The sequence below is a fragment of the Ruditapes philippinarum genome, unplaced genomic scaffold (assembly GCF_026571515.1).
Source record: "Ruditapes philippinarum isolate M1 unplaced genomic scaffold, ASM2657151v2 ctg977_1_1_1_1, whole genome shotgun sequence".
NCBI classification, from domain to species: domain Eukaryota; kingdom Metazoa; phylum Mollusca; class Bivalvia; order Venerida; family Veneridae; genus Ruditapes; species Ruditapes philippinarum.
Genome location: NW_026864126.1, coordinates 181727 through 253815, shown reverse-complemented (window position 1 = coordinate 253815; position 72089 = coordinate 181727). Strand labels below are relative to the sequence as shown.

The 72089-nt window shown below is 31.4% G+C and overlaps 1 protein-coding gene across 1 annotated transcript; it reads left to right on the top strand.

The window, feature by feature from the left end:
• The first annotated feature begins 13759 nt into the window (after window positions 1–13759).
• On the top strand, window positions 13760–46185 carry LOC132724491 (fibropellin-1-like). Its single transcript, XM_060709363.1, has 28 exons — window positions 13760–13863; window positions 14994–15051; window positions 20643–20785; window positions 21625–21757; window positions 22337–22444; window positions 23146–23259; window positions 23854–23967; window positions 24309–24422; window positions 26516–26629; window positions 26752–26865; window positions 27521–27634; window positions 28022–28135; window positions 28392–28505; window positions 28971–29084; window positions 29632–29745; window positions 30556–30669; window positions 31207–31320; window positions 31630–31743; window positions 34009–34122; window positions 34740–34853; window positions 37281–37394; window positions 37963–38076; window positions 38453–38566; window positions 42586–42696; window positions 42887–43075; window positions 43758–43975; window positions 44549–44702; window positions 45782–46185. The coding sequence occupies exons 2-28, from the start codon at window positions 14997–14999 to the stop codon at window positions 45856–45858; spliced, it is 3240 nt and encodes a 1079-aa protein (XP_060565346.1). The 5' UTR covers window positions 13760–13863; window positions 14994–14996; the 3' UTR covers window positions 45859–46185.
• Window positions 46186–72089: the final 25904 nt, after the last annotated feature.

Below are 72089 nucleotides of genomic sequence, written 5' to 3'. Positions count from 1 at the left end.
AAATATAAAAATACATGGATCAATCTACACTCCTCTTGTTAAATGAAACATAGTTGTCATTTTCTTTTCTTTTCTGTTTATGTGAATGTCCTAAGTGACTCAGTTTTAATTTTAAGGTTTTATGGTTGTATACTCATACTTGTAATGCCTGTTTCTTCAATATGGAAACTACAATAGCTACATTAAATGTTAGAGGGTTAGGAAATAATAGGAAACGAAAACAAATCTTTGAATGGCTTGATTTACAACCTTATTCTATTTATATGTTACAAGAAACCCATTCAACAAATCAATCAGAATCATGGAAAAATGAATGGAAAGGTATGTCTTTCTTCAGTGGAAATAAATCAAACAAAGAAGGTGTTGCATTTCTTATAAAAAATAATTGTAATGTAAAAATTCTGAATAAAAAAGAACTAATAATAGGAAGATTAATAGTACTTGAAGTAACAATAAATGAAAAAGCTTTTACCATGTTGAACATTTATGGCCCAAATGATGATAACATGAGCATTTTTCAAATGCTCGAAGATTTTATTCTTGAAAACGATGAAAATAATTTTATAATCGGTGGCGACTTTAATACAGTGATAAATACAAATATCGATAAAAAGAATGGAAAACCTCAAACAAGTAGAAAATGTCGAGATAAAATAAAAAGTATGTTAGAAACATGTAGCTTATGTGATATTTGGCGCATAAAACACCCTGAAAAGAGACAATTTACATGGCATTCAAATGGAAAACCAGTTATATATTGCCGATTAGATTATTTTTTAGTATCTGACGTGCTATGTAACGTCATTTCAAAAAGTAATATTTCACACGGATATAAAACAGATCACTCTTTAGTAACTTTAACAATAAATGATAATGCAATGACAAAAGGGCCTGGCTATTTTAAATTGAACAATTCTTTATTACTAGATGAAAAGTACCAAAGTCAAATAAAAGCAACTATAATCTCAATAGCAGAAATAAATATAGCATGCAATCCAAATACTCTATGGGAGGTTATAAAGGGAGCAATAAGAAATGAAACAATTCGATATGCAAGTCAAAAGAAAAAGAAAGAAAAAGAAAATGAGTTAAATTTGATGAAAGAAATAAAACAATTAGAAGAAAAAATACTAACTACTAGCAATAATGAACAAAACAATGAAAATAAATTACATAAAGAAATGATATCTAAAAAGCAAGAACTTGAACAAATTTATGAATACCGTGTAAATGGCTCGATTTTGAGAGCACGTGCTATTCACATAGAACAAAATGAAAAAAATAGTAAATACTTTTCTAACTTAGAAAAGAAGCATGCGGAGAAAAAAATTGTACACAAGTTAAAAATAGAAAATAATGAAATTACAGACGCAAAACAAATATTAAAAGAAGAAAAATCATTTTTTGAAAATTTATACAAATACAGAGCCCCACAAAAATCAAATCTAAATTTTTTTAATACAGACATTAAATCATTAAATGAAGAAGAAAAGTGCATATGTGAAGGAATATTAAATGAATATGAATGTAAAATAGCTTTATCAGAAATGAAAAACAACAAAAGTCCAGGATCTGATGGCTTAACCGTCGAGTTTTATAAGACATTTTGGAATAGCATCAAAAAATATTTTCTTGATTCGATTAATTACTCTTTTCAAATATCAAAACTAACAACTCTTCAAAGACAAGGAATTATATCCCTTATACCAAAGCCAGAAAAAGATCTTACAGATATATCAAACTGGAGACCAATAAGTTTGCTTAACGTGGATTATAAATTAGCAACAAAAACTATTTCTAATCGCATCAAAAAAGTTTTGCCAACTATAATTAGTTTCAATCAAACAGGTTTCATGAAAAACCGTTACATTGGTGAAAACGTAAGGATGATTTTTGAAATAATTGAATATCTTCAAAAAGAAAACAAACCAGGTTTATTATTCTTTGCCGATTATGAAAAAGCATTTGATAGTTTAAATCATCAGTTTATCTTTAATACTCTTCAAAAGTTCAATTTTGGTAAAGATTTTATACAATGGGTCAAACTTTTTTACACTGATATTTCAAGTATTATTGTAAATAATGGTCATTTCTCAGAACCTTTTACCATAGAAAGGGGTGTTCGACAAGGATGTCCTTTATCATCATCATTATTCATCGTCTGTTTAGAAATTTTATCCAATTACATAGAAAAAGATAGTGAAATAAAAGGAATAAAAGTTGAGGACAAAGAAATAAAACAATCCTTCTTTGCAGATGATGCAACTTTCGTAAACGATGGTTCAGTTAAATCTTTCGAAAAACTTGTCTATGTGATATCAGAATTTAGTAAAATTTCCGGTTTAAACCTTAATTCAAAGAAATCAACAATATTACGAGTCGGGTCATTTAAAGATACTAACATAGAATATTGTAAAAATAGAAAATTTAAGTGGACATCTGATTCAGCAAAAACATTAGGCTTTTTATTTTCGTCAGATTACAAGAAAAATACAAACATAAATTTAGAACCTAAACTTCAAGATTTTTTCAATTGCTTAAAGCAGTGGCAACACAGAAAGCTTACGTTAATGGGAAAAGTAATAGTGATAAAAACTTTTGCATTGCCAAAATTAATATATCCTTTTTCAGTTTTAGCAAACCCATCCAATGATAAGATGAAAGAAATAACTAAAGCGATGTTTCACTTTCTATGGGCAGGAAAACCAGAAAAAATAAAACGCAAAACTTTAAAACTTAATATAAAAAATGGTGGACTAAAAATGATAGACATTACATATTATCTTAATGCAGTAAAAGCAAGCTGGGTAAAAAGGTATATAAACAAAGAAAATGAGAGTTCATGGAAACTTTTTGTAAAACACAAGATAAAGCAAAATGGAAATGATTTTATCTTCCAGTGTAATCTTTCAAAAAATGATATCAATAATTTATATCCACATAATTCGTTCATGAATAATGTTCTTTCGTCTTGGTTTCACATTCAGCATGAGCACAATAAAAACAAAGATAATGTTAAAGACATAGTATGGAATAATTCTAGCATTAAAATTGACAACAAACTGGTTTATTATAAAACATGGCATGATAAAGGCATACTTTATATAGAACATTTTTATGATTATAGGAGAAAAGCCTTTTATAAATATGATGATTTTAAAGAAATTTACGGAATAGAAAATGCTGATTATTTAAGATACTTTATGCTAATAAACAATATACCAAAACAATACCTTGAGAAACTAAAAAATAACACAACTTATATGGAAGAACAAGATACGCTTCTCAATAAAATTCAAAAATCCAAAACAATAAATAAACTTTTATATAATATCCAACTTGAAAATGATGAGAAGGAAAAAAATAAAAATGAAGAGCAATGGGAAAAAGAAATAGATATAGAATTGAATTGGATTAAGATATATACTATACCACTACAATGTACTATAGATGTGACATTAAGAAATTTTCAGTATAAGTTCATCCATAGACTTACTGCAACAAACACTATGCTTTTCAAATATAATCTATGCAATTCAAATTTGTGTGATTTTTGCTGCAGTAGTTTAGAAACACTTCATCATCTTTTTTGGGAATGTAATATTGTGCAAAATTTATGGTCAAACTTGCATTCCTTTCTCTTATCCATTAATCTTCATTTTTCATACAGTAAAGAAACAGTGTTTTTTGGAGAGCTTACAACCAATATAAATAGTAATGTAGTAAATTATATCATTATTCTAATGAAATATTACATTTTAAAAATGAAATATCAAGGAAGAAAGCCCACTTTTGATATTTTTAAAAACTTTTTGCGGTTAAGGATACAGATTGAAGAAGCAATTGCACTGTCAAGTGATAAAATTGAATCGTACAAACAAAAATGGAGTAAATTATCTAACACTTTAACAAACAATACTGATGACTAAAACAATAATATTATGTAAATTAAACGTATAAACCATAAAACGTAAAAAATTAAATGAAACTGATTCACTTGTCTTTTTTTCCCCTGTCTTGTGTGTGTGTGTGTGTGTGTGTGTGTGTGTGTGCGTGTGTGTGTGTGTGTGTGTTTTTTTTGTTTAGTGTAAGAATGATAGTTTTTTAAGTAGATTTATTCTTTTTCTTTCTGAATTTTTTGAAAGTTTTGTTTTTACTTTTTTTCTGTGTGGAGTTTCTATGTAAATGTGAATGATTGTGTTTATATGTTTGTGAAAAATAAAATAAATGAAAAAAAAAAAAAAAAAAAAAAAAAAAAAATTGTACATGCCACAGCTTTTCCGCTGTGGAGTACATACCCCAGACCTGTCACCAGTCAGTGAAATGATTTTTGGAACAATTGCAGGGTTTTTCTGTGTAATGATATATGCCAAATAACTGAGAGCTGGGATTTGTAATTTTACATAATCCATATATGACAATAAGTTTTTCTATCTATGTGACCCATGGGGCAGGACCAATATTGACCCTAGGAGCATGATTTATATAGACTTTGTAGATGCCAACAAGGGATGCTTCATGCAAAATATCTAAGCTTAAAATAAATATAATATATTGGGGTATATGGGAATGTCTTGTTATTACCTTCTTTGATTTAAAGCTTTTAAAATTCAGCAATTCAAAGGGAGTGTGCTTAACTTATTATATTGATATTTCTTCCTATGAACATATTTCAGTCTTTCAATTAGAGAGAGACTACTCACAATAGCAAAACAGTATTCATGTCAAAAGTTTTGATAACTTACCTTAAACAATTGACTTTTATATGTCTCATTTACAACTTAAGTGAATTTACATATCTCAAGTAACATCAGTTTCAATTAATGAGATTGTCTTATTTCAAAATAATAAAATCATATAAACCTATTAAAACTAAAAGGAAGTAAATACATAAAAGGAAAACCTATGACGGTGGGCCGATTTTGAACAGCTTTGGTTCTAAAGATGATATCATATACCACATATCAAAGCTCTGGGCCTTGTACTTTTAGTCAAGATGATTTTTTAAGCTTGCATTTTTGAAACACCTTTCCTGGCTCCCTTATGCAACATACCGAAACCACTTGAACAATTTTGACAGGGTACCACGCAAGGATCATTCCTGTAAAGTTTGATTACTGTGCAGTCATCGGTTTCAGAGGAGTTGTTGTTTACAGAAATTGTTGATGACGCACGACGACGGACGACGGACGGTGGGGGATCACAATATCTCAGTTGTGCTCAGGTGAGCTAAAAATGTATTTGCCCTAAACGAGAAAATAATGGGCGGAACTAAATAAAATGGAATATAAAAAGAGGGTCTGAGATCATGAAGCCTGCATATTACAGACAAGATGACTTATCGACAAATAAAAAAAACAGGCAACATATCCTAAGGGTGATAAGGCTGTATTCAAGTTGGAATTCTGCAACCACCCGAGTTGAAACAGGTCAAATAGAAGGAACTTAATGCACCACAAGCATGTTCACACAACAAAAATGTCGTGCTGGACGATCTTCAAGGATATAAACGATTATCATTTGTAATAACTTTTAAACCAACTTTGCACAAAACAACAGTGCATAGTCGAACATGGCAATGTATTTTGATTACACCTTTTTCATACACAAAAGAAGGAATTGTATAAAACTTGTTACGAACGTCTGTGGTTCTACTCAAGTGCCCGTTTTTCCCTGAAATAGCACACAAATGAGCACCTGGGGTCTTCAACCATCATTAAAACTGGAAAGTCGCCATATGACCTATACTGTGTTGATGCGACGTAAAACCCTACCAAACAAACAAAAAGGAAGAACAAAAACCAACAACATGAAAATACAAATATGTATCATAACGGTATTTCGACAATCTACTGACAAGTATAATGACAAATAAAGCAGATATATAGTAATAAACTAGCATGATCTTGCTTTTTATATAAGGTAATGATCACTTTATGCAAATATAGGCAAGCGAAAACGCAATGATAATAGAGATAGGCAATGCTATAAATGGCAAAATGAATTTAACACCACAGGATTTAAGGAATATCTCATTTAAAAAAACCCTTTTATCTGTTACATTTGTATACTTTGTTTTCACACCATTATTACCAAATTGGACAAACAATTCATTTGCATACAGCATAACTAAATGTCATATAATAATGGAATTATAAAACGCATTAAATCAAACGAAAACGCCAATGATTTTAAAGGTAAACATTTGATCATTGCATACAATATTATAAATGTAAATTGCAAGGTAATGCCAAACATTGACATTTAATGTTTGTCGAATATAGAGACTCAAATTCCCTTCACAGATGCACTAGCTACTAGCAAGAAGCAGTGCAACAAATCATTCCGCGGATTATTTAGTTTTCCAAATATTTGTTTTTTAATTTCATTGTTTTTACAAAGTCTTACAATATGCATTGAGTGTCGTGGAATTTTCTATCTCCTTCAATTATCATGGATGATTCAAGATGGATCTTCTTCTTTATTTTTGTCAGCTATTTAAATACAGGTAAGTAATCAAATCTTCTATTCGGCATGGTTCATGTTAAAATTTCGTATAAGTTGGATGCTGTTTTATTTTCTTTACATGAAAATTGCTCACGTTTTGACATGAAATACGTTCTTATTATCTATATATCAAAGCATATCCATTGATACTAGTAGTTCTTGAAGTAAAGTATTTGATAAAAAAAATGTTTCGTAAAATTTAATCTTTAAAAAAAATTAAAGAAAAAAATCAGTAAAATTATATATTTGATTATTCATTTTATAATGATTAAAGTATTTCGTAATCAAAATATCAAAATACGGATGTACAGACGGTCTATCTATTATCATTTCATCGTGTTTTATTGCTATTAGCCTGATTATTTATTGGCAGTTAATATAGTCTGCATTGCTATATGGTAATGAAAGGGATTGTAGAAAAAACATTATTACATTGGTATAAATATAGCAATACAAAGTAGCTCGCCTTCAGATGGTAAAATGTAAACAAAAATGAACATTTAATACTGGTCTATTTTGTTTAACGTGAACGTAAAATTTCATCTCTTTATTTATTAAAAAAGTTTACAAAATTGTCATCAAAACCTGATCTTTTCTTAATCTAGTGGTTACAAACGCATTATACATGTTAAAGTAGCCGGTATAAATAGAAAAGACAATTTTTTCAACATCATCACGTGTCACAACAGTGGTTCCCGGCATTCAGTGACTTTTCAACCACTGTCACATGATACTATAGACAACCCAGAATTGTGTAATAATATCCCGCCGATAACTAAGAAAAGCAGACTGTATGTTTTCGGAGGAAAAATGTCAAAATATTTTACGATTTCTTTCAGTTATATTATATGCATGTATTTTAAAAGAGATTTGTAAATATAAGCACAACCCTCGATTTTATGTTATCTTTTTGATGTGTGCTACTTTAAAGAATTTCATTATTTCTTTAAAGAATTTCATTTTAGACCCTTCACAAAAAGAATGTTTTTTGTGGTTACTTTCGAAAAAGGATATGCATAGTTCGTAAAATGTGTGGTTGTTTCTATGGCATTGATTAGATTTGATCTTTTTGATAAGACATTTAAAGAAACTTTACTGAGGTCTAAAAGTCTTGAAACATAAAATTTAAATTTCTTAAATAAATCTCATGGAATACTTAAAACAGAATGCATACTTAAAACAGAATGATATGAAAAGGATAATCATGAAATATACTCAGAAATAAATTGACTTTCGCGGTTATGACAATCATTGATAGTTATCAGTGTCACACTACGAGAGTCCTTCAAAACCCCCCAATTTTTAGAGAAAAAAAACAACAATATTTTTGTACAACAGCGAGACTATTTAAGCATTTATTGTATTTAAGGTGAACATATAAAAAAGTGTATATATTTTTCTCAAAATTTTAGATTAAATAACATACATGTATAATCTAGTCGATTTCTGAATACATATGAAATGGAAGTTTCTGGGGCATTTCCCCGTACACAATTAAAATTTCAGATTCAACACATACAATAATGTTAAATGAGTGTTTCCTTGAAAACTAGATGACGGCTTCTGGTACATTTTCGGGTATACATACATTTACACACACATTTTTATATTGCCATGAAAATTTCAGACATGCCATGTTAAACTTTTCTTTGGATCTTTTAATTAATATATGATCGATGCTGAATAAACATGTATTTTCATTTATTTCTTAAATCCTTACTATGCTACAAATTTTTAACGGCTTTGTACTGCTGAAGTCCTTCAAGGATAAAGTTCCATCGGACTCATACAAATGATTACTTAACTTTTCAATGACTGTTTAAAAATACATATTTTTACCAAAAATATATTTCTATATATTTAAATTACAGGATCTTTGAACAATGAAAGAACTTGATACAATCACTGTGACGGTTTATCTGTCATTCTTTTCATTATTTGGAACTATTGGCAACAGTTTGGTACTTTACATATACTCAAATAAGAATGAAAAGTCAACCGCTGGAATATTTATTATGAGTCTCGCGTGCCTGTTCCTGAGGTCGCCATTTATCTGGACTATTATTTACAATATGATGTGCCATGCAAGATATAAATGTTCTTTATCACTTGCAACATAACGTTTGCTGCGTTCATCATGGTTGCTATCGCGACGGATAGGTATTTTTGTATATGGTTTTGAATATAAGATGAGCGAAGGTAATAGTTTTCTGCCTGTTAGCAGCGGCATCATCTTTGGGAATCGTGACTTCACTTATACATGGCGTTTATGTATTTTTCGACGAAACTGGAATGAACAACACATCAAACTTCTCCACGCTGGGAAATGTGGCGTTAAATAAGTCAAGAAGTCTGCAAAATGATGAGATCTAATAAAACGAAACTGAAACCTGCAATTTACAAGACAGTGCTCAAAACGTTACATGCTATTCGAACTTATCGTTCGTAGCTGATGTATTATCTCAAAGTGCAAATACAGGTGGAACAATACAGTCTATGTCCTGCTGGGGTAATAATTTTACTAAAGTTCGTCAATTCTCATCTTATATATATCACCTGTGAAGAAATATTATATAGTCTGTAACATATTGGACATCTGGAATCATTGCACATGATTAATTACCATTATTTTGATAAGAATTTTAAGTTATGATTTATAGATTTATGAAGAATAATAGGACGAGACTAATTTCGGCAATATTTACATTAACAGATGAAATGTTGTAGCCCAAGACAAACTTATATAATGCGGGGCAAAAACAAACATGATATGAAAATTCGCATTTGTCGCAGGATCGTACATAATCATGTTATCACAATTTCGTTTCGATTTACATCATATGAATCTTATTATCAAAATTGGACACTCTGTTTGTTTTATCTACGTTTTACCGGCATGGCTGAAGTCACTCCGTCTTGTGGACTGCAATCAGATAGTGCACTACATGTAGTTTATGTATAACACTGCAAATCCTTTTTCGTGACGATTTAGGCAAAGTCCTGAAGTGCAACAGTATGGCAATGGTGTAGTTTTTTCAGCATTGTTACAAATTTTACGAGAATTGATAGTGAAATGAAAATTTCATATATAATTGTTACAAGCGATACAGCATAAGCCCTAAAATGATCAGAAATCGGAATTAATAACCTTACATAGATGAGATGTTAGAAGGTTGTATTATAAATGTATAGATCTAGGTTTTACAACATTGTTACAAGTGTAACAAGAGTTTGAAGTGAAAACTTCATATAAAATTGTTACAAATGTCATAGCATGTTACAACTGTAACAGCACAAGCCTAAAAATGGTCAGAAATCGAATTAAGCAGGTTTACATAGATGATATAGTTGTTACAGCATTGATACAAATGTTACGAGCGTTATGGTTAATAAAAATAATTGTTACATATCTTACTGAATGTTACTGAATGTTATAAATGTTACAGCACAATCCCTAAAAATAGTCATACATTTGAATTTATATGGTAACATAGATGTAATAGGGCCGTAACATAGTTGTTATAGCATTGTTATAAGTGTTACGAGAGTTGAGAGTGAAATGAAAACTTTATATAAAATTGTTACAATTGTTACAAGTTCAGCCCTATAAAGGTCAGAAATCGGAATCAGTAGCGTTGCATAGATGTTACAAGTTTGTGACATAGTTTTAATAGCAATCTTACAAATGTTATGCGAAATAAGAGTGGAATTAATATTTTGCACTTAATTGTTACAATTGTTTTAAAAAATATATAAGTATGGGACGTTAGGAATACAGCTATTACATGTGTTAAACTAATGTTACATACATGTTACTTGGCGTGATCCCTGAAACATATTACAAGCGTTTCCCTAAATTGTGCCCATGTTGTGCCCTATCTCAACAACTATGTAATAAGTATATTTTATTGTAGTTTTTTATATATTATTTTTTGCAGAACCTTGTTCATTTCAGTGAAAAAAGTAATTGTTGATATTCTTTCGTTTATTTGTTAAAATTTTTGAGCTGAACTTGTCTACAGATCACATGTTTCTCAATTTAAAGCTGTACCTTTATATTTAAACTTGAATTCTGATGAAAGGTACACGGTATCTTGCAAACCGGGTCTGGAACATTATTCAGTTTGCTGTTATGGGCGATATTTTTCAGTAAAAACTTCATATCGTGTTGTAGGGTTACTATAACATTGAAATGAAATGATATATTACACAAAAGTAAGTTAAATCATAATTTAATATTACGGCCCGTGTTAAAATTATGAGATGTTGAGATGCAAGAATATGAAGAGAATGTGAAAAATTATGGTTTGGTTGTAGTAATACCAGCTGTTAGCTGTATATAAATATACACATATTGCGCATGCTCAGTAACATGTCTAGCCAGTCTTGATGTTAAGGATTTTAGGAAAATAAATTATTATCTTATAGACTGAGTATACACGTGTTTGTGTTATAAATCACTACTTTGTGAAGAGTACTTATTTATTATAACTTCCAAACTACAGAACAAGGGGAGAGTACGTTTTAATGATGAAGGAAGTGTTAACATGCCTAGTAAGTATAACAAAATGACAAAACACATTTCGGTTTATTACTCCATCAGTAATCACGATTTGTCCAAAACAATATTAAATATTCCAATGCAGGAATTCATGAACCATAAGTCATACGAACAGTCAATTATACAGTGACGGAAATGAGATGTTCTGTATTTCACGTTGGCAATATTTTCGCAATTTGCATAAAGTTTTAAGGCCATTTCATTATCCAAGAGACATAATGTACGCCAGTACGAAGATGAACTGTCGTCATGGTAATATATCATTGTTTTTTTTTGTATTTTGTGTGTGTGTGTGTGTGTGTGTGTGTGTGTGTGTGTATTTTTTTTTTTTTTTTTGGTCTTATGTCGCTTAAACAGAATGAAAGACATATGGCAATTTTTCAGCTTTCACTAGTGGAAGAAGATTGCCGTACTATATATATATATATATATATATATATATATATATATATATATATATATATATATATATATATATATATATATATATATATATATATTCTTTATCTGAGTCTCACCCATTCATAAAAACATAAAACAATTAAATGACATAATATATAAAGTAAAAGTTATTTATGTACGGCCATTCTTATCAGAATTACAGGAGACTAAAAAATAATCTAATGGAAGGGAGGCAACCCTGCAAGAATGTCCAATATAACTTACAGAGTTACCTCTCTTCTCATTCCATATTCATGTGCATATTACAACTTAACATTGCTAAAATAAGAAACTATTGCTAATCTTGTTCTAAAACACTTAAAGAGTTTCTTGTAAAATTTCTTTACAGTAAAAACCCTTGAATTGTTCTCTTCCTTAAACCTGTAAAAATTAGACTGAATAACAATAGATTCTTAACATATAAAATCATAATGCAGATAAAATTATTTCGCATCATTGGAAAGATAAAACTTTTATGAGTAAAAATAAATCATTATTCAAATTTAAGTGACTGTACATATAATGTCTTTGCCTAAAAATAAGATAAAGGAAGATTGAGGGATCAGTTACTAATCATTAACTATGTTTACCCTTTCAAGAGACCTCGGGAGTTTTGTACAAATATCTTTGTCTAATGATTAAAAGTACTAAAATATTTTATAAACCTAAAAATCAGGCTTATACATACACTGATTAGTACAATTTCTCAATAATTTAATGTAAAATCCTCAGTTTTTTTGGATAAAATGTTTAACAATTAAAATTAACATTATAAGAGACAGTTCTCGGGAATACAACCAGTTAGTTCTGCTTTTAAGAATATTGAAACAGGATTTTGCAGCACATTTTACAATTTCAGTATTGGAAAAAAATGAACGACAGTTTATTGTCATCAGACAGCCTTAAGAATTGAGCATTTTACATTTTCTGCTTTGGCAAATAAATCTTTCCTAATATCCTCATACCTTGGACAATATAAAATAACATGTTTCTCATCTTCAATGCCAGTTTTACAGATTGGACAAATTCTTTGGTTGAAAGCTAACCTTTCTCGAGTCTAATAGAGGCTACCCCACATCGAAACTTTGCAAATGCTGATCTATGCTTATTTGGCAGGATAGCAGTTACATATGTTTCTGTTTCATAACTAAACTTAAAGGTTATGTAAGTCCTCAATTTATCCTCCTTGCCCAGAACTACTATTTATTGCATGTAGTGACTCAATACTGAAGCCCTGTCGTCATCGCATTTAGTTTAATATATTTATTTAAGCTCGAGCGAAACAACACTTGCCACAAACATTAAAGTGCCATTATGTTCATTTCTTTTTCACTGTAAGTTGATATTTATTATATATTTCAAGAGATTGGCTATTAAATGACAATTGAAAAATAATTGGTAATTAATTCTGACAAATATTTAGGATAGAATATAAAAACTTCCTAAATTATAACAGATGCTGCCCTTATGATTTTGTAAAATGAATATCTTGATATTTTTCCGAAAAATATTTGTATAGATATTTATGTGGGTCGCGGGGGTTACTGGTTTCTCTGGTTATGTTTGTTATAAAATTGTAAACACAAACAACATGACAAAGTGTGCTAGATGAAATCCCGGGGGGAACAATTTCGCTTGTTCAAAGAAATAATTCTTGAAAACAATTCCAACGCCCCTGAAACTTAAAAGTATTTCATCCGACGTGAAATTATTTCCTTTGATAATAATCATTAGAAAGCCTAGTTGACTCGTGTCGTGCTTACAGCCGAGTTTGTATAGGACCGAGTTGGCTTATTACCCTATCATCTCTCCATCTAGAATATGTACTTCGGAACTGGTCAAAGGAGGTCTTTTGGTTCGAATCAAACAGATATTATTTCTTTATCATTTCTTTTTGGTTACCAATGGAAATTTAAGTTTCTTGTCGGGTTGTGCTTGTCCTAACACTCTCCGGAAGAACAGTGCCGAGTTTATACGACAATTGACTGATAGGGTACAAAAATAGGAATCTTCGCCTGTAAACATACACGAATTATATAAACGATTATAATGAATTTAATTATGATACAAGTTATGAACTATAAAGCATTGATTAAATCGCATTACCCGTTTTTAAGCTGTCTTGTACGATTTAAGAACGACGCTTGTGCCAAATGTATTACTTAACAGAGGTTTTAACTTCTTTTTTATTATAAATAATACAGGTCATTAATTAATAATAAAGATATAATCCAAAGACCGTTTGTTGGCATTTCATATGTAGTACAAATTTTGCGGGCATTCAAGCTCGAGTTTCTTTCACTAATAATAACGAGGTCGTGTTTTCACCAATACGGAGGAATAGCACGTGTTACGTGAGTTAATTTATGTGTAGATATTTTTTTATTTTTAAAGTTTCTTTATTTTTCTTGTCTGTTTCAGAGTTTACAAATTGATAAACTTGTGAAAATTCGAGGGGAAATTTTTGGGAGTGTCTGGGTGTATAATTTTAAGCACCTATGTATGCGTTTCTAGCTTTACAAAATTGGCCTGTGTAACAACCTTTCTTATTCTTGCATATCAGACAGGATCATCTGCAATTCACACCGGTCCTAGAAAAATCTGTCGAACCACAACTGTTATGAATGAATATAAAAAGTACTAAATGAAATGCTAGATTTCGTAATATCTGTCCGAAATATGATTGACATGCAATATGCAAGAAACAGAATCAAACATCGTTCGTCACGGACGGGAATATCCAGCTCTAAACAGTTACCCTTGTGATAGATATTCCGGTCCTTGTCTGAAGATTCTTATAGTCCAATCATAATGGTAATGGGAAAGCAAAACAAACGCTTTTGGATGGCCTATTTTAGAACAAAAACATGTCTTGGTCTGTTTAAATAAAAACGAAACTACGGCTCTATTACAACGAGTCCGTGAGGCGGGTTTCATTATACAATTATAACAAAACGTTTTGCGAGTTTAAGAGTTTTAATCATTTTACATATTTTCGTTTACATTACAAAATGTATTTACATAATTTTGATAGGAAAATAAGAGTACAAGAAACCATATATTAGTGCTTGTTCTAGACTTAATACATCACAGTCAATGTAAAACAGTTAAAAATTCACGATTTATGATTTAGTTTGTGTTTCTAAAAAAGACATTAAAATGTTAATAAACAATGCATTTTCATTCGCATTCAATACTGTGCGATTTTATAGCATTTTGAATGAATTATTAGTATTGTGCAAACGGACTTGTTTCGAGTAGCCTAAAATTTGCAAATCTTTCTAAGCACTACGCGCATATGATATCCTATACGCCACCAGTAAAGTACCAAATCCAGCCGCTTGACCGGATCCAGAACTGTTAGATCATTTATTCAAAAAGAGGGCAAATCCAAAGAGGACTTAACTATTATATTTGTTCACTTTATATGTGTAACAAGTTATCTGATATACATGCATGTTTAACTTTCTCTTATCATTTGAAGGTGATGAGGGCGGTTGCGGTATTTCTTCTGTCCGTGTTTCTGAACAATGCTGTCCTAGGTAACAAACAGTTTCAATATTTCTTTTTTAAACTTTATTTTCAATGTCACGAAACCATTATATCATTCTTTGTATAATGTCATTTAGTTACGTCATTTTCATTGTTACGCCATTTTGATTTTGTCAAACATTTTTTTAATCACTTGATAAAAGTAAAATAAATCTGTTTGAGTTTTATATATTAAGCTTACAGCAAAATATTCCTAGACCTTAAAGTTATTACTGTTTGCCATACTCGCCCTTTCACTGATGCTGCACTATCTATTAAAAATACTGTATATCTTGACTTCATCTACAGCTGCAGATGACACAAACCTTAGACGAATTTATTGATAAAATCCAAGCAAAATATACAATATATACAAAACACAGAATTTGATATATTTATTTATTGATCATTATTTGTTTACTGATCATTAAGAGCTATTTTTATATATTTTGAAATTACTTTTGACCTTCATTGGTACATTATTGTTTTCCCCCACTTGATCAACGAAATAACGGTTAATGTGTAATTATTTTCAGATGAGGCTCTTAAAGTTTATAGTAATAAGAATAAAACTTTTCATTTTTGGTGCACGTTTATAGTTTCCAAAAAATAATAGTTTTTAACTTCTGTTGCTGATTGCCAAAAAGTAATGCTATATAGTGGTTTAGTAATTTGTATGGAAGTCAAGATACTACTTTGTTTACAATTTGCTACTTTTATGACACATTATTTTAGCCGTGTCACGACAAAACCAACATAATGCGTTTGCGACCAACATGGATCCAGACCAGCCTGCGCATCCGCGCAGTCTGATCAGGATCCATGCTGTTCGCTAACCAACTCTATTACAAGTAAAGGAACTGATAGCCAACAGATGCGCAGGCTGGTCTGGATCCATGCTGGTCGCAAATGCATTATGTTGGTTTTGTCGTGACACGGCTCATTTCACGAATGTATCACTACGTTCTTCATTAAACAAGCATCTTACAAGCTCTCAAACCATTATTGAAATGTTATAAAATAAAATTAATGCTCGCCCTCTCTAAAAGATTTCTGAGGCATAATGTGCCTTTAAAATATTTTTAATTGTACGTATATTTTATTAGGTTCATATATGATCATGTACATGCGCAACTCTAATCGTCTAACATCATTTGAAAATGGTCGCCATTGTAATATTGAAATCTTGCGTAGATTGCAATACAAACGATAAAGAAGACGAATTCAACTTTGTTTCAGTTTGCCCCTATAATGAAAACAGAAGAAAATATATTCTAAGATTTTATCATAAATTTCAAACTTATGAATGCATTTTTGCATAGCTTAATTAGTAACATGAGTTTGACGTTGTTATTATTTCTCAGATTACTCTCCATTGTTTTCATTTATATACATCTTAATGTACATGGTTGTACTATTATTGCATTGCAGATTCTTATTATATATATATGTATGATTTACATGTATATGTACGGATGCATAAATAATGATGGTGACCGGCATGTTTAAGTATTAAGTCATTTTTTTTTGTTCTGTTCTGATCAGCAAAATATATTGACCTTTAATGACTGAGTACAATGCACTTAAACTCTGTGGATACACCGTGTAAATCCAGTAACGCAGGAATGTGCAAATAACGCAGGAATAGTGCAAAAGTAACGCAGAATTGTGCAAGTAAGTGGCTAAAATGTTCACCGTTATAAGTAAATGGACCATTTTTTTTATTGTACACCAAATTGGAAGAAATCTATTAGCGCATACGGTTGCAGAGACATTATACTTTAAACCTTATCAAAAATATTTCTATGAAAATATTTATTTTTCAAGATCATTCGTGAAAAGGACGACCGGACTAGCGTATTGATGGCGATTTTTAGTTTCGTTGATATCTTCAAACACAATAACATACATATTACGTAATGATTTTTTATATTCGACATTTTCCAATCTATTCGTATCTTTATACACTTAATTTGGCAGATAAAACGTAATTAAGATAATTTTTACGAGGTAACGGTGAATTCGTGAATGAAGCACTGAAGCAATGGCGGTTAGCTCATTAAAAGTAGCTAAATCTTATTTTACCAGTTTCCTTCTATTGTTATACGGCACTTGTAGTTTTACAAATGTCTTTTGTATACAGACTATGAAAAAAATAGTCTTTTAGATGTGTTAAATGAACATATATATTTGACAAAACACAAAAGTCACCTACAAAACGGTAATTAGGTTGTCTTTGTCACGAATGATCTAAAGAAGTAAATGTATTCCTGAAAAAATATTAATGCTGGTTAAAGTATAATGTAGTAGCAGCCTTATGCACTAATTCATTTCTACGAATTTGATTTATAACAAAATATTTTGGTTCGTTTACTTACTGTGTTATTCGTTTTTGCAATACCGTTGCACAGATTCGGCGTTACTTTTACGTTATTTGCACATTCCTGCGTTATTGGATATATTCAAAAAAGAATAACAATTAATATCAGCAACAACATTAGAAAAATACTTGAGAAATTATATAAAAAAATATTTTGTATATATGTCTCTTGTACATACAGCTTTTCAAAAATAACCGTTTTTTTAATGCCCGAGAAAATCATACACATTTTAAAGTATGGCGCAACGTATTTATGGTTTATGTATAATTTAAAGTTACCAACACTATATTATTATGAAATTATGAAAATTGTCAATTAAGAAATAAATCATGGTACCTTGTATTTAAAGTTGAACGTTTATTTCAAATACTTAAAGCTCGGTGACATGTTGAAGACCAGAAAAGCTATTTTTATCAGAGAATTTGAAAAAGTCTAATTTTGTTAAAACAAAAAATAAAAAAGCAAGGTTATCCCCCCCCCCATTTGCTGAATGGACGAATGCATATCTACTTATAATCTGCGTCTAATAAATGATACAAATTTGAACAAAGTGTTCATAGTGCCATCGCACACTTTTATACATGTATATTTGAAAGGCACACGGACACATTTGACAAAGAAAAAAAGACTATATATAATTATATTAAAACAGTTTGTGCACTCACATTTCAACATTTTTGTTTTCGTGAACTACGTTTAAGAGAATTGAAATTTTATGTTAAACAATGGAGGGCAATAGTACACGTACATGATTATAAAATAACATAATGCGATTATGAATAATATCAAAGTTACCCCTTTAGAATTATTTTTGTCTATTATACCAGCCGAATATTTGATCGTTTATTTTCATAATCCGCTTACTTGGTATTGTATTTGTCAATAGGTCTGTTAAAATAGGTGTTTTTAAAATTTATTTTGACCGTTAGTAAATTTACAAAATCAGTCAAAAACACGTGCAACATACACTCATTTTAAACAAAGTTAGTGCAGTACATGTAAATTTTAAAAGTAATTTAGACCTTTAGCCAGAATATACCTCAAAGTATGCATTTTAACAGTTAGAAAGACGAAAATTGTTTGATTAGGAAAATGAAAAGCCATTCGTTAATCGTTATAAATTTCAGCACGAGCACTCGTGCACACACACAGAGGAGTAAACTACAGAGTGTTTCTGGAAACGATATTTACATGAATAAGAAATTATTCATGTATTAGTGCAAACAGTTACTGGTGTTTGCTAAAATTTAATGATACTATCAAGTGTGACCACTCTGGCGAGTTATGATATAAATATTAGATATCCGTACACTTCAGCTGATACATTATACTAATTCACTCGTCAAAAGCAACTTCAGTGGTGATTTGTCATTACAATTCCAAAATTTGGTTTTATGCGAGCTAAATTAATTGTTCGCGTGAAATGTCTAAAACGATACAAAATATCGAAAGAATGCTCAGCAATAACTTCATAACTATTTCATTAATGCATGAAAGCCCAATGACTTCATTAATTCTTGCCACAGCAAAACCTTCATTAATGCATGCAACCAGAATAACTTCTTCAATGCATGCAACCACAGATACTCCATTAATGCATGTAATAACAATAATTTCATTAATGCATGCAACCAGAATAACTTCTTCAATGTATGCAACCACAGAGACTCCATTAATGCATGTAATAACAATAATTTCATTAATGCATGCAACCAGAATAACTTCTTCAATGTATGCAACCACAGAGACTCCATTAATGCATGTAATAACAATAATTTCATTAATGCATGCAACCAGAATAACTTCTTCAATGCATGCAACCACAGGGACTCCATTAATGCATGTAATAACAATAATTTCATTAATGCATGCAACCAGAATAACTTCTTCAATGTATGCAACCACAGAGACTCCATTAATGCATGTAATAACAATAATTTCATTAATGCATGCAACCAGAATAACTTCTTCAATGTATGCAACCACAGAAAACTCCATTAATGCATGTAATAACAATAATTTCATTAATGCATGCAACCAGAATAACTTCTTCAATGCATGCAACCACAGGGACTCCATTAATGCATGTAATAACAATAATTTCATTAATGCATGCAACCAGAATAACTTCTTCAATGCATGCAACCACAGGGACTCCATTAATGCATGTAATAACAATAACTTCATTAATGCATGCAACCACAGAGACTCCATTAATGCATGTAATAACAATAATTTCATTAATGCATGCAGTCACAAAAAATCCTAAATACATTAATATATGTAACTACAAATACTTATAAAAGCATGCGATCACATTGAATTCATTAGTGCATGCAACCACAAAGATTACATTAATGCATGCAAGCATATTAACTTGATAAATGTATGCAACCACAATAAATTTATTTATACATGCAATCACAAAGGTTACATTAATGCATGCAACACCAATATTTTCATTAATGCATGCAATCATAATAAATTCATTAAAGAACTAATACATGCAACCACAAATACTTATAAAAGCATGCAATCACATTGAATTCATTAATGCATGCACTCACAAAAGCTTCTTTATTTAATGCAGCCATAAAGAGTTCATATATCCATGCAACAGCATAGTTCATTAGTTAATGCAACCACAAATATGTCATTAATGCCTGCAACCAAAATAACTTCATTAATGCCTGCAACCAAAATAACTTCATTAATGCATGCAACCAAAATAACTTCATTAATGCCTGCAACCAAAATAACTTCATTAATGCCTGCAACCAAAATAACTTCATTAATGCCTGCACCAAAATAACTTCATTAATGCCTGCACCATCAATAATGTCATTTATGCATGTAATCACACATATTTTATTAATACATGCAAACAAAGACTTCATAAATGCAAGCAATAACACTAACTTCATTAATTCATGCAATATCAATGACTTTATTTAGGCATGCAAACACAATAACTTGGTTAACGCATGTTATCACAAAGAGTTCATACACAATGAGTTCATCAACATGTGCAATAACAATAACAGCAGTATTGTTTCATATCACAATATCTTCATTAATGCATTTAACTTGATACATGCGACAGCTGACTGGAATAAAGATAATAAATTATCACTATCATTTAAAGCTTTAAGCATAAAGATAATTAACATTTTCGATGTTGACTATAAATGATGCAAACGTTTGATATGTTTTTATTGTAGCTTATCCATCCGGTTATATGGGTTGTTGGACTGACAGATCTACAAGAATTATGTCCGGTCGTGTTAGTGATTCCAACTCAAACTCAGGTGACGAATGTAAGCGGAGATGTAAGGCTAAAGGTTACAGATACGCCGGTACTGAAGTATGTCTATTTTTACAGTACAGTTTGTATTTTCTTTTTGAATTTCAAATATCATAATAATAATAATGATAATAAAGACTTTATTTAACGAGAGAACTAATTTGAATAACATATCAATCTTCCATGAGCCCTTAAATCATTTAGATATATTCCTGCACAGGCTAAAGCGGCATGTGAACGCAGACGACTAGGAACATAAAGGTGTTCCTTGTATTACATAAAACTAGATGTTCTATTCTGTTATATACTGATTAGTTGAATTGCAAGAATTCATTAAATTGAATAATTATACTAAATGCAACACTGTTTTACATATTGTATATGCAATTTCTTTTGAATAAGTTCAAAATACTTTAAAATGTTTACCTACTCATGCAGAAAGAATGTGCTTTAAATATCTTAAAGAATTTAGCACATTTAGCACATTAATGGTAAAGAAAACGTCAAAATATCGAATCGAAACAAAACGGCTATTATTTAACTATTAGTTTTTAAATTATTGAACAATAAGTCTTTAACTTTGCTGTTGCCGTGGGATCTGTAACTTACTTAGAGAGGTGTTCTTTTACAATCACGTTTACGAAGACATTGACATTTTTTTCTTCTCAACTGATCCCCTTGTTTATAGACTTAAAGTTTTCTTATTAAAGTATCAACATTTGGTATTATTTGTACACACATTTAAGTATTGATATTGGCTGACCTTTACCTTGACCTACTGACCCATATTTAACCTACACCAATCCTTAAAATTTAAATGTTTCCAAACGACATTAACTGCAGGAGGGGGTTAAACATCAGTCTTAGCTTGTATAAACAGTTTTAGTTTTCATTTACAGTGGTCAAAAGAATGCTTTTGTGGTAATTCTATGAGGAATTACCCAAAAGGCAATGGATGTAACATGAGATGCACAGGAAATAGAAATGAATACTGTGGCGGTGACTGGCATATATCAATGTATGATACCTGGTGTAAGTATAGAAAAATGTTTCTTTCATGTTTCAATTGGTGACGTACTTTATATATGTATCTATATATACCATGATCAAAATTTCAAACCCTAGTGTGTAAGATGGGTTATTTCCCTGTGAAATATCACAAATACAATGAAATATCTTTTCAGAGCAGAGCAAACAGCATAAAAATGCTGTATTTATAGTAGAAAAATGCCATCTGTTAAGTATTCATTATTATCATGAATGCACAAAAATAAGAAAAATAAATACAATTGAAAAATTGAAACATTTAATTCTTACAAACTATAAAACTTTATTTAAGTTATATGTGTTAATATCATATTTATTCACCTTACCGATTCAGTTCTAGATATATTGGACATGTGATATGGTCTAATATAAACGGTTATATGAAAATACAGTCGTTTATATGGGACCATATAACATTTCAGAAGCCTTTATAAGGAATTTACAATACTTCACAATTAATTTGTCAATTTTTATTTTATCTATAAACATGTATAAAGAAAATTTAATGGTGCCAACTATCCAATGAGAATTGTCGATACAAATACTCAGAGTTGTACGTTACAGGGTGTATAACTAGACCGTGCAAGAACGGAGCTTCGTGTAGAGATATCAATGCAAATAGCTATGTTTGCTCGTGTCCGGCTGGGTGGACGGGAACAAATTGTGATCAAGGTATGTCTAATATTTGAACAATAGTTAGCACTTATGGTAGAAAATGATGACAAATGATGAATAATGTTCATTACTATGATAAAGGCTATAATCCCCAATTGCCTATAAAATTGGGCGTGAGGATGACTATTAATATTTTTTCAAAGTATTTTTCTAAATTTTCATTCGTTTGGCTATTTAAAACCCCCATAGAAGACAAAAAAAACCATTATATAATAATATACATTTATATAACTAAACTTTCCAATGAGACAATTATGCATATCAAAATGAACGTGGAGGATCAAGTGACATACATGGCATTGATACAACATGTATAAACAACATTAGTATACATTGATTATTGATCAAAATGGAAATAATAAAATTGTTGATAGTTAATATTTGCATAACATATCTTTATGATTTTGTTTAAATGTTGGTATTAACGTTGATAACATGGCAAACAATGGTGATGAAGATGACAAAGTTATAAAAGATGATAAAGTTAAAATGAAATTTGATAATTACGATGTTATATGTATAAGGTTTGTTTAGATATCAATAAAAGGTAGGTTCAATCAGAAATGCTTCCTAAACTTAATACAAACAAAAATGTAAACCTAATCTGAAAATAATGCGGATTTCCGAATTTCATATCAGCAAAATCTAAGTTTAATAATTCTACATATAAGAAATGAAACTTTATTATTCTATTTCAGATGTAAATGAGTGTGCATCAAACCCGTGCAAAAACGGAGCAAGATGCCACAATGGAAGAAACAGTTACTCGTGCACTTGTGCCGCTGGTTGGACTGGATCCACCTGCACAACTGGTAATTGAACTGATTTTGAAACTTTAATTTAAATTTACTTCTTAACTGTTGGCACGGCAAGTTTTGGATATTCTTATTGAAATTCCTTTGGATTATAATTTACAATGAAATATTTGAAAGTCATAGTTTCGCAGATGCAATACGCATATTTAGCATTCCTATACTATACTATCGAATTCCCAAATTGCCTTTTGTTAAGAGAGACTGAAATGCTACATTCGTTGATTTGGTTGAGTCAGACCGGCATTGACTTAAGCCAGAAAAGCGTTATGTTGGGACGAGTCAACATTATGTTCAGCCAAATTACTCTAGCCAGTCTAGTATTTATCATATCGAGTGACCGTGACATCTGATGGAGTCAAATTTGCATAAGATGGAGATAAAATAAAAAATGCACAACGTCGGGTCCAGCTGGTATCCGATTGAGTAATTTGACATGAGTGCAGTGAAATTGCAGTGAAATGGACATAAAGTTTGGTAAAAATTGCACTATGTATGTTCAAATTGATATAAGTCTAGTCATGTTGACATTATGTCAATTAAATTAATCGTCCTCTATTAGGTGCATTTGCATTTGTATATCCTTATTTTCAGATGTCAATGAGTGTGCCAGTAACCCATGTAAAAATGGAGGCACTTGTTCTAACAGACAGAATGCATTTGCTTGCACGTGCGCTGCTGGATGGACTGGGACAACGTGCACAACGGGTAAGAGCTTTGACATTACTTTGAACGTGTCATTTAGTCATATGATGACGGGTGTTTTACCTTTTTGCTACATAGCCTAATGTGACATCAAATGGTGTTATTTCCATCTATCATCCTAGAAATAACTTGGTGAATATTTTTTTGCAATATTCCCCAGGGGCGAGTAATCTATGAAGATTTATGAAAAGGTTATGTTCTAATTCTCTCCCCTGGTCGTTCTGCTTTTACAAAATGTATAATAAAATGTATAGTACGCTCAAGCAATACTTTAGAGTTACAGTTACAATCAATACATAGCCTTTATAAATACATATAATAATGCTTTTAACCTCATTTTTAAGACGTTAACGAATGTGCGAGCAACCCATGCAAGAATGGAGCCACTTGTAATAATGGACGGAACAGCTACAGTTGCACGTGCGCTGGGGGCTGGACTGGGACCAATTGTGATCAGGGTATATAGTTAACATGTTCTTGATTTACGTGTGAATATTACATCTGAACGTTACAGTTTTATGAGTCTAGACGTTAATTGCGGTAACTTCCTAGAAGGCTGGCAATGGTATGAGTGAAATATTGATACTGTGTCCCGTTATATACCGGACAAGTGTTCGGTATATACCGGACAAGGCGCTTGAATGATGAAATGCTAAAACCACATCTTATCACCCACCCAGATACACTTTAAGACGCCAGATTCATCTCTTCACATTATCTTATATGCAAACATGAATATAAAATGTAACAATTGCCGAAACCGCGGTATTTTCTATAGACTTAGAATTTTCCGGAATTAGAATTTTCTCGCGCATGCGCAATTTGCGTTGGGCAAGAAATCCTTCGCCCTACATAGAAATATAGTAAAAGTTCATATACAATTCCGAGTTAGTTCAAGATAAACGGTAGAAAATTATATAAAACAGCTTTTAACAATTATAGAAAAGATGACTTTATAGCATTGTGGGGAAGAATACCATAAAAAGGCATGAAAAAGATACTTGTTTAATAATTTACGATCACGGAACTGTTTAAGAATTTACGATCACGGAACTGACACTGAGATCATTTTTTTAAAGAAGATTTGGAAATATATCTATTAGCAAATGAAACGTCAACTTATTTGCTGTTGAAATAGTTCATTTAAAAACAAAAGAAATTATATAGCATGAAATGGAGATAAATTATCATTCAGAAAAATATCAGAACAGGTGATAATGCATTTTAAGTGTTCAATATACCTGATTTTATCCTTTAACCAATTTGCCTGTGATGCAAACAGAAAAATTTAAGTCACATAAATAGATTTTAAATGACTGATTATTTTTTTTCAAAATCTTGAGATGTTAAGATGGGGTGTTTGAAAAAGAAATCACACACATTTTATCCGCTTCTTCGTAATACATTTTATTTTTAATTATGCACGTGACACAATTTTTCTCTTCTCAAAATCCATAAACATTGATGGTATATTTAAAAGTTACATAAATAACCATTTTAATAAGCGTAACTGATTAACTATATCATGATATTTAAACGTCCCGGTTCAATGAACAAACGTTCGGGTGCCAATCTGTTTGACACTTGCCGCCTGACCAATCCAGTTATTTAAAGGAAGTGTACAATACAAATTGTATAATATTATGTAATACAGGGGTAATAAAATTTTATCTTTAACACCCTGATGTTTCAATTTAAATTACTGATGGAAAAGTCGTCTAATGATACCTTAAACAAAGATATGTGTGTGCCCGTTTTGACCATTGAATTATTACTCCCGCACATTTTCGTAGATCTCTTAGAAAATAAATTCACGTTTTCTGTACTTACCGTCTTAAGTCATCCCAAAATTAATATTTTTGGGTGACATAACATGAAAAGCATCTATTAAAGCCTTAAAGTATGATAAACGGTAGACATCGTTACTGCTTTCTGCCCTACGCAGAATGCGCATGCGCGAAATGCAACATTCGTTGCTATGGAAAATCGTATTGTAAAAAGGTCTATACTAGAGGTACTGCTCCAACACTGTAGTGAGTTAAATCATATTCAAATTGGATCGTCCACGTGGCTTAAAAAAGTCCAGGAGGTTTTAATCAAGAAAGTTCTTGTGTATGTGGTGATGTCTTTTTTATAGCTTTGGTTCATCTCTTTGAGGTAAAAGAAACCGATACATGCCCAACCCATCACTAGTATTGTACATGTACTATTTTAAGTTATTTGATTAAAATTTCATTAGTAATGATGGGGACCGATTTTTTTTTTTTAATAACGGAACTTAATATTTTCAGTTCGACTGCTTGCTATTGTTTAATGTATTTATTACGAATACTATTACAGGAGATTTTAAGGTCATTTATAAATATAGAACAAAGTTCTATTGAAAGTATAAAAAACATTACATTATTTTTTATTATTATTATTTTTGCTTACCTTAATATGCTGAATTGTTGTATGTTATTAAGTTGAAACTTGCACCTTAACAGACAGAAGTTAAACAATTTATCGGTTCAATTTGAACACAGAACTGATGTTATTTTTATCGCTTCAGATATCAATGAATGTGCTAGCAACCCCTGTCAAAATGGCGGACGGTGTACCAACGGTCAGAACAGATTCACGTGCTCATGCACCGGTGGTTGGACAGGCGCCACATGTTCAGCGGGTAATATACAATTTAATGTTAAAAAAAATGGATTTTTGTTTCCACATAATTATGTCTCATAATTCTGTTAACTATACTTTACTATACTGCTTAATATAAAATATATTTTTGTTTCTCTGTAGATCTTAACGAATGCGCAAGTAACCCGTGCAAGAATGGCGGTGTATGCACGAATGGACGAAACCAATATTCATGTACATGTGCCGGTGGCTGGACGGGACTTACGTGCTCACAAGGTTTAGTTTACACATATTTTTTAAGCTCGATTTCAAAGAAAGTGTTAAGATTAATTTGACTACCATGCGAATCCTTTCTTGGACTTAACCAGTATGTTTTAATCAAATGGTGTCCCGAATTATTATTCACATTCCAGAGATATTTTCAAAAATTTTATGAATTGCATATCGTTTCGAATGAAATGCCCTGACTTTTTATTTGATATTGTATAATATTCAATGAAGCAATGCGCTCGAACTTTTAGGTATATGTCTGTATTCAGTGTTCTTTACATGATAAATATCTTTTATTTACAAAATGACTCAGCCCGCTAAGCTCTAAAGGTAGAGAGCATCAGATTGGTGATCTGCGGGGTCGCTAGTTCGATATTCCTGACGTTATTTCCCCGTGATTGATCAGTCCTCTCTCATAGCTGTTTCATGTGAGATTAGTAGACTGTTACCTACGGAGAAATCATTAAATAATAGTGTTAAGATGGATCAACTGCCGAGATATGACAAAGTTAAACTTGTTGAAATAAAAACAACAACAAATAAACAATAAACTTCATCAGCTATTTCAGTGTTTATAAAATATAACGGCATGTAATATGTTCCGCGTTTACTTTTCTTTTATAAACTATTGTTAACTTAGATATGGCCATTTTTATTCTAGACATCAATGAATGCGCGAGTAACCCTTGCAAAAATGGTGCCACATGTAATAACCTAGTAAACAGGTACACATGTACATGTACAGGAGGGTGGCAAGGCACAAACTGTGACCAAGGTATGTTGTACGCTGTTCGCGTAGTATTCATTATTAAATACAATAAATTTCACGAAAACAAATACCACAACTGAATATTGGTAAATGCCAGATTAGATTAGCAGTGGATTTTGAAATTTAGGATACGTTATGTTTAGATAATGATTCGTTTAGGTGACATTTTGTCTTTAAGTGAGTGCGTTCATGTCATATGAATAATACTCAAACCGACAGTCAATCATTTGCCACTATTATAAAAAACAGTCCAATCTTTTCAAATCAGCAGATTTTATACAGAAAATGTACATAAATACAATATATCAACTCGATTAAGTGGATTTACCATGCTTTTAACGGAAGTGATATGTAATCGATTTCCTTATTATTTTATCTTGATATTTTGTTCAGATGTGAATGAATGTGCCAGTAACCCGTGCAAGAATTCAGCCACGTGTACAAATGGACGGAATCAATACACGTGCACATGTGCAGCAGGCTGGATGTCAACAAACTGTGACGTAGGTAGGTGAATTCAGCGTTTGTAGCATTTTTAAAACGTGAGGACCTTTCTTTGTTGTTTATGCCTCACCACTTTTTTCATCATCAAAACGAGTAAATGAAAGAAATAAATATCATAATTACAGTTCGTAGAAATGGTTTTCGTTGTAATTAATTATTAATGCCTTTTCAAGCTTACATTTTGACATGACATGTCAAATATATATATTATATATTTTCTTAGCATAAAAATATGAAAAATCAATGCTTTCATTCAAAGATATCGACGAATGTGCTAGCAACCCGTGTCAGAATGGAGCCACGTGTCATAACGGACAGAACGGCTACACGTGCGAGTGTGCAGGTGGTTGGACTGGTACCCATTGCAGCCAGGGTAAAGTAATCTTATCACATTATTTCTATTTTTTTTTCTTAGAAAGACACAAAGAAGGAAATAAAATAATGAAAGTTAGAAAAGAAAACGGCAATACAGTCCGACTCATTTTGTTCATTTATTTAACGGAATAAAACTCCTAAGGGAGGGCAACACAATATTTGGCAGTCTATTTTATTTAATTATCCGGGGGTGTTTATTGATAGCGGCAAGGATATACACGTTTTTATCATTATTTTATATTATATCAAAACTGGAGACAAGTGAAGTAACGTCTAAGTAATTTTCATATGTTATAGCTAATTTATATGTAGGAACATATCATACACTGTAACATAATGAATTTGTAGTATGTTCATATTCCACCATAGTCATAACGTACGGAAACCTTACAATGGAAACATTTATACAGTGTTGTATCCATCATTTTTATCATTAGCACAATGTGCTTTTAACTTATTTCAGATATCGATGAATGTGCTAGCAATCCGTGCAAAAATGGCGCCGCATGTGCAAACGAACAGAACCGTTTTGTGTGCACGTGCACTGGTGGATGGACTGGTGCTGATTGTAATACTGGTAATTTCTTTACCTTTTTTTTATTTCACTTAAATATTCTTATAAATACACAATACATATTTTGAATCTTACATTGCGGTTTTGAAATTAACTTTATGATTAAACATTTGGTTCATTTTATTCTGTCATAAACAAGTTTGCAATCCAATATAGAGCCCAGGATCTTCTTGATTGTAACATAAGATTTCACTAAAAGTATGGAAAGTATAGAAAATGTTTTGGATTAAACATTCATTTTTTACCAACACCAAATGAATATAAATGCAATATATATAAAAAATGTACCAAGACAGTGCCTATGATAGTACTGGCTAATTTAATACATGTAGTTGACATATTAACTTTAATCTTTCGACTCATGTCACTCGTCCTAATCTTGTATCGAAAAAACCAAAACATTTTGAAAACAAGTGCCTGCCTTTAAATACAAAAAAAAAGCAACAACTTTATTGATAACCTTTTGACGAAAACACTTAAACATTCTTTATAAAATGAAGTTGGGACATACTTGTTTCTGTCTGAGTGTTAGTTTATTTTTTGTTTTTAGATGTTAATGAATGTGCTAGCAACCCGTGTCAGAATGGAGCCACGTGTAACAACTTGCAGAATCATTATACATGTACGTGCGCTGCTGGTTGGCAAGGAACTAACTGTGATCAGGGTAGGCCACTTTAACTTGTATACACTTATTAAAGTAATATAGTGTTAAATAGTAAACTATACATTAGAGTAGTCTCATTGCGTGTGATGAGCAAACAATTATTTTAAATTTGAATGATGGAATTAAAGAAAATTGCAAAGGGCTCTTACATTCCACTTAAATAACCAAAAAAAGAAGGTCAAAATATGCAAACATAACCATTACTTTATTAGTCACGAAGTTAAAAATATGGTAATAAATATTGCAAAATCAGTCATTAATCGCACATAACATGTAAATTATTATTTGAATCTTGAATCTTTTGACTTTTCAAAAAATCTGAGTATTTGTTTCTCAAATTTGATTTTCTTGAAAAATTTTGGCTCATCTTGAGGCATGCAACTCAAGAATCCGGCACAACTAGATAATAATTTACACACAAATGTAACGTTTTCTATAACTATTGAACTAATTTCTTCTACATGGATGTGAGAAATGGGGATGAATAATCATGATAGAATGTATGAAAATTAAAAAAGAATATAAATACATTGTATACTTGTCATTGACTAAAAATATTATACAAAAAGTGTCGGTTAATATGCGATTTAGTAATCAATGTAAATTCATTCCCTGTTCGAGCCGACAGTGATAATACGTTGCCACCAGTATACTTTTGGTTAGGTAACTTATTAATTCTAATCTTTTTATCTCCAAAACTAATAACTGAATATCCCAAGATGTGAGTTGAAAATCATTGTTAGTGTCTGGGTGGTTTTGTTTTATTTCTATGTTGTTTAAAAGAGAATCACATGTGTATTTTCTGTTCAGACATTGACGAATGCGCGAGCAATCCGTGCAAGAATGGTGCCACTTGCAACAACTTGTTAGATCGGTACACATGTGACTGTGCTGGTGGTTGGCAGGGTTATGATTGTGACGTTGGTAAAGTAACCTTTTTTAAATTTCACATGAATAATTAAGATAAGTAGAATTATCGTTGACACTAATTTACTTATTTTGTAACATAGTATGGTAATTAATTTTGATTATGTTTTCATAATTTTAAATATATCAACTGGTTGATTTGGATAATTTTTATGTTTAAATTTATACAACTTACCATCTATTTTACATATTGGAAAAATAGACATCGGGATTCTTACATTATTGTTTCTTGTTGGCATTTCTTTTATATAGGCAGCATAATTAATATTATTCTATTATTGTAAATATGTTGTTTTGATTTTTAATACTGTTAGAACTTTATAATTTATGATTGTTTACATTTACATTATGTCCTAGTTATTACATCGCTTGTTTTCGATGTCACTAGATCGTTTTACTTTTGTCTTATAATTTTCGGCTTTGGCGTGTCCTTTCATGTACAATAATGTTATATTATAAAAGCTCACCAAACGTTTTATTACGATTTTCTTCATGAAAGGAAACATAATATATGCACCTCTCTACTCTACACAGATATTGATGAATGTGCTAGCAACCCGTGTCAGAATGGCGCCACGTGCACTAATCTTCTGAACCACTACACATGCACGTGTGCCGGGGGTTGGCAAGGCTATGATTGTGATACTGGTAACTTATTTTACTTTTTTGATAAATGCTTTTGCCAGTGTTTTTTTTACAGGTCATTCAATTTTATGTCCTAATTACAGGATTGTAATAATGTGATATTTAAATTCATATGGAAGCATGAATGTATATTCTCAGAGTGTTCAAAGATTTTCACGGGTACTATCCTGTATTTCATTGCAAGTGAAAAAGAACTTGTGAATATCTTGTCTCATTTCATATAAAACCTAAAAAGGTTTTTAAAAAACTTGCATATTTAATTGTTACATGTATTTGGAAATTATACCTTTAATCATGTCACGAATATTTCAGATATCGATGAATGCGCGAGTAACCCGTGCTTTAACGGTGCAGCGTGTAATAATTTATTAGACAGATACACGTGTGATTGTACGGGTGGTTGGCAAGGATATGACTGTGATGTTGGTACGTATAAATTACTTTAGTAAAGGATTTTTTTTGTTCTTAAATAAATATATTTAGTTTATGCTTTGGTATGGAAATTAGTTAAAATGTGGAATTTTACAGTCTGTTAGATTTATAAAGTGTGTAATAATTATGTTATCAGGACGACAGCGCGTGTGTATTTGGAAATACAAGCATTTGTAACAGTTACCAACGTCCCCGCGCCCCAGGGAAAGTTTATATGAAGCATAAAATTGTGCTATTTCAAAAGATTGAGGTATGGATCTCCGGACTTTCAGTCCAAAATTATGATCAATGCTAGATTTGCAAATGCAACAATAAATTCATTTAAGAAATAAAATGAAACACGGAATTTAAAAATAAATCATGTTAAGCTTTGACCTCTAAGTGTGATCTTGACATTGGAGGAAGGGGTGCAGGTATTGTGCATGGCATATTGTCTTATTATTGTAACTATTTGTGCCAAGTATTATCAAAATCCCTTGAACTAAGAAGAAGTTATAGATCAGACACAGAATGTACCCAATAGCAGATTATGTTAATCTTTGACCTCTAATTATGACTTTGGAGGTAGGGACCCATGTGTTCATATTCCACAATAGTCTTAAACAGAACGAGTGAAGTACGGAATCCGTACAAAGCAAACATTTATACAGTGTTGTTTCCATCATTTTTTTATATGCCCGAAAAAATTTCGGGCATATTATGTTATACCCCCTGGCGTCCGTCCATCCGTCTGTCCGGGCGAACATCCAATGGTTTATGAGCTTCATTCCGTTCATAATTTTGATTAAAGAAAGAAGGAAATCCCATAAAACGACTGGTTTATGTGGTAATTTTACTGGTTTATGGGGAAAATGCCACATAAAGATCAAAGAAAAGGCACATTAACCCAAATGTTGGCACGTCCGTCCGTCTGTCCGTTAGCAATTGTGTTTCCGGAGCATATCTTAAAGGAATACTCAGGTAAATATATGACAAAATATTAAATTTACCATATTTACTTCACTTACGCTATTAAAATAAAGTTTTTAAAGTGATTAAAAGTCTCAGCATGTTTTTTTCTGTATAAATACTTTATAATGTTAGTTTAAAACGTAAATAAGACTACAGTATGTTGGACGAAATGAGGACGCAGACAGAACTAATAAGTAGTTTTAAAACAAGTCATTTGACAATTACAATCCCTAGAAGTTAAAGAAAAATAACAAATATTGTGAATATTGCAAGATTAAAGCAAGCCTAAGTCGCTCATTTGACAGGCTCTTTTATGTTTTTATAGTTCACGGTGATAACTATTGTGAAATCTAAATGCTCTTACCTGACCCGCGTGGGTCAGGTTAGGAGAAAAACATTTATTTCTTTATATGGAGAAAAATTTTGTTCCCTAGATTACTTAGTCTATTCATTTGGATGACATTTATAGAATATTGGACAGAAAATTAAAATCTAAAAGATGAAAATTTTGCCTGTGTCTCCCTTTAAGTTTCATTTGGCCCACAATATTCAAACTTCATAGGATGATTGTCAATATTAGGTAGAAAACCCCTATTGATTTTAGGGTCAAAAGGTCATAGGTCAATATCACTATTACCTTAAAACTGAAAACAGTTTCCGGAGCACAACTAAAGTTCTGTTTGGCCCACAGTGTTCAAACTTCATAGGATGATAGTCTATATTGAGTAGAAGATCCATATAATTTAAGGGTCACAATGTCACAGGTCAAGGTCATTCTTACTTTTAAACTGAAAACAGTTTCCGGGGCATAACTTACGTTCCATTTAGCCCACAATATTCAAACTTCATAGTATGATTGTCCATATTAAGTTGAAGACCCCTATTGATTTTGGGGTCACAAGGTCAAAGGTCAAAGTCACTATTCCCTAGAACAGAAAACAGTTTCAAAAACATTACTTAAGTTCTATTTGTCCCACAGTGTTCAAACTTCATAGGATGATTGTCAATATTGGGAAGAATACCCCAATTGATTTTGTGGTCACAAGATCAATTTGAAAGTTCATGGTTGCTATTACCTCAAAACTGAAAACAGTTTCCAGAGCATAACTTTAGTTCCATTTGGCCCACAATATTCAAACTTCATAGGAGGATTGATATTTGAAAGAGGTTATACTTTACTTAATTCCATTCTCTTACAAATGCTTCATCCTGACTAAATTAAAAAAAAAAAACACTTTCGGGCATATAATGCTTCGCCTAGCTGTGCTCTTGTTGTCACTAGCACAATGTGCTTTTAACTTATTTCAGATATCGATGAATGTGCTAGTAATCCGTGCAAAAATGGCGCCGCATGTGCGAACGAACAGAACCGTTTTGTGTGCACGTGCACTGGTGGCTGGACTGGTACTGACTGTAATACTGGTAATATTTTCTTAAATTTACTTTCTTTTTAATTTTTGTTTTCATTTAAATATTGCTATAAATACAAAATATATATATTTCAATATATTTTGAATCAAACAAAACGATTGTGAAATCAACTTCATAATTAGATATTTATTTCATTTATTTCTCTGTCGTTATTTTATGAAAAATCAAGTATGCGATCCATTTGAGAGCCAGGGGTCAATAAGATTTCACCAGTAAAACAGTAAAGAAAATTCTTAAAGTTAAACATTCATTTTTACCAACGCGAAATGAATTTAAAGGAATATATACAAATGTACAAAGACAGTGCTTAAGAGTGTTATGGTTATTTAACAAACAACAGAGCTGAACCCTTCGGATGCCAGTTAAATATAAAAATTTGAAACTTTCGTCTTCGTGTCATCGACTTGGTTTAATGTTTATCTTTTGGTGTGTGTCACTCGTTCTTTTCTTGCATCGAAACAATTAAGAGGATGAAAACAAGAGTCTGTCTCTGTATAATAACAACTTTATCGAACACTTTTTGAGGAAAAAACTTAAACATTCTATATAAAATAAAGTTGGGAGATACATGTTTTTTGTCTGAGTGTTAGTTTATTTTTTGTTTTTAGATGTCAATGAATGTGCTAGCAACCCGTGTCAGAATGGAGCCACGTGTAACAACTTGCAGAATCATTACACATGTACGTGCGCTGCTGGTTGGCAAGGAACTAACTGTGATCAGGGTAGGTCAATTTTACTTGTATACACTTTTTATAGTATTATAGTTTTGAATAGTTAAATATACATTGAAGAAGCTTTAATTTTCTGTGATGAGCAAACAATAATTTCAAGTTTGATTTTGTTTCGAAAGCACTAAATCCTATAGTTGTTCCTAGAAAAACATCGTGAGATGAATATAAATAGTAATTCACACATTGCAAAGGGCTTTAAATTCCACGTACATTACCAAAACAGGTCAAAACATGCAAAGATAACATTTACTGCGTTACTCACGCATTAGAGAAAAGCTGATAAATACGGCAAAATCAGTAATTAATCGCACATGACATGTGAATCCGATAACTTTGTCAAAGCTTTTGGTAAAGTTTTCTCGAAAAGGTGGCCGATTAGCAGAAATCGAACAATGGACGTATAAAGGTATTAAAATAGATGTGGTAGAATCGTTTACTTATTTGGGATTTATGGTCAGTACTGGCGGTTCATTCAAGCGTGGCATAGACACTTTATCTGGTAAAGCCGGGAAAGCTGTGCACTCACTATATACATTAACTAGAGGCATGGATATACCAATTAACATTCAATTCCACTTATTCGATTCATACGTGTCCCCAATCTTATGCTATTCGTCCGAAATATGGGGATTTTCAAAGGCTGATACAATTGAAAGAGTTCATAGGAAATTTATTAAAAGTGTGTTGAACGTTAAAATGTCCACAAGCAATCTAGCGATATATGGCGAAACAGGAAGAACGCCTCTTTTTATAAATTGGAGTATAAGGATTATTAAATATTGGTTTAAACTTGTTAACAATAACGTAAACTGTATATTACAAAATGTGTATAACAATATGTTTTTGTGGTGTGAAAAAGGAGAAAATAATTGGCTGTTTAAAGTTAAGACATTACTAAATAGAATAGGATTTGGCGAGGTGTGGTTATTTCCATCATCAGTTGAGCCAAGATTATTTATACCTACATTGAGATTAAGACTGATGGACATTTACATTTCAGAGTGGCGGGCTAAAGTGAACGGTAGCCCAAGTCTGGTATTTTTCAGGGAAATTAAAGAGAGGTTTGAACTGTCAAAATATCTTTTGATAATTGAAAATAAGAAACATAGACAATATTTATCAAAGCTTAGAATGTCATCTCATTGGCTAAATATAGAATACGGTCGACATAGAAATATAGAAAGACAAAATAGACTGTGTGAATTATGCGAACAATGTACAATAGAAGATGAATATCATTTTGTCTTGGAATGTAGTTTTTATAATACATTACGTATTAGGTATATCCCAAGATATTTCCGTGTTAGACCAAGTATGGTAAAATTTGTTGAACTGATGAAAACTGAGAGTAAACCATTGCTTTATAAAATTTCAGTGTATATAAAACATGCTTTCCATAAACGACAAGAATTTTTAAATGCCGCGTAGAGGAAGAACTACACATGTATTGCATTTACTAATATCCGGAAAGAGTAATTTATTATCAGTAACATTTTTTGTTAATCGATTTATGTGATATCTAAACTTTAGAAACACTCTCTTTGATTATGTAACTTGTATATAATTATGTGTTTTAACTATGTCATTGTTGTCACAAATGTATTTATATATTGGTTGATGTCGATGTGCTGTATATGCATAAGACTGAATAAATTTTCTGTTCTGTTCTGTTCTCAAAATCGATGTTCTTTAAATAGTTTGGCTCATTTGGAAGCATACAACTCCCGAATACTACACAACTAGACATTATTTACATACAGGTGTAACGTTTTATTTAACTATTGAACTATTTTCTTCTATATGGATGTGAGAAATGGGGATAAATAATCATGAAAGAATGTATGAAAAATTAAAAAAAAATATGAATATACTTTTCATTGTAAAAATGTTATACAGAAAGTGTCGGTTAATATGCGATTCAGTAATCAATGTTTATTCCAAACAATGATAAGCCGTTGACACCAGTATACATAATCTTTTGGCTAGATAACTTTTTGATTCTAATCTTTATTTCTCCAAAACTGATAACTGAATATAACGGAAGCGTCCTGGTGCCAATTTAACATGTTCTATAAAAAAAGATAACTCCTACGTAAGAGATAAAAAAGCCTAATTAGGAGTTTACAACTCCTACGTAGGACTTTATAAATCCTACGTAGAAGAACACTTATAAAGTACTTTAAAACTCCTAATTAGGTTTTTCTATATCCTACGTAGGAGTTATAAACTCCTAATTAGGCTTTTTTTTTTAACTCCTACGTAGGAGTTATAAAGTCCTACGTAGGAGTTATCTTTTTTTTATAGAACATTTTCAATTGGCACCAGGACGCTTCCGTAGAATATCCCAAGATGTGATTTGAAAATCATTTTTAGTGTCTGGGTGTTTTTGTTTAATTCACATGTATATTATCTATTCAGACATTGACGAATGCGCGAGCAATCCGTGCAAGAATGGAGCCACTTGTAATAACTTGTTAGATCTGTACACATGTGACTGTGCTGGTGGTTGGCAGGGTTATGATTGTGACGTTGGTAAAGTAACCTTTTTTTTTAATTTCACATAAATTATTAAGATAAGTAGAATTTTCCTTGACACTACTTTACTAATTTTGTAAAATAGGATGGTAATTAATTTTGATATGTTCTGTTTCCATACTTGTAAATATATCAGCTGGTTGTATTGGATATATCTTATGTTTAAATTTATATTACTTTATCATCTATTTTATAACACATATTAAAATGTGACATTGCAATTCTAACTTTTTTGTTTTGTGTTGGCATTTCTTATTATATATGCAGGATAATTAAGATTATTCTATTATTATAAAGATTTATCTGTTATGTTTTTGTAATAACTTTAAATTTCATGATTGTTTATATTACATGCTATGTCCTAGTAATTAAATCGTTTGTTTTCGATGTAACTAGACTGATGTACATTTTTCCCATGATTTGTGGCGTTGTCGTCCCCATTCGTGTAGCGATATATTATAAAAGCTCACCAAACTTTTCATTATGTTTTTCTTCATTTTATCAAATTGTTTAGTATACCTTAATGAAAGGACACATAATATATGTACCTCTTTTCTCTACACAGATATTGATGAATGTGCTAGCAACCCTTGTCAGAATGGAGCCACGTGCAACAATCTTCTGAACCACTACACATGCACTTGTGCCGGGGGTTGGCAAGGCTATGATTGTGATACTGGTAACTTATTTTACTTTTTGATAAATGATTTTGCCAGTTTTTTACAGGATTGTTTTTTTGTTTGTTTGTATTATTTTACGCATTTACCCAACAGTCTTTCAGTCATATAGGCGGGTAGTTTCCTAACAGGATTGTAATAATGTGATATTTAAATTCATATGGAAGCATGCATGTATATTCCTAGAGTGTTCATAGATTTCATTAGTACTATCCTGTATTTCATTGTAAGTGAAAAAAAACTAGTGTAGATTCAATATCTGGTCTTATTTTATATAAAACCTAAAAAAAAAGATTTATAACTTGAATATTAAGTTGTTACATGAATTGAAATATTTGTTTGGAAATTATATCTTTAATCATGTCACGAATATTTCAGATATCGATGAATGCGCAAGTAACCCGTGCTTTAACGGTGCAACATGTAATAATTTATTAGACAGATACACGTGTGATTGTACTGGTGGTTGGCAAGGATATGACTGTGATGTTGGTACGGCATTACTAACTTTAGTCAAGGATTTTTTTCTAGTTCTTAAATCCATAAATTTTGTTTATGTTTTGATATGAAAATTAATGAAAATGTGGAATTTTACAGTCTGATGAATTTATGAAGTGTGTAATAATTATGTTATCAGGAAGACAAAGCTTCTAAATGTGATGATTTTGAAAAAAATCCACACTTACATGAATGGATAACTTACCACGTTTTGGTAAAAATCAAAACGTATAAGATTTAAAAAACCAAATAATGAGTATAGTGTATACAGCAATATCTCTGATGCCTCCAGATTGAATTTTGAAAATGAGTATAAAGTTTTCCAAAATACGCGCACGATAGAATGACGAATGCACGAAATCGCTGCTAAATGGATAATAACACAAAAAAGACCTTAACATTGCAGCGTGATATTTTGGTCTCTCACATTTTGATCTCACACATCTTATTCTGTTAACGTTCAACATTCAACAATTATGTGCTAAAAGAAAGACACATTGTGTTTTACAGATGGTTTTAGAAACTAACATAACATTATGGAATCAACAAAATCTTCTAGAAAAACATGTCATCACTTTACTGCATTAAATTACGAAGTATCTGTTAATTCTGTTTCACAAGAAGTGCATTGTAACACCGCACTTTGGGGTCAAACGCACTTTGGGGTCCGACCCCAAAGTGCGTTAAACTTCGCACCGCACTTTGGGGTCCAACGCACTTTGGGGTCAAAATCGAGAAATTGACCCCAAAGTGCGTTAATATGCTACATATCAACGCACTTTGGGTTCAGGGGTATAAAGGTGTAATCTGAGTTCTGCTTAAATACTGAGTACTGACTTATTTTCGATCTGCGACATTGAAAAATTTGAGGTGGAGTTCAAGATGGCGGTCAATACTTTATGATGCTGAAGTGATAAAAGTTTCATTAATTTTACCACTTGAAATATCTGTTCATATTACAAAATTACGTTGGCATAATAAAGATATTTGCATTTTTTTTGTTTTTAGTTTTGCATACATATTTCATTTTAGTTTTGCGTACATATTTTTTTTCAGTTTTGTATACATATTGTTTTTTTAGTTTTGCATACATATTTTATTTTACTTTTCGCACACATTTTATTTTTGTTTTTTTCGTACATATTTTAGCCAATCAAAACAGCCTTCACATCTCATAACAGCCCATAGTTGAGTATAAAACTAGCACAGTGGTTTGGACACATTTCGGACCATTTTTGGGATCGGCCCTGTCGTTTTCGGCAGGGCAAAGATGGTTTCGGCCAACCCTTTTCGGCCCATTTTGTAAATTATATGTATCTTATATAATTATTGTTTTTTTTTATTATTATATACTATAATATCAGTGTCTTTTTTTTTTGAAAGGGCAATTGATTGGTGATCAGTTATTATTCCATGAATACGCATCACTCAACCCCACCCATAAACCAAGCCGACCACTGGTAAAATCTTCGCCCTGCGAGGGGGGATACTCAGATCATGACATTACTGCCTTATGCCCCGGGACAGCGCATACATTTAAACACGATTTTTTTATAACGCGCAGTCCTCCGGGGCAAGAGAGGTGGTTACAACCAGATAATGTGCAGAACTTATATGCCAGGTATACCGGCTCAAGGTCGGGGACACCTACAGATCAAAGGATTAAAACTTGGGTTTCATTCTCCTTAACCCCATGAAGGATTTTAAGTGTTGTTATTTTTTTTGATACCTCCAAAAATGAAAATGTTGGTGCATTTGCAAATGGGGTACTGTAATTACCAGATGGCGAAGTGTTTGAAAATGGTGTTTCACAAATGGCGTAATTATCCAAACCTCTACTTTACAAATGGCGTCATGTACAAATATGTACGAAAAAAAATATGTACAAAAAACTAAAATAAAATATGTACAAAAACCTAAAATAGAATATGTATGCAAACTATTCAAGAATACGTATGCAAAACTAAAAAGGAATACGTATGCAAAACTAATAAACGTATGTATTTAAAACAAAAACAAAATTATGTACGACATACAAAAAAAAATATGTACGAAAAAAAAAAAGTATCCAAAAAATTCAAATGTCACTTTTATGCCACCGTTCATAAAATCAAGTACAGAAATTGTGTATCCCTAAAATTAAAAGATGCTGCGAAAAATATCCTGTTTTGTCAGTCATTTATTTGATTACTTTTGGTGCCATATTGAGCCCATTTAAATATGTTTGGAATGAAATAAAATGCAGTTAACATTTTTTCCAAAGAACTATATTGCAATGTCGTGGTGAAACATCAAGTTTTTCAATCGGACTATAAATAGTGATTTTTACAGATACATTATTAAGCTTATCAACAAATTTAAGGGTTTTTGTAAGCTCCACAACAACCGTTCGCCAGAGGCTTTTTTATGGGAAATCTTACATACTTCTTTAGAAAGAGCAAACATGAATTTTATAATTTTAAAATAATGGTATCAGAGAAATGTAAGATGCTTGTTACCTGAATAAACAAGCGATAAATGTGAAATTATTTGTCATAAAAGTAGTCAGAACAATGTAGAATTTGACTTCCATATAAAATACTAATTCACTATAACTGTACTCATCATTGCCAAAAAGCAACAGATGAAAAAGATGGTTCAGGTAATTGGCCAATGTGTATTTTTTGGATAATATAGAAGAACATCAAAGTAAAAAAGCTTTTAAGAAAAACAAGTAAAAGCATAATGGGCCTTTAAAACGTTATTTTTAACCCTCGGCGGGATCGATACTCCACAATTCCCTCTTTACCCCCAGTGAGAATTTTACATTATTCTGAAGCTCCGCTCTTAATGTGCGACTACTTAAATATTAGTACTGTCTGTACGGACTACTACTTAAAGCCGTATCTACACCTAGTCAAGCTTCTTATATGTCACATTTAGCTAAATAAATGGCTCTTTCAACATATTATCAGGCACATTATTTTTTACTGAAATGTCTTTCTAAAATTTCCAAGAATTTATACCTTTGTCTATGCTAAGACTCATATTTCTATAAAATGTGACTAAATTAAATAAAAAACGGGAAAATAATGCATTTAGCTAAAAACAATGGAGTTAATTAAAGGTGTACATTCTTTTAAAATAAATGGAACATTTGATAAAAATATTTTTAGCTTAATAATTGATACAAATTCTTTATTTGGTGATTTATTTGGTGAAAGTTCTTCACTTACGCATAATCAAAACCATTTAAATCCCTATTCATTCTACTATAATTCAAGGCACATGTTTGTGTCTATTGAATACCTTGATTTTTTATTTTTACCATTGGCTTTGGCTACAATATATTATTTAAAACATAATGAACATTAATTTTCTATGACCCCAAAGTGCGGTCGTTTGCCTGATGTTAAAAAATGCATATGTACCTGTTTAACGCACTTTGGGGTCGAAATTGGACCACAAAGTGCGTAACGCACTCTGGGGTCGGACCCCAAAGTACGTAACGCACTTTGGGGTTTGACCCCAAAGTGCGTTTGACCCCAAAGTGCGGTGTTACAGTGCATTATCATAACATGAGGTTTTGGACAACTTGTAATTGACGAAATGTAAATTTTACTTGACATAATGTAATAATACAATGAAAGCATGTGTTATCAAAAGTATTTGATGATCATGTGCCTTTATCTAAAAACGAAAAGAAAATTTAACAAGACAAACAACAACCACAACAAAACAGCAATAACATCTCCAAAACAACAATAGAAAAAGCAAAAAAAAAAAAAAAAAAAAAAAAAAAAAAAAAAAAAACAAACAAAAAAAACTCTGACTAGTGATGATAAAATCTGAATGAAATTGTAATCTATGTCAATATGACTAAGTAATACGTAGATTTGAACTTTAATCAAATTGGAATAACGTTTAATAAAATTGAAACAAAGAAAATATAAACAATGACAAGGATATTATACATGTATTTAAAACTGTTATTATTTTTTTTTCCTGTAAACAACAAATTTCTCTAATTTCAGATATTGATGAATGTCTTAGTAGCCCGTGTATTAATGGTACCTGCTCGAATCTTCAGAATGCGTACTCGTGTACATGTTTCCCAAAATACACAGCCAGAAATTGTGATTACTGTAAGTTATATCTTTGTGTTTCTTTTGAATGGAAAAAAAGCTACCTTTAATATTGAATAAATTTAGAAAAATATTTGATGGTAGTTTCGAAATAATTTGTATATTTGTATCATTTGAAAATGATCTTTAACAGTTTCATAATAATGCAGAACAACATTTTGAAAAGTTTTTAATGATTATATTTTTAAAGTGATCGGAAGTCCAATGGATGGTCAGTGGGGTCAATGGGCGTCATGGCAGGGGTGCTCAGCTACCTGTGGAACCGGAAGGAAACGCCGATACCGAGCATGTGACGACCCTCCACCCGATTACGGTGGACAACCATGTGTGGGTGACGGGTTCGACGAAACATCGTGCTCCGGTGGAAGTGCATGCCCTGGTATGTTACTTCCTGTCTATTTATGAGTAATTTACTCGCTTAATATTTGGAATGAACTGATCTATTTTATCAATCTGGACAAAACCACGTGTCACCTAAAAATTAGCGAAAATTATTGCTTAAGTACTGACTGAAAAAACTCAGAGCACACCATGGTGTGATAGCATAAATGTGTCGCCGGTTTATCCGATTTTGCACGGATCGCATGTTACCACCAGTAAGCGAAAAAAAGTATAATACAAAGATATTATTATTATAAATGTTTCTATGGCGTATCAATTAGCACAATATTGGTACCTTATATGAGCATATAAAGAAAACAAACTGAGTATGTACGTTTTGATCATACGTTAGTAAAACTAAAAGTGCCTTCTTATTTAATAGTTTTATCGACATAGAGTCGATACGAAAATACAGTTTGTTATAAGAATTTCTCAAACTGTTCCTTCATTATGATTTTTTTTGTTTTGTTTTTTGAATTTGACGTCTGTATCTGTAAGAAGATGAATTTAATACATAATAAATTTCTTTCAAGTAAAATTCAAAATAATGTGAAATTAGCAATTTTTCCCTATCATGCAACAACCAAAAAAACGCAAAACAAACCTAACATGTCAAAATAACGGTCTTTCTATTATAATGTCCTATTCATCTACATGTACTTTACATACATTTGTTTCAGTTGTTATTGACGGAAACTGGGGAGCCTGGACTACTGTTTCTTCGTGCAGCGCCACCTGTGGTGCAGGAAAATCACTGAAGACTCGACAGTGCGATAATCCAGCACCTAGCAATGGCGGTAATGTGTGCAGCGGTGATGCTGCTGTTCTGTCAACTTGTGTTCTAGCAAACTGCACCGCGGCAAGTGGCTCGAACTCAAACGGAGGTGCTTATGTCAATGTAAGAATAACCTTTTTAATCATATATATATACAAGTACATTTTACTCTAACCAAGCAAACAAAAATACGGCGTATAGAAAACACTTTTTCACGAAAATGTACTTATCACTTTTAGATGATAGATATCAAAATGATACACTGTTAGCAGCGTATAAATTTATTCCAACTCATAACAATTTTTACTTTTCTATCTGTTGGGCAAATATACGCATACATAATAATAATACATGAAATAAACCCCACTCCCCCCAAAAAAAACAACAAAAAAAAAAAAAACAAAAAAAAACAAAAAAAAAACAACACACACACACACAAACACAAACATAACAACACCACCAACAACAAAAGCAAATACTGTCTTAAATGTTTTCAATCTTACTTTGCGTGGAATCATATTATATAACTAACAAATATTCCACCCTTTGTACATGCTTGTGTCTTAATGCCAACATAGTGGTACCGTATGTCTTCCTAAACCAATAAAGCTGGAAAGTTTACCAAGTATTAAAAAAAATATCAAGAATTAAATGGACATATCTGTTTATTTCTCTTTTTTACTTTATTTTATTTAGAAATGTCCAAATGGCTATTTCTCGTGCTTCTCCGGGAGGATCACGTGCATTCAAGACGTTTTCAAATGTGACTGTTTTAATGACTGTGATGACGGAAGTGATGAGAACATGCAGTGGGCCGGATGTGCTCAATTATGTCCAGATAGCGGCTCAGGTATATACACCGAATTAAATTATAAAAGTGGTAATAAAGGTTCATTCCCTAATCATGTAATTAATTATATAGAGGATATTGAATGAGTGTAGGTTTAATACTAAATTTATTGAACGAGTTGAATAAAATCATATTATGCGAGCCTCTGGCGAGCATTATATTGTTTTATTCAACGAGTTCAATAAATTTAGTATTGAATCTACACGAGTATAATATTCTATTTATCACATATATAAAATAAGAACGGTAACTTGTTAAAAAGAGTCATTTTTCTTTGACGCGCCTATAGTGTAACACTAACATTAGCGCGCTTTAACGCTATGTTTATAGCGCAAATGACGTGACGTCAAAGTGTTATTACACTAGTGTAATATTGTCTAGTGTTATATCGTTTTTATTCAATGGCTTTATTACACTCCTGTGCCGCGGTTTATGTGATAAATATATATATACAATTACGTAAATGTATCCTGCATTATTTTGCATTGTATATCAACATGATATATGTGTATGATACAGTCGATTTTCATTATTGTTTTCCGTTAGGAAATTGCTATTAAAAATTACATATAAGAGAACTTTGGAATGGGCTGTGGCAAGAAAGAAAAATATATTTGTAATTTTGCGTGTGTTTAATTGTTTAAATTGTTAAACAGTTTTATTGACTGAATTTCGATTATTTTATACAATAACAGTTTAACAGTAAATATAATTGAATATGTAATTATTTCGTTACATTAATGACAAACATAATTATCCAAATTTAGTTAGATATTTAAAATATGCTCGTATTTTTCTAACAATGAATGGATATCAGGAACAAGACTCAAAATGATGCTATTTCTTACACAAACTACGTAAATATGGTTTGAAAAATAATATTCGTCCTGTTATGAAGTGGCAAAGACAAATCACGTTTGGCAGGCTAATGGTCTATATTCAATCTTAACACTTTCATTTTATTTTTCCAGAATGCGCATGTGCGAAATGCCTTTTCCGTTTCTAAGAAAATATTGTTATGTCAAAACGTCCATTGAATTCACACAACACTAGATTTATCTAATTTACTATAATTTCAGGTATACAAAGTTCAAACCTGATGATGATGATGATGTTGATGAGCCTGGTATTAGCTGTTGTCAGGAATATATTTTAGAACAAAGAAATCGTAAAATAATCAACGATTTATGTGGGAAAAAATTTTCTAATCATTTTGGAACCAGCCTCTTGCCAATTAAATTTGAAAGTTTATTGAACAATCATGTATACAATTTAAGTATATGTATAACCTTAAATATTTTGATTTCTAATTCAAAAATATACAAAGATTATAGTGGTTTTGTTTGCTTGCGTCAGTCTCTGTGTTTTGTTTTTCTTATTTCGTTAGAACTAACAGTGCTTTCATGTATACACGTTGTGTCAAATAATGTTGCCACTTTATACTCTCTTTGTATGTGCTATCCTTTAAGTCTTCAGAATAAATGTGTTTGCGCATAAGTTTCTTTTGCTTGTACCTTTGATTATCCTGTCAACAATTTCTATGATCTGAAAGTGCGATTAACTTAAGGCCTCAACAGACGGTAGGATTTTGCAGTACAACACCCATTAAAACTAAGATGTACAAGTTAATATTACTGTGTGAAGGCTTCTATTTCTTGAATTCATACAACTTAAAATAGATAAAATAAGAATCCCTAAAGAAAGCCTAACACGGCAAAATTGAAAATGTTGCAGGCTCGGTTTGATTGAGCCTGTTCATGGACGGTACTGTCAAGTGCAAACTACCGTCCACGCCTCCTAGCATCGGCTTAAGCAAAATTCAACATTTAACATGAACTGGTACAATTTTGAAACATCCGCAGATGTATTCATATGGCGGTTATTATGGAACCTTCAATGTGACACGTAAGTGCCATTCCATGAAAAGCGGCATATGATCCCTAAGTAAAAAAATGCGTGTGCCCTAAACGAGAAAACAATGGGCGGAACTAAATAAAATGGAATTTTGAAAGGGGATCAGAGGTTATGAAGTCTGCATATCACAGATAAGACGTCAAAAGACAAATGAATTTAAAAAGCAGACAACATATCCTAAGGGTGAATTAACAGTATTCAAGTGAGGAATACTATAACCACCCAACAAGAAAATAGCCGAATAGAAAGAACTAAATAACCACAAGCACAACAATACTAGACTTACAGGATAGGACATGTTCTATCCCTTAATCCTTGCTGTACAGACCTCCTATGATGACAGGTGAAATATTACCCAATTATCTCCTGATAATGTGTTTAATTAATTAAATTCCAGAACATGTAAACATTGTAGAAAGATGGGGGTAAAATGATGTTGAAAAATTATTCAGGAGAACCAAAGTTGTAGCAAGTTCGAAACCCAAAATATTTTTAGTGAGTATGTAAGTATGTAAGGGATCAATTAGGAGGGAACTGTTTTTAAGGGATTATCCTGATGATTCTTACAATGCAGAATTATTGTCAGATTGCAAGTGTTGTATTGCTTTGAAAATTGTACATCAAATCTCTAATTAGTGATTACAACTAAATCCTGCCATCTGCAATCTATTTATGAGAATATTGCATGGATAAGTGCATCAACTGATCGATGTGAGGATTTCATTTTTTTGTAGACTTTTTGAGGTCAGTCGAGTTCTCGAGTTCTTTTGAAACGTTTTAACTTGATTACATAACAAATATAACTGTGCTGTTAGGATAAACAACATATACGTCACCATTTTATCATTTTAAAAACTAAGCATTCATCATATCTGCTGCAACATTTAGAAAAAAAATCTTTGTATTGAACAGCAGAGATTTAAAAAAAATAAGTTAACTGTGTGTCGAGGGCCTTCATAACCATGAAATCTATAGCAAAAAATAACGTACGAAAAAGTAACTAGTATGTTTTGATTCTTACACTTGAAATAAAGAAAAGGTAATTCCGAAATAACTCCCTAAACGGCATTTAAATGCTTTACAATAGTAGTCGAGATTTTTTAAGGTATACATACATGTTCATCATTTCATTATTATTACTTATAATAACAATTATTGAGGATTTATATTAGAAAAAAAGAGAACATGTTTAAAAATATACCCCCTCCCATTAAAAAAGATAAAAAAATACTCACTTGAATGAGCCGTCTATTCACTTTATCTTATTGCAAATAATAGTACAGTCGACTCTCGTTATCTCGAAGTCATCGGGACCGTCCAAAAAATATCGAGTTAACGAAATGTCGAGATAAACATATAAGGGTTTGAATAAGACAGAAACTGATTTTTACAAAAGACATGTGCATACCGTATGTCAAATGAACTATGATATATCCCCATGTCTTGTTTTCATAGGCCTAGTCAATATTTAACAAAGTAACATTAGTGGATGTTGACCAGCGAAAATACGGGTTTCTGTGATAAAAACACATAGTGAGGTTTACTCAGTAATACACCAATATAGTGAAAACATTGTTTTCAGGGTGGTTGATCCGGATATCCTCCCGGGTTATTTATCAGGTCTTTCTCGATGTTGTTCGACCGCTGATTGATTTGGTGGTGATGTTGTGAAACAATATTGCAACAATAGCGTTTCTATACTTTCACTATTTCATTTACATTTAAAGTCATAATGAATTGATACAGTGTTCGAATATTTATAAAGAACGTAAAATTTACTCATTTTGGAAATAAGTCAGTCAACACCCTAAATAGATTAACTTTTATAAAAACAGCTAAACATGTTACAAACATAATCATCATGATGACACGCGCTATTGAGCTATTATCGTCTAGTTTGTGTTTTTCACACGTCTGAAGGGAACAGACGAAAGAAAACTATTACTCGAGATAAACAAAGGATAATAGTGTGAAAATGACTGTTGGGGCTGAAATCGTACATCGAGATACTGAAAATATCGAAATAAAAATATCGAGATAAATATTTCCAATATAGCTAAAGAAGAAAGAAAATCGGGACTTTCAAAATTTCATCGAGATAATGAAATATCGAGAAAAGCGATGTCGAGATAACGATAGTTGACTGTATTTTAAACAATGTCATTGCGGAAAATAAATCCTGGACCGACTTTACTATTGGTTTTCTGACCAACGCAGATCATTAAAAATTCACGTGGTATAGGCACCGTGTTTTGACTTTTCTGCTCTTGTATTTGATGCTTTTGTTTCTTATTTTAGGATATATCAGAGACAGATAACTTACACATTAGTCAGAATACTCGTTATATTTCTGTAGCTTTCTCATTTTTCTAATTGTTCACATGGTCATCGAAATGGTGGCAATATTGGATCAACAAAAACTGGCTTCCGAGCTTACATGAAATGTATTTTCTTAACCAATAACCATGCAAAGTTCGATGCTTTGCACAATGGTTACAATTGCAAGCCTTTAATAAATTATTTGTATTAGATCAAGATCTTTTGAGCTTCTGTCAAAAGTACGTACATACTCCAATATTTTATTTTTCAGATTATGTAAATGATTTTTTTTCATATTTCTGTAAATTTACAGTAGACATTTAGAAAGATTTATATTCTCTACCGTTTTACAAGTACTTCTGAATATTACACAAAGTAAATAAAAAAAGTCTTCTCATACTGGATGTGTTGACGCCACGTGGTAGTGTAAGTATATTAAGACACACTGCTCAACCCCCTGATTCATCGTTTCAACAGCGTTTGACAAATTGTTCTTTCCCAATGAGTATTGCAGTTATAAAAATGGTATACTGGTTTAGGCTGTCTGTCCGTCTTGCCATCTGGTTGGTTGTCTGGCCGTTTGTGAACATTTTATTCCCAAGTCCGCTGGAATGATTTTATAAACCTCGTCAGGAAGAGCTGCCGTTATGTCCATTTGGATTTTAAGCTTGACCAATAAATGACATTGACTTTCAAGGTTATTGACCTTCAATAGTAATTGCTTATATTTTGCTGAATTTGGCTATAATATTGTAATACATTTACTTAACTATATTGTGAGGAGATGTCATTTTCCTGACGACAGTTCGTTTACTACTGGCGTCAGATGACGTATAACCAAATCATTTTTGCAGCGCATATGTCGTATAATAATGCATTCGACTGCCCTGTCTGTTAAGCGTGTTATAACTTTTATAAAATACGCAGAGATTGCAACACCGTGTCTATCAATTCAGCATTAAAATTGCTAATTCAAGACAGAATGTTATGTAGAGCTATGTCGAAGTATTAATTTCCGATGAAAATTTTATTCTTAAACTATCCAACAAATTTGTCTGTACCAAGAGGAAATTAGTTTGTTAAAGTTTATTGTAAATGTCTACTGTAGTAGTAAAATTCTTCGAAATGTTCGAGCATATGATAAGAAACTTCTGACTACAAATTTGCATTTATACAGCTTGCTGTAAAAGAGACAGACCTAAATTATCATTTGTTAGTTTAAGCAATATTTATTTATTTATTTCAATACCTAAGAAAATAGTGTATCAATGCATGATATTGTAAAAAATTAGAAATATAAAAGATTATTGTATTTGTTTAATAATGAAAATCAAGAAATAGGTAGATACCTCGTGAGTACTCACAACTATGATAAATTGAATTGCAAACTTTGTTTTATTGTTCATAATAATTGTAAAAAGTGGAATGCCTCTTACGTACCAGTCTAGGCAGTATTTAGTCTTCAACAGAAACAATCAGGAATTATTTTAAAACAGTTAAAGTACCCACCATAGACAATCACTTTAATTAAGAAATTAAATAAATATACACTGTTGCACTAATGATACTTTATTATCCATATTCAAAATATTAAAACAGAGCGGACTTGTCTCCATAAAGACTTATTACGCACGCTGTCAAAGCCAATATTCGTACAATATATCAAACAAATTTCATAAATTAATAAAATATTCTATATTCAGCCAAAAAGGCTTGAATGTGACAGTTGTGGTAGAATAAACTAATCTTTACTTCAGTCTAACCTCAAACTAAATTAGCGACTTGTTATATTTTTACACCAAAACGAATAGTCTATATTTATGCTTTTTGTTGCCTTTATCAAAATTTCAGCTTATTGAAATCTACATAATGAAATATGATAAGAGAAACGGAAGATTATAATGTATTACATAGAATGTCATCAAATTGTAGATCATGCGACTCTCAGAGAAGAGGCAAAGATACATACGTGTCTATTTCGATTTTAGCACTGAAAGCATATACGTATTTTATTATATCGTAAAAATTATTTGCAAAATATTTTGTGTTATAACTCGCGGCTTGCAAATAATATCATTTTAATCCTTTTTATGAATTTTATGTTGTAGAAGATAAATAGTTTTGTGGAAAATACATTTTTATATAAAATGATCATACAGATGACAATATCAATGATAATTACAAATATTGTAACGTTTTCAGGTGAAAAAACGACTGCTCTTATAATTGTTTGTCTCCTTGATAACTTTAAGTATGATGTAAAATGATTTCTTGTAATATCAGAAAAAGATGCTCGTCCAGTCTTGGTGCCCATATAAAAAAAATGAAATTAAAAAAAAGAAAAAAAACAAACTATTCTGGTGTTGAGCAAAAGAAAAAAAATGAAAATTCCCCCCCCCCCTATATACCATTACTACGAAAAGGTCACCTAGTCGCCGTAACGCTATGGAGCTTTACTAGGACACGCTGTGGAACAACCACAATGTCGAGTTCTGTAACAATACAAGCTATTTTGCTACTCTTAACACATCATGCATTTAGAAAATTGTTAACATTCTTCTTCTACCTTACGTACAATTTTAAATGACTTACATTTAAACTCGGACTAATGGTATATAGGTTCATTTTTTTTCTTTCGCTCAACCCGGAATAGTTTTTTTTTTTAATTTCATTTTTTATATGGGCACCAAGACTGGACGAGCACCTGTGATATCAGATAATTAAAATCATTGTATTTGAGTGCAGCTTACTCTGTATAATAATTATATTAAAATCTAACGGCCATCTTGGATACATGTTGTGACACCGAATAGGACAACGCAACATGCAGTTTCATTAACTACAGTTGTCAAGGTTTAAATTTATGTACAGAAACCAAATAACCGACATAGATTTGTATATCCCAGAAAGAGACCAGATATCCCCATTCGTTTGCAGCATTAATTAGTTTAACGTTAAACTCGGCCTCACGTGATTTTATAATGATAATTTTTTTAGATAGAGGGAGACATGTGAGCGTTTTGTTTGCTATTCAAATAAGTTACAATCAAATCATTTATATATATTTAACATCATTAATCTATTCCGCTTTATGTATATTTGTTTATATAATAGAAATACCATGTAAAGCATCCATGTTTGAAGATGTCACTGTAACTTTATATATATTTTTATTCTATGTTATTCATTAGTTTCTTCAACAGATGTTTTATTCATGAGATTGGTTCTCAGAGGTTCTCAAATGTCATCACGACGGAAATGTACTGAGACAATGTAATCCAATGAACAAATTGGTATTCACGTTAAATCGGCTAACCTATGAGATTTTTTCTACAAAAGCTTGCAATCTGCTTAATTAAGATAAGTAACTACTTTTTGCTACAATAGGTCTAGCGAGAAGATATAGAACTTACTGACAATAGTGAGAATGACACCTCATAAATCTTTGCATTACTTTCAACATTTCTATTATGATTGATGCATCAACTAACAAGCTCTCGGTATGTTTCACGTATTTATGATGTTCCGACGATTTGTAATTTTAGGCAGATTTCTCACAAAGAAGAAAAGCAGATATGACGGGGTCGTTTGATGTACTGCTGACCTTCGGTTACATTTTGATAAGAAAATTTCAGTTTTAAACTCAACTTTTCGAATAAGAAAGTGGGGGTATTGTCATTACCCTTACGTCGGTGTATGAGGTGGGCATTGACTAATTAAGTGAAATTTCTTTTTTTCTCAGAAAATATGAAAACCATTAACTTCAAGCTTGGTATACACGTTTGTTGTCATAAGTGGACGCATTTTCAGAAGGACAGATAATCGTCAAATAACTTTTAGCAAATTTATGATCTTTTGTTACTTAGATTTATTCACCCTGATTAACTTTTTTGTTGAGGTCAAATTTCTCAGAAACGGTCAGTTATTCATTTTGACACTTTTTTCTGTTAAGGTCAATTGTTCAACTTTGAAATCTTGATTAATTTCAAAATTTGAGTTCATTTTCAAAATTGCAGAATTGTTTTCAACAAATTTTCAGCGGACTTAAACCTGAATAGATGAAATATGACAGACACGTTAAATATGTTTGAATTTTATAGAAGTTTATTGTCTTTGTTGCCACGAGAAAATTGCAGACTTGGCTTGATTGAGTTTGTTCATGAGAGATAATTAAAAAGTGCAAAATCTAAAAAAGAATACAATAAGAGAAATATTAAATAATAAAGCAGTAAAACCCGATGATGGAGAAAATAAAACTTTTACTCAATAAACTTACTTTAAAGTATACTTATCGAAATAATATTTAAAACAAGCAATGCTGATATCCCTGGATTGTTTGTATACTTTTTAAATGTACATTTGCTATACATATGTTTATTTACACATCTGCGGATGTTTTCTAAATTCAAAAGTTTTCCATTTTCGTGTTTAAATGTTGAATTCTGCTTAAGCCGGTGCTATTGGGCGTGGACGGTAACTTGCACTTTCCAGTATATCGTCCATGAACAGGCTCAATCAAACCGAGCCTACAACATTTTCAATTTTGTCGTGTTGGGATTCATTTTTTCTCTTTTTTATTACACGTCATGAGTCTCCCATACATTCTATTTTCATTTGGATAATTTTGTCGTTCTCTATTTACTTAAATGGACACATGCTTACTTAACATACTGTCAAGATTCACTGTAATTATTATAAAGTGATGCTTATGTTGTTTACTTGATGTAAACGTAGGGGGAAGTAAAATTTTGAGTCATTGGTTTTAATTACCGACATTCAGTCATGTTTAACCGTTTATGTGCATAAACAATAAGCTTTAAAGGGAAGAATGCAACACATTCTTTTACTCAAAATTAAATCAGTAATTATACATGTATAAACTAAGGACATACACCTTAAAAAATAAAATTGACTTTCAAGGTTATTGACCTTCAATAGTAATTGCTTATATTTTGCTGAATTTGGCTATAATATTGTAATACATTTACTTAACTATATGTGAGGAGATGTCATTTTCCTGACGACAGTTCGTTTACTACTGGCGTCAGATGACGTATAAACCAAAATCATTTTTGCAGCGCATATGTCGTATAATAATGCATTCGACTGCCCTGTCTGTTAAGCGTGTTATAACATTTATAAAATATGCAGAGACTGCAAAACCGTGCCTACCAATTCAGCATTAAAGTTGCTAATTCAAGACAGAATGTTATGTAGAGGTATGTGGAAGTATTAATTTCCGATACAAAATTTATTCTTAAACTAGCCAACAAAATTGTCTGTACCAAGGGGAAATTAGTTTGTTAAAGTTTATTGTAATGTTTACTGTAGTAATGAAATTCTTGGAAATGGTCGAGCACTCGTTTTTCAGCAAATGATAAGAAAGTTTTAATTACAGACTTGCAATTATACAGCTTGCTTTTAAACAGACAGACCATAAATATCATTTGTTAGTTTAAACAATATTTACTTGTTTTATTTCAATACCGAAGAAAATATTGTATCAATGCATGATATTGTAAAAAATTAGAAATATTAACGATTAATGTATTTGTTCAATAATGAAAATACAGAAAGAGGTAGATACCTCGTGAGTACTCACAACTATGATAAATTGAATTGCAAACTTTGTTTTATTGTTCATAATAATTATAAAAAGTGGAATGTCTCTTACGTACCAGCATAGGAAGTATTATGTCTTCAACAGAAACACTAAGGAATTATTGTAAAAAAGTTAAGGTACCATAGACAATCAATTTAATTATGAAATTAAATAAATATACACTGTTGCACTAACGATACTTTATTATCCATATTCAAAATAATAAAACAGAACGGACTTGTCTCTATGAAGACTTGTTACGCGCACTGTCAAAGCCAATATTCGTACAATGTCTCAAACAAAATTTTTTAAATTAATAAAAGATACTATATTCAGCCAAAAAGGCTTGAATGTGACATTTGTGGCAAAAAAACTAATCTTTACCTCAGTCTGAACCTCAAACTAAATTGACGACTTGTTATATTTTTACACCAAAATGAATAGTTGATATTAATGCCTTTTTGCCTTTATCAAAATTTCACCTTATTGATGTTTTCATAATGAAATATGATAAGAGAAACGGAAGATTATAATGTATTACATAGAATGTCATCAAATTGTAGATCATGCGACTCTCAGAGAAGAGGCAAAGATACATACGTGTCTATTTCGATTTTAGCACTGAAAGCATATACGTATTTTATTATATCGTAAAAATTATTTGCAAAATATTTTGTGTTATAACTCGCGGCTTGCAAATAATATCATTTTAATCCTTTTTATGAATTTTATGTTGTAGAAGATAAATAGTTTTTGTGGAAAATACATTTTTATATAAAATGATCATACAGATGACAATATCAATGATAATTACAAATATTGTAACGTTTTCAGGTGAAAAAACGACTGCTCTTATAATTGTTTGTCTCCTTGATAACTTTAAGTATGATGTAAAATGATTTCTTGTAATATCAGAAAAAGATGCTCGTCCAGTCTTGGTGCCCATATAAAAAAATGAAATTAAAAAAAAAAAAAAAAAAAAACTATTCTGGTGTTGAGCAAAAGAAAAAAAAATGAAAATTCCCCCCCCCTATATACCATTACTACGAAAAGGTCACCTAGTCGCCGTAGTAACGCTATGGAGCTTTACTAGGACACGCTGTGGAACAACCACAATGTCGAGTTCTGTAACAATACAAGCTATTTTGCTACTCTTAACACATCATGCATTTAGAAAATTGTTAACATTCTTCTTCTACCTTACGTACAATTTTAAATGACTTACATTTAAACTCGACTAATGGTATATAGGTTCATTTTTTTTCTTTCGCTCAACCCGGAATAGTTTTTTTTTTTAATTTCATTTTTATATGGGCACCAAAGACTGGACGAGCACCTGTGATATCAGATAATTAAAATCATTGTATTTGAGTGCAGCTTACTCTGTATAATAATTATATTAAAATCTAACGGCCATCTTGGATACATGTTGTGACACCGAATAGGACAACGCAACATGCAGTTTCATTAAACTACAGTTGTCAAGGTTTAAATTTATGTACAGAACCAAATAACCGACATAGATTGTATATCCCAGAAAGAAACCAGATATCCCCATTCGTTTGCAGCATTAATTAGTTTAACGTTAAAATTGGCCTCACGTAATTGTATATTAAGGATTTTTTTTCAGACAGTCGGAGTTTTCGATTCAATAAGTTGCAATAAAAGCATTAATATATATTTAGCATCATTTATCTATTCCGCTTAATGTATATGTGTTTATATAATACAAATACCATGTCAATCATCCATGTTTGAAGATGTGACGGTGTAACTTTATATATATATTTTTATTCTATGTTATTCATTAGTTTCTTTAACAGATGTTTTATTCATGAGATTGGTTCTCAGAGGTTCTCAAATGTCATCACGACGGAAATGTACTTAGACAATGTAATCCAATGAACAAATTGGTATTCACGTTAAATCGACTAACCTATGAGATTTTTTCTACAAAAGCGTGCAATCTGCTTAATTAAGATAAGTAACTATTTTTTGTTACAATAGGTCTAGCGAGGAGATATAGAACTCACTGACAATAGTGAGAATGACACCTCATAAATCTTTGCATTACTTTCAACATTTCTATTATGATTGATGCATCAACTAACAAGCTCTCAGTATGCTTCACGTATTTATGATGTTCCGACGATTTGTAATTTTAGGCAGACCTCTCACAAAGAAGAAAAGCAAATATGACGGGGTCGTTTGATGTACTGCTGACCTTCGGTTACATTTTGATAAGAAAATTTCAGTTTTAAACTCAACTTTTCGAATAAGAAAGTGGGGGTATTGTCATTACCCTTACGTCGGTGTATGAGGTGGACATTGACTAATTAAGGGAATTTTTTTTTTCTCAGAAAATATGAAAACCATTAACTTCAAGCTTGGTATACACGTTTGTTGTCATAAGTGGACGCATTTTCAGAAGGACAGATAATCGTCAAATAACTTTAAGCAAATTTATGATCTTTTGTTACTTGGATTTATTCACCCTGATTAACTTTTTTTGTTGAGGTCAAATTTCTCAGAAACGGTCAGTTATTCATTTGACACTTTTTTCTGTTAAGGTCAATTGTTCAACTTTGAAATCTTGATTAATTTCAAAATTTGAGTTCATTTCAAAATTGCAGAATTGTTTTCAACAAATTTTCAGCGGACTTAAACCTGAATGATGAAATATGACAGACACGATAGATTCGTTTGAATTTTATAGAAGTTTATTGTCTTTGTTGCCACGAGAAAATTGCAGACTTGGCTTGATTGAGTTTGTTCATGAGAGATAATTAAAAAGTGCAAAATCTAAAAAAAGAATACAATAAGAGAAATATTAAATAATAAAGCAGTAAAACCGATGATGGAGAAAATAAAACTTTACTCAATAAACTTACTTTAAAGTATACTTATCGAAATAATATTTAAAACAAGCAATGCTGATATCCCTGGATTGTTTGTATACTTTTTAAATGTACATTTGCTATACATATGTTTATTTACACATCTGCGGATGTTTCTAAATTCAAAAGTTTTCCATTTTCGTGTTTAAATGTTGAATTCTGCTTAAGCCGGTGCTATTGGGCGTGGACGGTAACTTGCACTTTCCAGTATCGTCCATGAACAGGCTCAATCAAACCGAGCCTACAACATTTTCAATTTTGTCGTGTTGGGATTCATTTTTTCTCTTTTTTTATTACACGTCATGAGTCTCCCATACATTCTATTTCATTTGGATAATTTTGTCGTTCTCTATTTACTTAAATGGACACATGCTTACTTAACATACTGTCAATATTCACAGTAATTATTTTAAATTGATGCTTATGTTGTTCACTTGATGTAAACCTAGGACGGGAAATAAAATTTTGAGTCATTGGTTTTAATTACCGACATTCAGTCATGTTTAACCGTTTATGTGCATAAACAATAAGCTTTAAAGGAAGAATGCAACACATTCTTTTACTCAAAATTAAATCAGTAATTATACATGTATAAACTAAGGACATACACCTTAAAAAATAACATTGACTTTCAAGGTTATTGACCTTCAATAGTAATTGCTTATATTTTGCTGAATTTGGCTATAATATTGTAATACATTTACTTAACTATATTGTGAGGAGATGTCATTTTCCTGACGACAGTTCGTTTACTACTGGCGTCAGATGACGTATAACCAAATCATTTTTGCAGCGCATATGTCGTATAATAATGCATTCGACTGCCCTGTCTGTTAAGCGTGTTATAACTTTTATAAAATACGTAGAGATTGCAACACCGTGTCTATCAATTCAGCATTAAAATTGCTAATTCAAGACAGAATGTTATGTAGAGCTATGTCGAAGTATTAATTTCCGATGAAAATTTTATTCTTAAACTATCCAACAAATTTGTCTGTACCAAGAGGAAATAAGTTTGTTAAAGTTTATTGTAAATGTTTACTGTAGTAGTGAAATTCTTGGAAATATTCGAGCATATTATAAGAATGTTTTTAACTACAGACTTGCAACTATACAGCTATACAGCTTGCTGTTAAATAGACAGACCTAAAAATATAATTTGTTAGTTTAAACAATATTTATTTTTATTATTTCAAAACCGAAGAAAATATTGTATCAATGCATGATATTGTAAAAAATTAGAAATATAAAAGATTATTGTATTTGTTTAATAATGAAAATCAAGAAATAGGTAGATACCTCGTGAGTACTCACAACTATGATAAATTGAATTGCAAACTTTGTTTTATTGTTCATAATAATTATAAAAAGTGGAATGTCTCTTACGTACCAGCATAGGAAGTATTATGTCTTCAACAGAAACACTAAGGAATTATTGTAAAACAGTTAAGCTAACCAACATAGACAATCACTTTAATTAAGAAATTAAATAAATATACACTGTTGCACTAACGATACTTTATTATTTATATTCATAATATTAAAACAGAACGGACTTGTCTCCATGAAGACTTGTTACGCGCGCTGTCAAAGCCAATATTCGTACAATGTATCAAACAAATTTAATAAATTAATAAACGATACTATATTCAGCCAAAAAAGCTTGAATGTGACATTTGTGGTAGAATAAAGTAATCTTCACTTCAGTCTGAACCTCAAACTAAAATGACGACTTGTTTTATTTTTACACCAAAATGAATAGTTGATATTAATGCCTTTTTGCCTTTATCAAAATTTCACCTTATTGATGTTTTCATAATGAAATATGAGATATAAGAGAAACGGAAGATTATAATGTATTACATAGAAAATCATCAAATTGTAGATCATGCGACTCTCAGAGAAGAGGCAAAGATACATAGGTGTCTATTTCGATTTTAGCACTGAAAGTATATACGTATTTTATTATATCGCAAAAATTATTTGCAAAATATTTTGTGTTATAACTCGCGGCTTGCAAATAATATCATTTTAATCCTTTTTATGAATTTTATGTTGTAGTAGATAAATAGTTTTGTGGAAAATACATTTTTATATAAAATGATCATACAGATGACAATATCAATGATAATTACAAATATTGTAACGTTTTCAGGTGAAAAAACGACTGCTCTTATAATTGTTTGTCTCCTTGATAACTTTAAGTATGATGTAAAATGATTTCTTGTAATATCAGACACAGATGCTCGTCCAGTCTTGGTGCCCATAAAAAAAAAATGAAATTAAAAAAAAAGAAAAAAAAAACTATTCTGGGTTGAGCAAAAGAAAAAAAATGAAAATCCCCCCCCCCCCTATATACCATTACTACGAAAAGGTCACCTAGTCGCCGTAACGCTATGGAGCTTTACTAGGACACGCTGTGGAACAACCACAAAGTCGAGTTCTGTAACAATACAAGCTATTTTGCTACTCTTAACACATCATGCATTTAGAAAATTGTTAACATTCTTCTTCTACCTTACATACAATTTTAAATGACTTACATCTAAACTCGGACTAATGGTATATAGGGAAAAATTTTTTTTTCATTTTTTTTCTTTCGCTCAACCCGGAATAGTTGTTTTGTTTTTTTTTTTAATTTCATTTTTTATATGGGCACCAAGACTGGACGAGCACCTGTGATATCAGATAATTAAAATCATTGAATTTGGATGCAGCTTACTCTATAAAATAATTATATTAAAATCTAACGGCCATCTTGGCCCCAGTTAGGACAGCGCAACATGCAGTTTCATAAACTACAGTTGTCAAGGTTTAAATTTATGTACAGAAACCAAATAACCGACATAGATTTGTATATCCCAGAAAGAAACCAGATATCCCCATTCGTTTGCAGCATTAATTAGTTTAACGTTAAAATTGGCCTCACGTAATTGTATATTAAGGATTTTTTTTCAGACAGTCGGAGTTTTCGATTCAAAAAAGTTGCAATAAAAGCATTAATGTATAGTTAGCATCATTTATCTATTCCGCTTTATGTATATTTGTTTATATAACACAAATACCATGTCAAGCATCCATGTTTGAAGATGTCACTGTAACTTTATATAAATTTTTATTCTATGTTATGTTATTCATTAGTTTCTTCAACAGATGTTTTATTCATGAGATTGGGTCTCAGAGGTTCTCAAATGTCATCACGACGGAAATGTACTGAGACAATGTAATCCAAACAACACGTTGGCATTCACGTTAATCCGGCTAACCTATGAGATTTTTTCTACAAAAGCTTGCAATCTGCTTAATTAAGATAAGTAACTACTTTTTGCTACAATAGGTCTAGCGAGAAGATGTAGAACTTACCGACAATAGTGAGAATGACACCTCATAAATCTTTGCATTATTTTCAACATTTCTATTATGATTGATGCATCAACAAACAAGCTTTCGGTATGTTTCACGTATTTATGATGTTCCGACGTTTTGTAATTTTAGGCAGACCTCTCACAAAGAAGAAAAGCAAATATGACGGGGTCGTTTGATGTACTGCTGACCTTCGGTTACATTTTGATAAGAAAATTTCAGTTTTAAACTCAACTTTTCGAATAAGAAAGTGGGGGTATTGTCATAACCCTCACGTCGGTGTATGAGGTGGGCATTGACTAATTAAGTGAAATGTCTTTTTTTCTCAGAAAATATGAAAACCATTAACTTCAAGCTTGGTATACACGTTTGTTGTCATAAGTGGACGCATTTTTCAGAAGGACAGATAATCGTCAAATAACTTTAAGCAAATTTATGATCTTTTGTTGAGGTCAAATTTCTCAGAAACGGTCAGTTATTCATTTGACACTTTTTTCTGTTAAGGTCAATTGTTCAACTTTGAAATCTTGATTAATTTCAAAATTTGAGTTCATTTCAAAATTGCAGAATTACTAAATAATTCATTGTTTTTTTTTCACATTTATAATCCCTTTTTCAATTATTTGGTTTATCTTTTTGTTGAGGTGCATTTCTCAAAAGAAATTCACTTTAAACTTGGGGTACTTGTTCAATGTTCGCGGAAAAAAGATGTTTCCTGAAACAAATATAGAACATTGCATATATTGTATATTGTTAATAAGTAATTGTTTCATATAAATAGGTATATGTATTTACAAGTCTTTAAGACGTGATAAGACCGGAAAAAAATGGAAGTGGACAAACCAGATATCCTCACATATACACCAACCGGAAACTGATAGACTCATTTGATTGCGTGTCTGAAATAAGCTGACTTAGAACTTTGTTGAACAATCAGGTAATGTAGACCGATCCTTCCTCAAATCACTACCAATTGCTTCGAGCAATTTACCTTTCTTTTATGCACAGTAATGCAATTGGTTGATAGGTTTAGAAGAAGAGAAAGCCTGTACAGACAATTACATGATGCATCTGGCAATGTTAATAAGTTTGACTGAGTCAAAATAAAAACCTTATTTACAATATGACTTGTGGAGTATCTTTACCTGTACTGTGGCAGTTCTAGTTCAGAATAAAAGACAGCAACAACAACAACAAAATATATTTTATCGATAAGACCAGTGTCAGATCATCATCATAATATTTCATTAACATACATGTGACAAAAGAAATATAGAAATATTAAAAAAAAAATAAAGGAAAAAAGACAGAAGTACTGGCATATCGCTCCACACGGTCTGGGTTGTGAAACGCGCGTGAAACTGTCTAGTAACTTTATAACATTTACATTTACGAGCCAATTTGTTTTACCTTTAATTGATACAAAGGAAAGACTGTGCTAAGTCAGTTGCTCATAGCAAGCATTTTGACGACATCGGTTTTAAACGTGTAACACGATTGGTTTTTTATTTTTAGTTAATTTGCTGAAAACATTAAATAAAAAAAATACTTTCCATAAATTTCCCGGCACTAATACTCACGTCGTCTGGAAAACAGTGTTTCATTCGCCATTAACAATCATTCTACTACCTCATAATATTCATCGGTAATTTCTTCAAATTCAACAAACAACTGTACATAAATGACTGCCTCATTAATCTTGCTGAGGCTACAAATCTAACAATTCTCTGTAACACGAGATGTGACAGCAACATAATTATGTTTGAATGACGTCCATAATTTGCAAATTATAATGCCGACATGTGTAAAACAAAAAATGTTGATAAAAGGCTAAAAACCACAATTGTTATGTTGCATCTGAAACAAATGGTAGCATCTGAACCTCGGCGGAGTTAATTTTATTTAAAGTATGAGTTTCTTCACAAGAGTTTCTTAAAAGTGCTATACATCATTATTGTTTAAGGAATATGCAATTACAACACTACAAGAAAAAATTTAAATTATTAAAAGAACGAAACAATTATTCGGTCAAAAGGCCTAAGAAATGAAAATATACATTATTGATGTCAATATGAAAATCATTTTGCATTAGGTTTTTAAAAAAAGAAAAGAAGTTAACTATTAGTAATTCAATCAGATTTCGAAAAAGAAAAATCATTATACATAAAACATCAACGGAATGAAGTAAATCATACAAAAACAAGCAATCTTTTCTTCTCTTCAACAAAAAGTGCATAAGAAAATGGATATATTATCAATTTTACATTGTATAGTTACAGTAATGAATATTAAGAGAAAATGCGTTACAAGTTTTGCTTCCAACAAATTTTCAGCGTCTTAAATCTGAAATAATGAAATATGACAGACCCGATAGATTCGTTTGAATTCTATAGAAGTTTATTGTCCTTGTTTCATACTATTTAAGGTTAGGCGCATTTGAAAACGTTGGGTTAGTTGATTTACCTGCCATGTTTTTAATTCCTCCACAAAGTGGGAGCATATAGCGTTGCACTTTTCCGTCCATCCGTACGCCCGTCCGCATGTCTGTCCGTCCGTACGTCCCGAAATCTTGTGAACGCAACTCCTCTCAAACCGGATGGCAGATTTTGCTTAAACTTCCAGGGATGAACAACCTTAATGTGTAGATGGGAGTAAAGGAAGGAATTTTTGCTGCGACCAAATTTAACAGAATTATGGCCCTTTGTTGATTTTTTCACTATATACTCTGTAGAAATTTTGTGAACGCAACTCCTCTTAAACCGGATGGCAGATTTTGATTAAACTTCCAGGGATGAACAACCTTTGCTTGCAGATGGTAGTAAAGGAGGAAATTTTTTGCTGCGACCAAATTTAATAGAATTATGTCCCTTTGTTGATTTTTTCACTATATACCCTATAGAAATTTTGTGAACGCAACTCCTCTTAAACCGGATGGCAGATTCTGCTTAAACTTCCAGGGATGAACAACCTTAATTTGTAGATGGCAGTAAAGGAAGAATTTTTGCTGCGGCCAAATTTAACAGAATTATGACCCTTTGTTGATTTTTTCACTATATACCATATAGAAATTTTGTGAACGCAACTCCTCTTAAACCGGATGGCAGATTTTGCTTAAACTTCCAGGGATGAACAACCTTAATGTGTAGATGAAAGTTAAGGAGGGAATTTTTGCTGCGACAAGATTTAACAGAATTATGGCCCTTTGTTGATTTTTTCACTATATACCATATATATGTTGTCAGTGGGGACATTTCTAGTTATTACATACTTTAGCGTACTAGGGCATTTTCTTTTGTCTTGGTAAAGGGTTGTTACCTAGGAAACAATGAAAACAACACCATTAAATTAAATTTGAAAATTACAGACTTGGCTTGATTGAGTCTGTTCATTAGAGATAATCGAAAAGTGCAAAATCTAAAAAAGAAAACAATAAGAGAAAGTTTTTTTCAGCAACTGAAAATAAAACAGCATAACCGATGATGGAGAAAACAAAACTAAATTAACTTACTTTAAAGTATACTTATCGAAAAAATATTTAAAACATGTAATGCGATATCCCTGGATTGTATTTTTTTACTTTTTAACCCATTACACGATATACACGCCTTTTAACGCCTTTTTCACCCCCCTTTTTGTTGTCTCAAATGGTGAAAGAATGCATTATTTAGGCCCCCAACACTTGTTTTTGTTTGAGAAATGTTGTTTAAAAAAGTGACCACTTTTTCTGCGCGCCCCCTATCAAAAGATACATCAGGGGGTTGCCAGACAATTTTGGACTTGTGAGAGACTAAAAATGACCCCAGATCGATCATATGGTAACGTGTAACCAACGCTGAAAAGCCTTTTAACTCTATCTCAATCAATTGAGAAGTTGCAGCACTTTGAAATAAATTTTGATGGGAAAAATCAATGCAAGATAGTGATTTTTGGCAATTTTGAAATGTCCCCTCGTTGTCATGGGAAAAGGAAATTTAAGACTGAGCACGTTGGTACAAAATAAATGGTCCATTCAACATTTGTGCCAAGTTTGATTAGTATTGAAGCAGTTTTTATAGTTTTAAAGCAATTTGAACTTGTAACGGGAGACTTTCAATGACAACAGCCATTTTTCACAAAATGCTCATGAAGTAATGGGTTAAATGTACATTTGCTATACATATGTTAATTTACATATCTACGGATGATTCTAAATTCAAAAAGTTACCATTTTCGTGTTTATATGTTGAATTCTGCTTAAACCGGTGCTAGGGGGCGTTGACGGTAACTTGCAATTTCAGTACCGTCCATGAACAGGCTAAGTCTAACCGAGCCTGAAACATTTTCAATTTTGTCGTGTTGGAATTTCTTTAGGGATTCAGTTTTTTTCTCTATTTTATTACACCTTATGAGTCTCCCATATACACTTTATTTTATTTGGATACTTTGGTCGTTCTCCATTTACTTAAATGGACACATGTTAACTTAACATACTGTCAATATTCACTGTAATTATTATAAATTGATGCTTATGTTGTTTACTTGATGTAAACCTAGGACGGGAAATAAAATTTTGAGTCAATCGTTTAAATTACCGACATTCAGACATTTTTAACTGTTTATGTGCATTAACAATTAGCTTTTCAGGATATATGCAACACATTTCTTTTATCTAAAATTAAATCAGTAATTATACAAACTAAGGACATTAGCTGTGTAGTTGCATACACCTTAAAATAATCAAAACCCTACAAGCAAGGCCAGAATGAATAGGCAGAAAATCTCTGCTGTTCAAAAAAGGTCGAGCTGCTGACATAATTAAAACAAGGACAAAAGTTTCAACACTTAAAGTTTGCTTGTCGCCATGTTACCGTTTTAAATGTTATACTAAAGAATTTACTGCAACAATGGCATACTTTTGTCGATATTAGTGTGTGATTAATTACTTTAATGAAAGCGAAACTAAATAAAAACCCGTGTTTTGCATGTTATGTTCTTTATTCTCACTGCCAAAAATGAGTCTACTAGGAACCCGGAATAAAATTGTCCATTATTTTCGATGTTATAATGAAAAGTGCGCCTTAAGTATGAGTTTGGTTCAAACATATGAATCACGCCTTCGGACTTGGGCTCGTCTTGAATTTGCAAATGCACTTAGAATGAAAAGATTATTTTACACCATTGAGCAGTGAGGGATCTATAAAATATAGACATTGAATTTAAACTAAAGTAATACATGGATATAACTGCTGGTAAAATAAGCGATAACTTCAATGATTAACACATACACATGTAATTCTAAATCTATACTAATATGTACCGTAACATATATAGCATTTTAAATGTGGTCATACGAATAATTAGAGAGCGTCCAGCTTTGTTACTTTTATTGTGAAATAACGCAGTTTTACTTTTACATCTTTATTCCTTAAAATAGTTACTTTAAACTAACATCTTCCTTATCGTCGCTCACATTAAGTGCATCTTAAAATTATCTTGTGACATTTAAAGCTTTTCGTTCATATGTATGCAGTCTGGTGTGAACTAATTTAATATTTGTTTTGTTTCTTGATACATACTAACAAGAATAGAATAGTTACAATCAGAATATTGTTTTCCTTTATTTATTTCATAACCAGCTAGTATGGAACTAATGAAGCGTACGTACTGTGAGTCTTTGACAATTTTTTACATTTGTTTTAATGGTAGAATAAACTTTTCTAAAAACCTCACACCCGTTATTTACCTTCAAATTAACATGTGTATAAATATATGCGTTACAATTGCTTTATGCATGATAAATTTTGAAGGATTTTAATAATTTCGTTCAAATTAATTTTGTTATTTCAAGTTGTTAAATTAATTGACACACAGGATAAGTGTATGTACAATATTTTACAATCAACTTTTCATTGATATTTTTATGTCCCGTTTTATGCAAATGTTCTTTAACATCATTAACGGACTAGCCCTTTTTCTTTAAACCATATAAACATTGCCTTGTCACATTAGAGATCTTATAATTGCACATATATCAGAAGCATGAGGGGGTACCTGTCTTCCTCACCTTTTTCTTATCGTCAAGACGATTTTCAACACCAGGACCTTATAGTTATGTACTTACTTAATCATTATATTAAGTTAAATATATGATGTTTTATTCATGAGTCTCATTCCCATTATTCTCTGATTGTCGTCTTGAAAAACAAATTGACAATAACTTTAATTCCGCTGACCTTTGACAATCTCCGACAGAAGCTTACTATCTACTTTATATAGAAAATAACGTATTTACATAAACGACAATAGTACAGGCGAGAGATATTACGTCTACAGTTTTTGAAGGATGAATCAATAATCAAAGCTTATTTGAAAGTCCGCATTTGGTATATTTCCACAGGGAATCCATTTGTAAACGATTGTCTGTGAATTATCCGCAAATGCGTTTGTATGCGTGTGACTGCTTTTATTAAGGAAGCAGACGAATTTATTTTTTGAAAGATCATTCATAATTTATATCTTTTGGAACATAATAATAGCTGTTTATTTACATACATTTATGTATGCTTCAGACTGTTTTAATGATGTAAACTGATGACACCTTTTCTTGACGCGGCTTTCCGGTACCGTTCATGAACAGGTTCAATAAAACTGTGTGTAACATTTTTAATTGTTTAAATGTTTGCACCCAACATTGTTCAGGTTATAAATTGAGGATATTGAATGTTAGTAGGATCAATACGTAATATATTCAAAAAATTTGAACGAGTTGAATAAGATTATATCATGCAAGGAAAATATGATTTTATCCAACGAGTTCAATAAATTTAATATTTTAAAATTGTCATATACTGTTGCGTGTTGAGATCGGGCCTCATATTTGATATTTATTGTAGCCTGATCCATCTCTTCACGGTTGCATATGATAGGGGATTATTCCCACAAACTTCGTCAATCTGATGTAAAATAATTTAAATAAACAAGGGGGGGGGGGGGGGAGAGGAATCCCTAAATGTTTCAATAAGGGTAGAAACCCAATCAAGAAACGTGTCTGAAAAATATTTCATCTCATTCATTTCATTCATATATCATTTTGATAGTGAATGACCTCCTAAGTGCGTGATTCATAACACTATATATTAGAAATCTACCAGGCAATGCTATATTCTAAATATAGAGATATTCTATTTATCCACAAAAAGATAAGATGTGTTATCCTATACCTTAGTTAAAGCAAGTGACTCCCGTGGTAGGGCCAATTTTAATCAGAGGGTCATAATTAATACAGCTTTAATAGAAAGCTACAAATTGATGCTACATGCCAAATATCTAAGTCATGTGTTTGTTTTTTTCACACAAGTAGACCTTTATTCAAGTGACGCCGGGGCGGGCCCATTTTGACCCAAGAGGCATGATTAATATCAATTCTGAAAACATTTACAAGGGAGTGTTACATGCTTATATTTTAGCTCTTAGCATTATAGTTTGATAAAAGACTGAAATGTGTTTTCTAATACACAATACTTTATCTACAAAAGGGACATAGGGGCGGGGCAAAAATTAACACAAGGGTCATTATTAATACAAGGCAATGCTACATGCTAAATATCTAAACTCTAGACATTGAAGTTTTACCAAATAAGACTTAAATGTGTTTTCCTACACGAAAATATATCATTTAGATGTCTCCCGGGACATGATTAATACCAGTTACTTTGTGGTGATGTTACAGGCCAAATATCTAAATTTGGGCCTATATGTCTCAGATGTGTTTTCCCATACAAGTCTATATGCATGAATATGTATAAATCTGAATTTAAAAAAAATCCGCCGAAATGTTCATCCGGCGCCTATTCCGGATACATTAGTGGCATTCCTCAAAAAGCGGCTTATGATCCCAATGTTTAAGATAAAAGAGAACAAATAATGAACAAATAAATAAAATAAGACAAGGCGGCGTTCAAAGATCTTTACCTCCGACACTACCCAGACCGAACAGCTCTGATTATCAGTAAATTAGGCTCATGAATGTTGTCCATTTATTTGGTAACGCAATTTACTTTCTCATGTATACATTTACATCGCCTTTTACACTATGTACGAATTGCAACATGCTGTTACATTTTATTGAAAAATACTTTTACAACTAATAGCCATTTAGTAATTAATTATCACATTTCAAGTACTATATGCTGAATCTCACACAATTGTGACGTGAATAACTGTTGTGCTTGACGATGTGTTAAAATATCTACTGCTTGAAGTACTTAGGTATTTAATAATTTTGCACTTATCGCCATGCTTCCTACTTTCTTGCATCATTTTTCTTTGTTGGATCATGGATTTTAAAACTCATGACATAGAAATTATTATATCATAGTTTAGGGACCTTTCTGTTGAAAATATGTCAGAGTTAAATCGTATACATATACATGCACAGTGCGTTAACTTGAGTGCAGGTATTAGTTACCCGCATTCCAGAGCATGCCCTTTGATTGTCTCATTTGCCTGGGGTTTACTTATTGTGACGACAGAGAAAGGGGAAGCGATATAAATACCATACCCAGATGCTCTTTCATCGGTTACTTTTTTCTGTGGTTTCATATTGTGACAACAGGGAACGTGTTTTAATTTTTTTGCCTTCGATACATCAAAACATCTGCAATCTGATTTATACTCGGGGCTACGCACCCTGGTACAAATAAAATATCCGCGTGTTTCGATGCTCTTTCTATTGTTTTTTTTCTAAAGTTGCTGTATTACATTGGAGTTTATTTTGCAAACCGTTTTTGAAATAAAATACACTGCCATTAAAAGTTTAAATGTAATAATATAACATAATTTAATAATGGAAAGTAGTACATTTTACATATACAAATAAAATTAGGTTAATGATTATTCATAATTCCGTAAATTTACAGTATACATTTAGAAAGTTTTATATGCTCTACCGTTATACAAATACTTCTGAATATTACACGAACAAAATAAATAATACTCTTCTCATACTGAATGTGTTAACGCCACGTGGTAGTCTAATTCTATTAAGACATACTGCTCACCCCCTGAATGATCGTTTTAACAGCGTATGATAATTTGTTCTTCACCAATGATTATTATATTTACGTGCAACGGAAGTTGGAAAAATGGTATACTGGTTTAGGCTGTCTGTCCTTCTTGCCATCTGGTTGTTTGGCCGTTTGTGTGCATTTTATTCCTAAGTCCGCTGAAACGATTTTATAAACCTCGTCACAAAGAGCTGCCGTGATGTCTACTTTAACATATCGAAAGGATTTTGAGCTTGACCAATAAATGACATTGACCTTCAATGTCAATTGCTTATATTTTGCTGAAATTGGCCATAATATTGTAATACATTTACTATTTTGTGAGGAGATGTTATTTTCCTGACGTCAGTTCGTTTACTTCTGGCGTCAAATGACGTATAACCAATCATTTTTGCAGTGCATATTTCGTATAGTAATGCATTCGACTGCCCTGTCTGTTAAGAGTGTTATAACTTTTATAAAATATGCAGAGATTGCAACACCGTGTCTACCAATTCAGCATTAAAATTGCTAATTCGAGACAGAATGTTATGTAGAGCTATGTGGAAGTATTAATTTCCGATACAAAATTTATTTTTAAACTAGATCTATCTAACAATTTTGTCTGTAAAAGAGGAAATAAGTTTGTTAAATTTGATTGTAAATGTTTACTGTAGTAGTGAAATTCTTTGAAATAGTCGAGCACTCTTTTTCAGCATATGATAAGAAAGTTTTAATTACAGACTTGCAATTATACAGCTTATGGTTAAACAGACATACCTAAAAATCATTTATTTATTTCAATACCGAAGAAAATATTGGATCAATGTATGATATTGTAAAAAAAAAATAGAAATATAAAAGATTATTGTATTTGTTTAATTATGAATATCCAGAAAGAGGTGGATACCTTATGATAAATTTAATTGCAAACTTTGTTTTATTGCGGTTATAAAAGTGGAATGCCTCTTAAGTACCAGCCTAGGCAGTATTAAGTCTTCAACAGCAGCACTAAGGAATTATTTTAAAACAGTTAAGGTAACCAACATAGACAATCACTTTAATTAAGAAATTAAATAAATATACACTGTTGCACTAACGATACTTTATTATCAATATTCAAAATATTAAATCAGAGGGAATTGTCTGCATGAAAACTTATTACGCACGCTGTCAAAGCAAATATTCGTACAGTATATCAAACAAATTTCATAAATTAATAAAAGATACTATATTCAGCCAAAAAAGCTTGAATGTGACATTTGTGGTAGAATAAAGTAATCTTCACTTCAGTCTAACCTCAAACTAAATTAGCGACTTGCTATATTTTTACACCAAAATGAATAGTCGATATTTATGCTTTTTTGCCTTTATCAAAATTTCAGCTTATTGAAATCTTCATAATGAAATATGCCAAGAGAAACGGAAGATTATAATGTATTACATGGAAAATCATCATATTGTAGATCATGCGTCTCTCAGAAAAGAGGCACAGATACATACGTGTCTATTTCGATTTTAGCATTGAAAGTATATACGTATTTTATTATATCGTAAAAATTATTTGCAAAATATTTTGTGTTATAACTTGCGGCTTGCAAATAATATCATTTTATTCCTTTTAATGAATTCTATGTTGTAGTAGATATATATTTTTGTGGAAAATACATTTTTATATAAAAAGATAATACAGATGACAATATCAATGATAATTACAAATATTGTAACTTTTTCAGGGAAAAACAACGACTGCTCTTATAATTGTTTGTCTCCTTAATAACTTCAAGTATGATGTTAAATGATTTCTTGTAATATCAGATAATTAAAATCGTGCAGCTTACACTATATAAAAATTATCTTAAAATCTAACGGCCATCTCGGATACAAATGTTGTGTTCCCGGCTAGGACAGCGCAATATGCATTTTCATAAACCACAGTTGTCAATATTTAATTTTATGTACAGAAACCAAATAACCGACATAGATTTGTATGTCCCAGAAAGAAACCAGATATCCCCATTAGTTTAACGTTAAAATCGGCCTCACGTAATTGAATATTAAGGATATTTTTTTTCAGACAGTCGGCGTTTTCGATTCAAATAAGTTGCAATTAAAGCATTAATATAATTATAAATAACATCATTTATCTATACCGCTTTATGTATGTTTGTTTATGTAATACAAACACCATGTCAAGCATCCATATTTGAAGATGTCACGTTGTAACTTTATATAACTATTATTATATGTTATTCATTAGTTTCTTCAG

Bases quoted from the DNA above. Each gene is read 5' to 3' on its own strand.
- LOC132724491 (XM_060709363.1), top strand. From the start codon at position 14,997: ATGAGGGCGGTTGCGGTATTTCTTCTGTCCGTGTTTCTGAACAATGCT. The intron at 15,052-20,642 runs GTAACAAACAGT...TTTTTATTGTAG, and splicing joins TCTGAACAATGCTGTCCTAG to CTTATCCATCCGGTTATATG. The intron at 26,866-27,520 runs GTTTAGTTTACA...TTTTTATTCTAG, and splicing joins GGGACTTACGTGCTCACAAG to ACATCAATGAATGCGCGAGT.